Below are 72089 nucleotides of genomic sequence, written 5' to 3'. Positions count from 1 at the left end.
AAACAGCAGCGATGCTGAAGCTTTCTGGGACCTCCGGTCAAAATTTGATGAGGGCCATAGTTGATGCGCTGGTAAAACCAATTTGTGAAAATGAAAGCACATGTTCATCACTCACATGGGGAAAGTCCAGCTCTTTGATTATTTTGAGTCAGAGGGAAACACAGAACATGTTGAGGCCGCTGTTGCAGGCTGCGACTCATCTGTTTTCTGACAGGAATGGTAAAATATGATCCAGGCCTGGACTTTTGGTCACTAAAGGTATTCGACCTGAGGGCTGAGGTCAGGGAAAACGTTCTTATGGTCAAGGAAAAGGGGAAGCAGAGAACATACAGCAACCCTTCCTCAACCGCAGTTTGACCACTGTTGAACCAAGTATTAAGGGCATGAGCTGATTGCATTCAGGGGTGAGTCTGATTGGAGAAGCTTCTCTCTTGTATATAATCAGTGTGCCCCACCTACTCCATTGTTCCAGAATACTGTGCCAATATCTATCCAAACTACAGAGTCTGCTGCCCTGAATAAGCATGATGCTTAGCAAAAGGGGTTCTAAGAGCTGTTTTCAAATTCATCTGACACAGAAGTAGCAGAAGTAGTGCCCCTACCTTACTTTCTCCAAGTCCCTCCATCAGCTATCAGTGGGTCTTTGTGGGTAGTAAGGGTACTGGACCTGGTATACTCAGGTTGGCTCAGAGGTGGAGTGTGATAGTAGTGTGAGGAAAGACATGTGAGGAGAAGAGGTGACGCCCAGCTGTCTCATTTCGCCATGCATCCTCTTACACACAGACTGCACCCAACGACCTGCACCCAGGATGCCTGGCATTACCTGGACACAGCCTGATGCATCCCTCCCAGGAGTTAAACCAGGACTGCATGGACCGCTGTGTTCTTAGCTCCTCTTCAGAGCAAGCGACAGTTTCTATGACTCATATTTCCGATCGTGGGACCTAGAGCACTGGACAAAAAATTTTATTATGAAACCCAGTTTCCCTTCCCATGCCTCACGCCCAATCTTCATAAAGCCTGCCGGTCCTCTCTTTATTTTTAGTTGTTCTGGTGGGAGGGGGGTGTCATACTGGTCAACTTTTGCTGGCGCAGAGAAAAGAGACGCAACAGAACGGCATTTTCCCAGCCAGCTCCCGCCATAGCTACTGCTTATGTAATGTACAGTGCTGAGGGGAAAGTAAGTGACCCCACGTGTCTTTAACAAGTGCTGTTTCACCCTGCAGTGCTGTTGGGGGAACGGTGGGGGGTTACTCTAACAGAGGTAAGAGAGAGAGGACTTTGCTGTGTTTCTTCCTTGTACCAACTCTGAAGGTCCCCCCCTTTTGGGCAAAAAAAAAAGGGGCAAAGCTCCCAAAGTAAAGATAATATTCATTATAACATGAAATCCATTTTTATTTCTGAAAACATATGTGACCATACACCAACATACAAGATATATAGATGGGTGACAAATTAAAGGAAAACCCTGAATAAATGAGTGGAGAAACATAACAAATACAGATGCTTCTACACAGGTGTACTGCACGGTACAATTAAGCAATTAACATGCAACCATGCTCTGTAGCATGTATAAAAACACTGAGCAGGCCCAGGTGATCTCGATTTTGGATCAAGATGGCAAGAGGAAAAGATCTAAGTGACTTTGAAAGAGGGTTCATTGTTGGGGCATAGATGGCAGGAGCTTCAGTCACAAAGACTGCTTAACTGGCTAGTGTTTCAATAGGAACAGTGACTAAACTGACATCTGCATTTATATCTATGGGAAAGACATCAGCAAACGGAGTCAGAAATTGTGGTTGACAGCGCACATTCGATGACCATGATGCTTGTGCATTACTGCGATATGTAAGGAAAAACAGAAGAGCAGCTCTTCCTCAGGTGACTGAGCATGTCAATGCAGGACGTGATCAGACTGTGTGAGCAAGAACAGTCCGTCGACAATTACATAGAGAGGGATATTATAGTAGGGTTGCAGGCATAAATCCCTCATTAAAAAGATGAATGCACATTTGAGAGTTCAGTGGTGCAAAAACCATAGGCACTGGTCTACGGAGATGTGGAAAAAAGTGATGGTCAGATGAGTCATCCTTCATCATATTCTCAACAAGTGAGCAAGTGCATGTGTGGCGTACACCAAGAGAATGATATAGGCCTGAATGCTTGACCTCTACAGTGAGGGGGTCCGATGGCTCTATTATGCTGTGAGGGGCATTTTTCTGGCATGATTTGGGCCCACTTGTCCCCTTAGAGGGAAGGGTCACTGCAAATTAATACAAAGTTGTTCTGAGTGATCACCTTTATCCTATGATGAAAAATTTCTATGCCATAGGGCATGAGGGGTCACTGAATGGTTTGATGAGTATGAAAATATTGTGAGTCATATGCTATGGCCTTTGCAGTCACCAGATCTCAACCCAATTGAACACCTATGGGAGATTTTGGACCAGCGCGTTAGACAATGCTCTCCACCACCATCATCAAAACACCACATGAGGGAATATCTTTTGGAAGAATGGTGTTCCATCCCTCCAGTAGAGGTCCGGAGACTTGCAGAATCTATGCCAAGGCGTATTGAAGCTGTTCAGGTGGCTCATGGTGGCCCAACACCTTACTAAGACACTTTATGTTGGTTTTTCCTTTGATTTGTCACCCGTCTGTATAAGTTGGATGTATTTTGCAACATATTGACATACTTAAATATCCTCCCTGGACATCTGTAAGTTTCTTAAGGGTGTTTTTCACCTGTGGCCAGGGAGTAAACAAGGCATTCTTGAGACATTTGCAGCTGAAGGGAAGATATTTTCTCTGCCGCTTAGCCCTTAATGTGCAAGGGGAGTATAAAGAGACACACCGCAGATTGCAGCTAGATCGCTGTTTAAATGCGGCTGGGGACTGCGGTCCACTGCAATTTCCCTGTGTGCAGCAGAGGAGCAGAAGCACTTAACCAAACTGCTCTGAGCAAGCAGGCTGGGGGGTGGAGCAGCTCCTGATGGGGGAGCATGGAACCACATTTTGCTTAAAACACATGCAGTGGGGCCGGGGGTGGGTGTGTTGGGTGGAATCAAGAATGCAGTCCAAATGAATGAAATTCAAAGCAAACTCAAATCGGGGGGCCACACCCCAAAAACGCTTGGTAATTTAAATAATGATGGAAAAAACAGATGTAGCAGTAATCAGAGTGACTGAGAGGCAAAATTCACCTTGACTGCAAGCTATCCTAATATGATGTCCTCTGAAAGGCAGTGGGAAAAACATACAGGCTTTGAATTGGATACCCGTTTAAAATGGGGGACCTTCTCTGAAGGGCGGCGCAATGTTCGTGCCCCAGTTCCAAAATGCGCTTGCTGCCCCTTTTCAGTCCAACGATTCACTTTACTCTATTAATCTGAATTAGGTGCTAATTATGAAATCTCTGCGGGGGCTGGCTTAAAATAATAATAATACAAAAAAGTCAGTCGTCGTCCGCTCTTCCAAAATGGAGGGGCTGGCCTATTTCTGTCAATTCACCTCAGTCGGCCTGTGACACTGTTTTTTCGGGCTTGATCCAGGTATAAATGGGCTCTTATTTAAGGGATTAAAATGTTCCCATCTACAGCTCAAACTGCCAGAGGCCCTGCCGTGGAGATAATAGCAATTACATGGTATCAAAATCACTTACCATCTCCCGGACGCTTGCATCTGTGAGAAGCGCGGTTCGTGTCAGCTGCTTGCGCAAGAGCTTTCTTTTCTTTCCCTCAACGTCAAACCCGGCCAGTGCTCTGCTCCCTCCCACAAGGGGAACACGAGCATCTTATTCTTTTCCATTTTTCAAACAGCCCGTGGACCACTATGACTCCTATCCCACCCCCTACACTTCTTAAAAATGGGCTAAACAAGACAACATTACGCCCCCAAACCCCTGCCCCTGACACCACCTCCCCCAAGATGTAACCAAGGAGGCCGCTGGTGCAAAGAGCAGCTCAGGCACAGCTCGTCTCTTCTTGAGAGAGCTGTTGACTTTACTTCCTGGACTTTGGTAAAAAAAAAAAAAAATTCTGGCAATATAAATGGACAAAGTGTGAGATGTGAGCCTTGCACGTCATCATTAGATAGGACTGCCTGCCAAACAAGGAACATGCCTGTGTGTCTCTATTTGGCTTCTTTTTTGACACCCTCTGTAACTGTTGGCTGGGTCTTGTTGTGACATGGCAGTGTATTCTTACCTAGTCCACATCCCATGGTTGCAATCAGTAATGAAAACAGCATATCTAGATGGATGCTGTTGTAATCATACTTCAGAAGCAAAGATGACAAGCGATTGAAGCATTAGGGCTATTTAGAGACCTACTTTCATTACTAAAAAAAGACCCTGTCTGCATACCTGTGCTCGGCTTGTCACTCCTCCTCTCTTACAACCACAAAATTTTGCATTTAAATTCCCCTCGCATGATGTTGAGCGGACTCTTGCCAGACTCTCAGCAGACCCCCCGGAATTTTGTGATTGACCATGTTCCCCTGCATGCAGTACTCTCTTTCAGTTTGAATTTCCTCACTTTCTCTTTCCCACAGTGTGTCTGAGGATTTTAGGCCCTGGGAGGTGAACAGAGGGCTCTTTCTCACCCTGCGCAAATAGCACACATTGAACCTGTGCGCTCTGGTTTTGGATGATTATTCCCAAAGTCCACCCCTAAATTCGACGCCCAGAGCTGTTAAACTGTGTTTTAAGATTAGTGACTGCATGGCTGTGTGTGTGTAGTTTTTTTGCCTTTTTTGCCTTTAAGTGCTACGTCTCCCACACAATTTATATTTGAACATAAACACCACAGGTATGTGAAAAAATCATTTGTATGACATAGCTCACCTCTCCCCTCAGCAATACCCCCCCCACCCATCTGTTGTTGCCATGGCAATGTACAAAGAGGTTTCCAGGCAATCACTATTATTTCTGTCACCGTGGCAACGTTTGGCTTTCATCCAGGCTTTTGTGAGTTTGGCTCGTTCTCTCCTCACAAAACGCTTCAGAGTACCTGCTGTTCACAGATGACATCTTGCACCTGATAATGGGGGATCAAAAAGCCATCCAGCAACTTTGGGAGATGTGATTGGTCCAGGTGTCTGGAAAATGCAAAAGCCCCTCCTACCCTGCAGATGCTAAACTGGAGACAGGTGTGAGGGAGGTTGCTGGAAACTTCCGATTCCGCACTTGCTAGAACGTTACTCGAACAGACATGTCAGCATTGAAAAGGAAGTTTATATATGAGTTAAGGAATGTATTTCAAACCAGTTTTGTTGCGCTAGATCCATGTTTTATGGAATAGCTTTATTCTCTTTTACATTTCTATGTAAATTGTGTTTGCCTATGATCATACAATACACACATTTCATTGACATATGCATGTGCACATATATATTTAAATGTATACAGCACCTGCTAACAGTCAGGTTCAACACTTTGCATTAACCTATTAAAATTCCATCCAGGGGTTTCAAAGAGATCACGGTCTTCAAGGGAACCTTGTCAGCAGTCACAGCAGTGAATTATCATAATTTCCCAACAGCCGTACTCTGGCCTTAATTACTGTAGTGCTTTAATCGGCTACAGTAATTAAGGCCTAGGCCAAGCCAAGGCAGGTGAGAACAGCTCTGGCAGGTACCGCAATGCATTGTGGGGATGTTTGGATTAGCACTCCAGCTATCAATATGGAAATAAAGTCAGAAAAACATCAAAAGCTATGAGACTGCCACACATACATAATTATTTTCTGAGTTGCCTTGGAATATGATTTTGGGTTACCTTTCAATGGAATTTTCAAACGTTTTTTCCAAGCACTGGTAGGTAGACAGGATCAGTGTGGTATCCTGCAAATGACTGAGTGCTGTGCCTATCCGCAAGTTAATTGTAAACACAATTTTACGTTCAAATTGCCACCACAGCTTGTGGTAATTCCAGTTTTGAGCCCCTGCTGCTCCAACGAAGAGACGGTATCAGTCTTGGAACAGCAGGCTGAAAAAATCCAGCCCTGATAGGAGAGGACTTACGGTTCAGCGGCAGGCACCAACTGGGTGAACAGAGCTAATAATCTTAAGGACTTTATCAAGGGCCCACATAAAAAGTGATAAATGAATTAGAATCTATGTGGTATCTGGAAAAGGTGGGGAGCATTGCTCTCCAGTGGTGATTGTACCACTGTGTTCATTAGTGGCAATGTGAGACCTTGATTGTGACATGTTAAAGGTCTCAGTAGCATTCTCACACGTGTTTTGTTCTTTTTCTCCCGTGCAGAAAACCAGGGCCTAAGTTCCGTGGTTGCAACAGACCTGCACTCCTGTAACTCTAGGGAATGAGACAAGGAAAGGCCTTCTGTTAATTTCCTTTTGTTAGTCACCCCATATAAGAGTGTCTGCCAAGAGGCTAAGTAGAAGACCTTCGACCTTGTCTGGCTGCTTGGCTTGGCAGACTTCCATCAGGGCTCAGTCAGAACAAGCCTGAACAGAATGGCCCATTCCTTTTTTGAGTCCTGCCTCTTTAGGCAGAAGTCACTCCCTTCCCTTTGGACTCTGCCCGCATCTGCTCCTCAGTTACCCCTGATTGGGGCATTCTGGACTCAATCAAATCAAACCATACGCAACAGCAAGACCCAAGGCCTTTATACACCATGAAAATGGACTCATCTGGTTTGTGAGTGAAATACACTGTGCTGGTAAATTCTCAGGGTACTGTTCACAAGTAGTTTTGAGGTAAAAAAGGGAAAAAGAAATAAAGAAAGAAAGGCAGAAATGTTTACAGACAGCCATCTGCAAAGTTCTGCTAACTCATTCTGCTAACTCATTGGCACAAGTGCAGTGGTTTCAAATAGAAACAGAATGTTCATGAATAATGTCCAGTTTTGACATAACGTTGGCTTGAAGAACAGAAGTCTGTTGTAGTCCTACGTAAGAAAGTTTAAGAAATATGGATACCTAATATAATATTTGACGCTGAAGTTCTTGGTGTATACGTTGACATCAAGTGCCACTTTCCACTTCCACTTTACAAGCCCACATGATCTCTACCACAAACAAGTCATTCACAGTTTCAAAATCAGTACACTCCACTGCCTGTCTTGGCCCTTATATTGCAGAACAAGGTTCCTGTTTTGGTCAGAATAGCTGAGACACTGGCCATCTTTCACTGCAGACTGAAACCCCTCCCCCCAACTCAATTGTGATTTTTATGTGCAATGTGGAAGTGTATTTCAGAGTTTTATGTAATTGGGTATATAGAGGTCTTACATGTGTGTGGTATGTGTTAGCATTGTATTGCATAGTATTTGGTATAGTCGTGCATATTTCTTCACTCTTGTCAATATAGGCACACATTTGTGATCTCAGCACTGTGTTTGGCAGTGACGTGCAATCGTGTGGTTATAGGTGTTCTGTCTGTGCAGCTTTTCATGCCACTTTATTAGATGCACTGTGTAAGTTACTCTGGATAACAGCATCTAATGATAATGATGTAAATGTCATGTAAAATTATGACATTATCCTCTGACATCATTGTTTGTTTTTTTTACAATTAACAAATGTCCCTGGTGCAGGTTGTCATTTATACCACAAAACATTGGATATGTTATAAGAATGTGGGGATAGCAGAATAATTGTGCGCTTTGCCTGTAACTAAAATCTTGTCTTTTACTTCATCTTTATCTGTGTATGGTGAAAAGCTAGCTGTCTTTAGTCAAGGATAACTGGGGGAAACTTACGCTTTTTCATAACCTACCACTCCACTCACTCACATGACCTCTTTACCAGACTGTGGTAAAGGATTTAGGACTAAAACCAGCAACCCTCTGGTCCAGGTCACAGTGCTCTAAACACCACAGTGCATGCTGTATCCAAACAACAGCTGGCATGTCCTTCTGCTCGGCTCTGCGAGATGCAAGCAGAGCCAAAATCCAGGGCTGTCTCCTCTTACCGTCTCGCAGCGCCTGCTGTATTACATAACAGGGCCGGCGCTGAAGGCTAGTGAAAGCTTAATGCTTCTCGCGGCACACCTTGCTACATTATAAGACTTACTGAAAGTTGCAGGAGTGGCCCAGATAACCAGCGGCAACGCACTCTGAGAACAGCTTCAAAGTAAGAACCTGTGTGCTGTTTGATAATTACTCATTAAAATGCATGACATTTTTTTTAATCATGAAGTCCTCAGGTGTTTATTTTGTGAACACGTTCTAGTTTGAGATGTTTGTTTCCCCACAGATTTTTTTAAAAAGGAGGTTCTGAGGCGATCCTTTGAACAGCAAATGGTTGAAGGGGACACTTTGGAAGGCTGGCGGTTGAGGCGGATTGTTTGTACACTCTCATGTACTTGAGAGGAAGGAGGATCGATGGGCAGAGAGAGAAACTGGAGGCTGTGTGGGGAGTTGGGGGGGGGGCGTAAGCTATTTTAATGTGTCCATCTCTCAAGCGACAGAGCAATGAAATATCAGTCAATGTTACGCCCAAGTGCATTTGCTTTTCTTCTGTAGGATTTAATTATTACAGATCAAGGGATTGGGGTGGGGGACTGTGTGTGTGTGTGTGTGTGTGTGTGTGTGTGTGTGTGTGTGTGTGTGTGTGTGTATGTGTGTGTGTGTGTGTGTGTGTGTGGGTGGGTGTGTGAGTGGGTGTGTGAGAGGTCATTCATGTTTGCATGTTTGCATGTTTGCATGGGTGTGTATGTGTGTTTTGTAGATATGGCTGAGTGTCCATGCAGGTGAGATCATGTGAATGCATGCATGAACGTGTGTGGGTTTCGTTATCTCCTGACCTCAGATCCGATCCTGTTCTCTTAGCGGTGTCACTTGATGATGCTCAGAATACACTGAGGCACAAGTTCAGCTGGAAACAAACAGCCTCTTAACCTGAGACCCCCCCCCCCCCACACACACACACACACACACACACACACACACAGGCTGGCAGCAAACATTTAAACAGCGTCCACAGGAGGCCTCTGAAGCGATCCGCCCGCCGTCGTTGCGGTGATAGATGGGTACGGGGGAGGCAGGAGCGGTCAGCACTTAAAGGCCAGCGCTGTCCCCGCTAAATAAAGCAGCCAGTGACAAATGCGGATTTGATTAAGAGCCATCACAGCCGGACAGGAGAGACCACTTCCACCTGCAATGAATGAACTGATGCGGGGCTCCCTGGGCCAAGGTTTGGGACCGGCACATTTACTGTTATTATAGGGGGGGGGGGGGGGGTGATTGACCGTGGGTGATTGTTTGTGGTGGGGGTTGCCTGAGCTCAAAGGGGCTCTCAGGAGTGACGTTCTGTTGTGTTTACGGTGGAAGCCCTCTGATGGAACTTAATTGGGGTTTGTTTTCTAGTCCTCCTGTCCTGTTTTACCTTAAATGGCCCGAGAAATTCAACTGATCTTCAACATCAGGCTACACTGTTACACACTGTAATACTATGTGTCATTATGTAAGCATTGTTCTCTAAACGTAAGCCCTGAAACTAACCCCAACCCAAGCTGTTTACAGCAGTTGAGTCATAACAGTTGAGCCAACAGCAGTTGACTTATATGTATTGTACATTACATCACATTGTAATAACACAGATATAACAGCTAGTTAGTCTAAAATGTGACCTAAGGTGAATGGCTTCCTAGTGTAATGAAACAGACTGGGATCCAAGTGTGGTGATTGGTCTTTAATAACAGAATCCAAAGTCGTGGTCTGGGACAAAACAGGTCTGCACCGGGAAGCAGCAATACGAAAATCCAAATCCAAACCCAAAAATACTAGCAAGGTCCAAAGAACAGGCAAAGGCAAAGGCAAAGGCAAAGGCAAAGGCAAAGGCAAAGGCAAAGGCAAAGGCAAAGGCAAAGGCAAAGGAAACTCATAAGAGACCAACAGAGAGCAGACTCAGTAATGTTGCAGGAACAATACCTCACAAAGAGGCAACTGAACTTAGTCCTTAAGTAGCCAGGGCTTGATTGATGAATGGGTTACAGGTGTGCTTGAGTGGTTGAGCCAGGCTGAACTGGGTGTGGCTGGTCTGGCTGAGTGGGTTGAACTGGGCGTGGCTGAGCAGGCTGACTGGGAGCGGGTGTGACACCTAGATTATTTAACAAATTTGAAGGGTTGAAATGGCACTGGCCCACAGTAAATTGGATCCTCTCTGCCATGGACTGGGGTGGGGGGGCTGAGCCACTGCTCACTGTTCCCAGGCAGCCTGTGATTCGTCAGGGGGACATTGCACAGGTGATATCAGCACTTATCTGGTGCACTCTGGGGCTTGTAGTGCAAAAAATAGCTGTTTATGTGCATGCCAGCATATTGGAGTGTTGCATTCAGTCCCATGTCAGTGCGCCAGCTCGAGAGCAGAGACTGTAATGGTGAAATGAGCCTAATGTATAAACAATAATTCCAAACACAGATGTACAATGGGGAAATAAAGCACATTTTATCCAAAAGTTCTGCAAATGATAACTGGGGGGAAAACAGTCGGAGTCACCAAGCACAAAGCAAGTCCATGGTTCAGAGGTCACATCTATAAATGCATGCTGCACCAAATACAACACTCCCTCAGAATTTTATAGCTCATGCATCCATCCCTAGGTGTCTTTTAAAAAGTCATCCTGAGTGTTCATATGACTTAAACAGGGACTGCTGAGTATAGCTGGCTTCGAGGGGCAAACTTCTGACTCGAGTTGGTCTTCTTATTATTAATTTCCCCCGGTCTGCTGAGAATTGGGGAGATTAATCGCTATAATTAGAGCGTTTGCACTTTTGGTCTTAATCTGGCTGTCTCCGTTTTAGCAGAACTTAGGTTCTTGGCAACGTGGAGAGCCCCCTTCCTTCTGGAGCCGCCACGGCCAGCTGCCGTCTAATTTGGGCCACCTGTTTTGCGTTGAGTAAGAGCCAGCCGGGAGTTACATGAGCCGACATGCACTCGGGCTTAATCAGACATGACTAATCAATCAGAAGGCCCATTTCTTTGTTGGCTTTATTTAGAACAGTATATCAGACAAACGGGCTAGTCTTCAGTGCTCAGCGATTGTTCTTTTTGATGGATGCCTTGCTTTTTGCTGTCACAGATGAGAGAATCATGTGAAGGCTGTGATTTTTCACCTGAATATGGCATAGAGGTAAAACTAGCACAAGTTGCCTAATTTGCTGTGTTCACATATTCACTTCTGGGATTTCTCATGTTTGCACTGTGTACGTCTGAGAATTTTTGGTAGAGAAAGAGAGAGAGAGAGAGAATCATAGAAAGAAAGAGAACTCAGCCAAAGGAGCAAAGGAGACAATTTAAGATTAAATATGATTACAGTCATTATTTGCTTGCTGTGTTTACTGAATAGTCTGTACCAGTCAGTAGCCAACTCCCTTTAATTTTAACTTTGTCAGTGTTTTTTTTCTTCTTTCCATGAAATTGTGCCATGTTTGAGATTACCTGAGTACACTACAGTTGCACGTTCATGTGTTCACAATGCTAGATCAGCTAATCTGTGCAAACACTGCATCTTCAATTTTTATGAAAATGTGAGCTTGCTGGAAAGTTTTTGCACTTCGTGGTCAAAGCTTTTGCAACATCACAGGGTGATTAACCTGTAGGTGAAAAGTGTTGTCTTTGTAATAACTCAATAAACCTGCCTTATCTTTTAAGTTCTCTTGCAGTAAATGAAGACAAAGAAGGGTACAGCATAAAATAAAACTAAGAGAAAGAGAATTATCTGCTGCTGGGTGCATATTATTCAGATAAATGCCTCACTAGTTAATTAAGCAAAGCAACACCAAAACTGGGTCATAGCATTGACCAGTTTAAAGGTAAGAGGTGCCCCTCTTCTGCTGAGAGCTCATGAGATACTGCTGGCCACCACGACACTGAGGTTACTTAGTTTCAGTCCTGGACAACCGTTGTACATCACTGAATCGATACATAATCATTAAATCACTCTCGGGTTCTCCCATGACTCTCGGTAAATCACCAATGTTCTCTGAACTGGGGAGGGAAGCTAAATCAGTTTAGTCTAACCTGTGATTACAATCAGGGGGTTCAGTTATTATTACTCTGTATTAGTGACGGGAGGGTGAAGCCATGTTCTTATCAGCGACAAAAACTCCGCCCACCTCGGAAGATAGACAGGTGGGCTGGCATTTTGCAGGTTGCTGGGCAACCAGACGTTCATTCCAAAATTAACTTCTGTTGGGCTGGTGTGTGACCCACACAATGGCGCACAATGCCAGGAGTTAAAATGAATTTAACTTGGGGCGCAAGTTCTGCCCCGCCCCAAAGCCCTCCGTCTTTAATCTACATCATGCCCTCACTGTGAAACAGTGACTTTTACTGTCAATTTTCACCTCTGATGTGAACACAGCTTGAAGGCCCATGAACTCAAAAATGGAGGTATGACTGGCTGTCAGTGGCCTGCTGCATCTAAACCAGTGTAGTGTTTTGCCATTCAGAACTTCTGATTTGAGCTTTTGATTTGCTTACAGGAGTCGGTCGTTGAGACATGTTAGTTCCAACCCCAGATGCTGTGACCCTCCAGAATCAGGGTAGAGTCGCCAGTACAGAGTAGCTCTCGTTCTGAATGTATGCTAAAATGGGGGCTTGTTAATACATTTCAAAATTAATCAACACATTATTGATGCTTTTGAAGTAAGGATAGTGGGTTCTAATCAAATATTTTAATTAGGTCATGGTTATCCTTCAAAGATGAAAAACAGTCCTCATAAATAATTCATAGTTATGTTATATGAACTATTTACAAAGGACACATTTAATTTTGAAAATATTAATTCCTCCTGCCCCCACATAAACAAAATAACATCCACAATTTTTATTTATTTTTATTCTGAATCTCAACCAGATGTAAATAACTATTGTCCATTTGACAGCTTGTAACTTTGCCCAACATATAAATTTTCCATAGTATTATAGTAGTTTTTTGTTCATTACTGTAGTAAGGTGTCAATGTAAAAAATGTGCCCCTTAATAGTGTGTCTCTTGTCATTACCATGTTACCAGATAACATTATCCAGTCACAAAATATGTAATTACATAAAAATGTTATAAAATGTCATGGAATAATTATAGTATAATTATAGTATAATTTCATATTGTCACAAATATTTTACGGAATGCCCCCAGACAACAAAGTGCGAAGAAACTGTTTTATTGTAAATAATTCTTAAGATGTGAACGAGACAACAGTGATCATTTTCCCCCTGTCTTTGCAATTTGCAGATACAAACATGAAAAATATGAAAAAACACCACTTCAGTTCAAAGAAAATAAAAATTGTACCTTTTTTATCATATTCTTGTAAAGACAGGCAAGCGGCAGGGCTACTCTCTACTCTCAGTCCAGGGCGCTACGCTCACAGCTCACAAATACGACCACCCCCACACACACACACACCTCCCCCAGCCCCCCAGCAATAGAATGCACCTCTTAGGGAGACATACAGTTTGCAGTTTGTGTGGCAAATTTCATCAAGCTGATTCACATAATAAAAAAACAAACACCAAAAAAACAAACACATCCTTTACCAGCTTTAAGCACACACAAAAATTGTACAAAGGATTTTAAAAAACAACCAGTTGTACAGTTGTAAATTGCATTGTGAACTGAGGTTAGCTCTTCTGGTTTGCAGTCAGTCTGCACGTAATGGAAAGGTCATTTCGTGAAAGAGCCAGGCGACATCTAGCACAGTTGGTCTGCCTTGAGGAGACCTGTTCATGGGGGCCAGGGTATGCTGCCAGTCTGTTTGAAAGGTATGGCGACTGCCCGTCAGAGAGCGGACAAAGCTGGACGTATATGTGGCAGACTTCGTCTTTGTTGATTAACACCCTTCAGATTAACAAACTTCAGATTCTTTATTAACGGCCTTCTGATGGTTTTTTCCTTGCTCACACTGGCAGTATTTTAATACAATAGGTCTGATTTTTTCATCACAGTGTGACACATAGACACAGGGGGAACAGTTGTTCAGCATTCCTCAGCACATAGGATTTTTTTTGTTAGCGCTTGATGGTAATTTATGATACCTGTTTCATGGACTTTGCATTGGTGAGGCTCTGAGAGGGAAGCAGGGTCTGCTTTTGAGGCATGTGTTCACAAACATGGTTCTAGGATTGCACTGAGTTTGCTGTTGGCTTTTAAGACTGCGAAAACTGGGACCAGTGTGTCCTCCAGGTTGGCACACACAGTAAATCACACACATACGTGCACCAGCATCCTGTTCACAAGGCCCATCCCTTCCTATGATTTTTTTCTCTCCGCAGTTGCATCTTGAGTAATGCGAGGCAACGCTGTTCTCTCAGAGGAAATACCCCTCCCATAAGGAACACGACTGGATGACCCTGACTGTCAATCAAATGCTACAAACGGTATCCTCTTATAAATAATGAAGCGAAACAAGACACAGAATTGCTTTTTTGTCATTTATCATTTGGCAGTAAAACTCACTATCACATAGGCTATTGTGTATATATAGTTTACATATATGTCTTGTTGTTCAATCCATCATTTATAAGCATCAATAACAAACAAGAATAACTGGTCATATATGTCACAGCTAGTCCTACCATATAAAGTGTCACAGTAATTCTCAGTCTAAGACCGTATTGATGGCAGAGGGGACAAAGGGGTTGTGAAGGGGCTGTGTAAATGTTCAGGGAGAGAATAACCGGGTTATTTTCTTGTGCTGCCTAGTGTGGCAGTGTAGGCAGTGGTGTCACTAAGGCATCTAATCAGCAAACAGTGCTTGGGCTCCTTAAAGCAGGGCTGCTAGGGTAGCCTGCACAATGACCAATGTGATTTGATTCAAATGATATAACATGAGGTTGAGGAGCTATGGAGATAAACATTACTTTTTTTTCCGTTTTGTTCCCTTCAAATCCTTAAAAGCAGCAATTATACAGAAACTGTTCTCATCGTTTAAACGGTGTGCTGCTGGGCTTTTGAGGCCCCCCACGGGGAGAACGAGGGAAGGGCCTCCCATTGAAGGCCGGTGTGTCGCTAGCGAATCGATGGCGCAGCTGCCGCTGCTATTTCGGCCGCGTCGCGCTGCCCCGTCTGCCTGGGCGTCGGTGACCACAGCCGCGGGGGGAAAGGCGGCGAGACTCATGCGGGCGGACGCAGGAGAGTGGGAGGGGTGAATCACTTGAGTCGAAGAACGGCGCGACAAATGACAAATTGCATCAGGAGCCTTTTTTCCTTCTCCCAGCGAGCGTCACACGCCTCGCGCTGGCTCCTCAGACTTTAAGGAACGTTCGATTTCCTGTTTTTCATGATGACAGGATTAGCTCTACTCGATCGAGAGACGTGCCTCTTGGAAGCGCTGAGGGTGTTGAGTGGCGTGTTTGCACATCTATTTTTCTTTCATTAGCTCTGTGCTGTGGTTTCTCTTCAACGCACTTGTTAAACGCAAAGCAAGCACAGGAAACGGGTTACGTGTGTAACACAAACCTCTACCACAAATGTCTACGACACAGAATCTTTGCCCATAACTCATTAGTCCACTGTAGTCCCGTTTTGGAAGATTTCTTGGATGAATAAGCCAAGTATTGTTTCTGTTTTTAACCATGATTCACGTGAATTGCTTTCACATCTGTTCTGCTGTGAGTGTATTGTGCTGGGAAAAAGCCAATCGAGTGATGGCGTCATTGTCATTAATCAAGTCGCCGTATGTATCTCAGTGATGAACACAGCACCTGGTCCCTCCTTTAAAAAAATCCTTTGGAAAAGACGTATCTTGGCACAATCCTTATGAAAAAGTAATATATGTTAAAAATAAATGCCAAAATCTAAGAAATACAGTCTAAGTACACATCATAATGCTAAATATATGACAAATACATCAGTTACTGCCACATTCATGTATGCAATTTTATGCATATATTGTAGAATATATTGTAAAATGACTGGAAACTGGAAAATGCATTCTACAAGATCTGCACAAAATATGAAATTGGCAAAAATTGATATACTTTGCAATATACACTTTATATTTGGCATAGATTGAAATATGCATTCCTGATATGTATTCCTATGTTGTCTTTTGTAGTTCGTATCTTACTTATAGTGATAATTGACATATATTGCTTTTCCACAACGTATAGATTGCATACATAACATGGCAATAATAATCTAATTATCTAATCTTTTAGAAAACACAACTACTCCCAGCTTGAATGTGTAAAGCTCTCCTTATGAAGCAGTCCTGGTTTTCACATTGTGTCCCTTGTGTAATAAAAACTCCACAAGGCAGCGACACAGATATTATATTTCCCGAGCTGATATTCAGCTGCTGTCTTCCTTCTGTACTCAATTTCTGAGAGTAGGAGGTTGCGGTCGGAAATATGGTTAATATAATAATACATTACTTATTATTAAGAATTAATATAAAAACATTGCTGTGCTAGCTAACTAGAGATGTTCTATCTTAATCCACACCCCCTTCTTAATATTTGTAGTGAGGTGGCAAATCAGACGGCTTTTAGTTTCAACGATGGCAGAGAGAATTTCTACAGTTTGCCATACTGAGCTGAATATCTCAACAGTAAATACAATATCTGTGGTGACAATCGTTGAGCGCCTTGCTGAGAAAAACCCATTCTACAGCACAAACAAGAGATACAAGACTTACTATCGCCACTTACGTGCTTCACCCAATCATATTGCCTTATTACGTCTGTCTTCAACTTGACTGCTGTGTGTCAACAGGTACTGTGGCCTTCTTCATATGACTACAAAAGTTACACACAGTGGAGAGTCCCCTTGGTGAAACAAAATAAATAGTGGGAAAATATTGGGGGAGTGACTAGAGGATATTTCCTTCTGTGGCTTTCAGCTTGACATATCAAGAATGTTAAGACTCCATTCCACCTTGCCCTTTCTCTCCTTTTGATATTCTCTCTCTCTCTGTCTCCTTCTATCTTCTATCTCCTTTTTTCATACACTCTCTCATTGTGAGTGATTAACAACTGATATTTTGGAAATAAATAAACAAACAAGCAGAAAGAAAGCTAAAAAGTGAGAAGGAAAACCAGCCGAACAGGACTTGAGACGTCTCGCAATCCCTCTGGACAGCCTCAGACATGGTTATAAGGAGTCAGTTAAAGGTTAAGTTTTTGTTTTCGTCTTTTTCAAATGCACAGCGTCTGCTGCGTTTGTTGTGAGTTGGGTTTTCAGACAAGAGTCGACGGTAAACTTTTTTGTCGTTTAAAGAAAGGCACAGCCAAAATGTTGAGAAGAAGAAGTCCAAGGGGGTTGTGGCACCAGCTGAACGGGCGTGCCCGCTCTTAAGTCACCCACTATGGATGTGGGCGGAGTCCAGCAGCCAAGCATCTCTCTCTGATCCTCCCTGCCCCCTGTGGCTGACGTCACCGCTGTTCTCCACACGGCAGTCAAAATAGGATCTAACACATGGGTGCCACACCTCCAGCACATCTATGCAAGTCTATTGTCCATGAAGGGGGCGTAGCCTCAGTGCAGATGGGTGTGGCCTGCTCTTAACCACATTCAGAATTCATATGCATGACGCTGCACTTATCAAATGATGTAACAAGTTTTTTTTTATGTTCGTGCCATATTTAGCCCCGTAATGTCTTTTTTATTTTACATTTTTGCATGACTGTTCTGTTTCCATCGATTGCCCATAATCCTCATTTAGCTCCCGGTGTATTTTGGTGCACCAGCCCATTATGGTCGTTGTTGTTAGTAATCTCATTATTTATTACAATTCATTATTTTTACCTTTAGCACTATTGTGACACAACAATGGTGACCTTTGCTCATGCCGAAGATGTACTGCGTGCTCAAGTCGCATGCACGTCCGTCATACCAACAGTCACCAGCACAAAGACACTCAAGCACCTCTGAGTGGGGGCCCCCAGTCACAGACCACCCTCCAAGTCTAACCCTAGGACCAGGCTTCAGCTCTAATGCCTTGTTTTCATGTCTCTCTCTCTCTCTCTTTCTCTACCCCCTTTTAATTCTCACTCTCTCCCTGTTTCCCTCCTCCCTTCTGTCTTTCTACTTTGCTCACTCCTGCTTCCCCCCTCTCTCTCTCCCTCTCCGAGATTCAGATTCAAATTCAAATGCTTTATTGGCATGCCTGTTTCAATAGTAAGAATATTGCCAAAGTAATCATTCTTATATTCATGTTGCAACATGTAAACTGTTCAGATTAAATCATTGTCTCCTACACCCTCTCTCCCTCTCTCTCTGCCTGTCCCTCTCCCTCCCTCCCTGTCTTTCTCTCTCTCCCTCTCTGCCTCTCTCCCTCCCTTTCCCCCCCTCTCTCTATCTCCTGCTGTGCCTCTCTCTCCCTCTTCTTCTCTCCTCCTCTCTTTCCCTCCCTCTCTCGCTCTCTGTCTGTCTCTCTCTCTCTCTCTCTCTCTCCCTCCCCTTCCCTCCCTCCCTCCCTCCTTCTCTGTCTCTCCCTCTATCGGTCTCTCCCTCTCTCTGTGTCTCTGTCTCCCTCCCTCTATTGGCTGCTGGGCTGACGGGGGCGGGGCTCTCACACAGTCACCTCTGTTTTGCTGTTAGTGATGAAGTAGGGCTGCGGGGGCAGGAAGTGCTGGCTGTGGGCAGGCCGGAGCTCGTTCATCTGGCCCGCAGCATAGTGTCTCTTGTGGCCATAGGTCTGCCGGCGGCCCAGCGTCTCCGCCCCGCTCCAGCCCTTCAGCATCCCCGGTGCAGCGATGGTGTTGGAGGCGTAGGCCAGCGGATGTGAGCCGTGCCCTTTGCCCTTGGACCTGTGGCCGTTTTGCTTGGAGCAGGAGATCAGGGATTCCGTGCTGTAGGGGGCAGTGGAGCTGTGGTCCAAACGCAGGGGGTCCATGCGGACAGTGTCCATGCGGATGGGTTCCATGCGGATGGGTTCCATGCGGATGGGTTCCATCCGGATGGGGTCCATCCGGACAGCATCCATCCGGACAGCGTCCATGCGGACTGGGTCCATGCGGCCTGGGTCCATGCGGCCTGGGTCCATGCGGCCCGGGTCCATACGGCCTGGGTCCATGCGGACAGTATCCATGCGGACAGTATCCATGCGGACAGTATCCATTCGGACCGGGTCCAAACGCACGGCGTCCATGCGCACGGCATCCATGCGCACTGGGTCCAAACGCATGGGGTGCAGGGGCAGGCTGCCTTTCGAGAAGTCAGCCATCTGCCGACGGTTGGTGTAAAAGTTGTCGCTGGCCTTCTCCGCTTGATGACGCACATGCAGAAAGACAGACAGACAGTGAAATAAAAAGGTTTAGATTCATTTATGACATGGCAGTACAGAATACAGCCGACTACGTTGCTCTGTCCTTGCTCATCAAACCAAGCTTGATCAGTTCTGCTGGAATTCATGTGTGTGGGTGTGTGTGTGCATGGGATCAGCCTCTCAGCTAAATAACTGCTAAATTACCTATGTGCCTCCCTTTGCTGATGTACAGTTATCATAATTTACCCATCTTAAATGCAAGATATTTTCCACAGATACAAATACAATCTTTTGGAGATCTTTTTATTCATTTGTAAATTAATAAAATGAAGAGGGTAATAACTGGTGAATAAGAAAAATAATTAAAATATAGTACTATTTAGCTGGTTTTAGGGCATAATGGATCTTAAATGTAAACAAATTTAAGAAAGTATTGCTGATTTCTGATCTACATTGTTTAATTTCAGTATCAAACATGTACCACAATTTTGAGCGTTGCGCACCGTGGACTGCCCCCTGCTGGAGGGGGCATTTTAGGGTTGAACACACTTCAGAATGAGCATCCTCAGCTCCAACCTCCAAAACGGTGAACTCTGTCACGGCCACGGGCCTTTGTCACTTTAAAAGCATTCCTCTCATCTTTCTGTTTTGTGTTTGTCTGTCGAACAGCTCTTCAGCAAATCATAAGCCCAGGCGAGTCACACAGGGACCCCCGTGTCGCTTGGCGCATCTCTGGGGAGACGCCCCCCCAGAAGGTTGACAGCTGTCATCTGATGGCTCCCGTTTGATGCCTTTGAGTTTGAACCCGGATTAATTGACTATGAGCGGACCCATGAAAGTCAACGGTGATATCAAAAGTGCATTGGTTAATTTATTTATTTCCCCTTCGGTACAAGTTCAGGTTACGGATACCAGCTCCCCTCCCTCCCCCGGGTCCAGAGATAAACCACCTGTTTATGAGTTAGTTCACGTCTAGCTCAAAATCCACTTCAAAGCCCCGCCTGTCTGTTTCGTCCTTTGGCGTTTTTTGATGTCCATCACTTCACACTCTTGAAGTTAACATGTTCATGGTTTGCTTTGTAGGGTGACTGTGAATGTTATTAACCATTCCACTTCTTTGCAGATTGTTTGTGAGATTTTGCATGACAGACATTACACTGCATCACATTTTGTCACTTAGCAGATGACCTGGAGTGACATACAAGATGAGGTCATTTAATAATACTTTTATTTTGCTGACATCCAGTAGACGCTCTTATCCGGAGTGACATTCAAGATGAGTTCGTATAACGTCACATTTATGTTGCTGACATCAACTAGACACCGTTATCCAGAGTGGTAAGATCTGCAAGCAGACAGATCTGCCAAAGGAAAAAAAATATCCCAATGATGACAATGTCACCATCATCACAGTATAATGCATGTGCAGGGCACAAGAAGGACAAATTAAAAATGATTACAATGATCTCAAAAGTAGTCTGGGCCCACAGCAGACAGACATGCAGCAGAAAGCAGTATGTTTGTCATCCTCAACAAATATTGATATGAAATTGTTATTTCTAATTTTGCGAATGACATTAAAAATAATTGGTTCCACGTTTTGTGGCCTGGATGAAAGGGGCGGGATCCAAATAGCCTCCAGCCAAAGTTCCAGGATCTTTCCGTTATTAGCTGGCTGCCACTCTCCGTCGATGTCTGGGAGGAATTCCAATATGGTGACCTTCCCAAATCATTTGGGGACAGGGGATGGGCCAATTGATCGCCAGACTTGAGGTTTATCAGGGCTCAGGCCTCGGTGCTCATGCCTCTCTGGGAATTTGGAGGTGAAGCAATTAAAACAGAGAGTCTGAAGTAAATAACACTAACTCCCTCGAGACGGCCATGTTGTCCCCTTCTGAAGCGGCGTCTAAACGCTGTCAGAGGGAACGAGGTTAAAAATGATCTTATGTAACATGCTGAGGAGACTATGTTTTTTTGTAGCACTGTACACACAGACAGAATTTATGAGATCTAGTGCTTCTAGCTGAGACAAGCTGTTTGGTAATCTTCCGCTTCCTTTTTACAGTGTACAGTTGTCTAACAGAAACTTTTCATCCCGGGCATCTTAAATGCAGCGCAGGGAGTCTCGTGTCCTGTTGCGGATTGTATGTGACAGATGGGACCGTGACCCTCAGCGCGTTCAGAGAGTTGCTTCAGCTGGGTCAGCAAGTGAATGCGGCTGGTGTTGGTTCAGATCTGGCTGCCGCTCTGCGGTTTTCTCGGTGGTGCGCGTGGTGACGGTGGGTGGTTTCACGCTGTGGAAATGTACCGGGTGGGAGCTCAGCCAGCAGCGACCCACACTGGCGAGTCGGCTGCCTGTCTCCTCACTTTCACGCAAATCTGTCACCGGGGGCGGGGTAAGGGGGGGCTCCCCAGCAGAGACGAGAGACGGAAGCCAATGTTAGCAAGGTGCGAGATGGCACCTTTTGCCATGCTAAACTGGCCAGCTTCAGTAAATGCCTCAGGGAAGGGGGGGGATCCAGTGATAGACCAGATTGGTGCAGTTTGGGGGTGGTGCTAAACTGGGGGCTGCAAACTGGATGAAGGCGGACCAGACTGATGCAGTTTTGTGGGCATGGAGGATACTAGCTAAGAGTATTTGCCGCGTATTTGCCTGTGTGCTACCTCCAGAACATGTTCTCTTTGAGCAACCTCTGGTGCGAGGTGATGAAACATTTACGTTCCTCATATTCACAGTTCATCTGACACAGATAGCTACAGTTACATGCACCTAAATTATTGGCAGCCTCCCTTTGATATCAGCTTATTGCATCTAGTCTTCTGAATATGTGAAGAGGGACCTTTTTTCTCTGAAAATGTAGATGCTGGAATAAAAAAGCCGCCTAAGCCTAATCTGTCCCTCTCCCCTACACTTCAATTACAATGTGCTATTTACACAGCATAGACACTTGAGTGAGAGGTAGCGTTTTGAGCGCAGTGTCACCAAAATCGGCATGCCTGCCTGTAAACAGCTCTGTGCCTATTCACAGGCTCCAAGTAAATAAAACCAAACAGGGGGAGGGGCTTGTAAATGGTAACTAGTAACTACAGCCGGCGGCACCAGAGGTTGCGTTAGACTTTCTCATTGTCCGTCATTTTGACGGAAAGGGTTGTAAAAATTCCGTCATAATCTATTATTACCCGTCATTTTAATTTTCATTTTTTAATGATAATAAGACATATTTAATAGCATTTAACTTTCATTCATTCATTTTCATTTTTTAATAATTAATATACAGAACAAGCTTATAGATTATGCATTTATAAGGGCATGGAGAAAAAAGATTAACAGAGACACCAACCGTGTGGCTAGTTTTCATGTCAACACCACACGAATAGGGTTGGGTACCGAAACCCATGCAATATCTACTAGACCAAATCACAACGCAGATTTCAGTCCCTCATTTTGGTGTGATGTTTTCATTAGCATCATTAAACTTCTCATAGTTTTCACCACCACATTTGCTATATTTTTAAATTTTAAATCACTGTTTCCTCAAAGCTAGAATTAGCTAGAATTAGCTAGAATTTTTCCAATCTTGTGTTTTAATCACACCAGTTTTAGCATACACGCTAACCGGCTAATCACACCGGTGTGACTGTACGCGCGAAAGAGTTAAATATCGGTGCAGGCACCATTTAGGCACCGGTACTGTTTTAAAAGTATCGCTTTAGCACCGGTATCAGAAAAAACCCAAATGATACCCAACCCTAACCTTCCCTCCTCAGCCACGTGAACTCCTGCTCCCACTGAACCTGGTACTCCCTGTTGACCTCCTTGCTGCCACTTGCTTGCCCCTCTTTTTTCACCTCGTTTATCAACACCATCACAATTATTGGGCTTTTTAAGGAAATTTCGGACACTCAGCTGCCGTGACATTTAGCGATATAGCCTACCAATGTGATGGCTAAAGCCAGCTAGACAATGACGTCAAGCACGTGAGATCAAAGACAAGACTAGCTAGCTAATTAGCTAAAGAATGGCTAATTATTATGCACACTCGCCACCAACTGGACAGGGGTGCCCTCAGTGTTCTAATCTGTCAAAATGACAGACGGCCTTCAGATTTTTCCGTCATTGTTAAAAAAGATTCAGTCAATGACGGAAAATATTCAGTTAACGCGACCTCAGGGTGGCCTTTCCATGCCTTGTGCATCCTCTGTGTTCGAGGGGGCTTCTCTGCATTGTGTTAATTGCCATGCCTTTGATTCCCCCCTCACCGCTAGCAGGGGACCCATACATCCACTCTGGCGCATAATGGGCATGCTCTGGCTGGATGGGGACCGTCCGCAAGTAGGGTTTTTTTCCCACCAAGCAGAGTCTTGATTGACTGAGGCAGAGACCCAGATTGACCCACGCATGCGGGAATCTCCCTTTCCATTGGCTGGTTGGGAATATTTATCAGTTTTCCAAATACGTTTGCTATGCATGGTTAGCCACTATATTGAGCCCTCCACAGAGTCTTACTCTAAACCTAGAATAAAGTGCATCCATAAATATTTTTCTCGAGGGAGAGATAGTCTCTAATGATTTGCACTCCCCCCAGCAAACACACACACGCGCGCGTGTACACACACACACCCCTATGTAAATCGAGAGAGGGAGCCCTACCCTTGATACTGGTTCTCACATTTGTTTTGCTTTGTTCTCATGATGCATTATAGCAACATCACTGTGGAATATAGTTCATTTGGCTTGTTTTGATCAGTCAATCAGTGTTGCTTAGTTGGTGTCTTCAACATTACAGTTGTGGGAATTCTTGCCATAAATGTTTCTCTCTGAATGATGCTGTATACAACCATATGCTGCTGCTGTACTGCTAATGGCACAATCAATGTCATCATTAGCAGTCGTAGCCGTAGTGGAGGGTGGTAGTTGTAAGAGTAGCAACAGTAATAGTAGTATGAGTAGCACATGTTACAGCACCAGTTGTGGCAACAATTGCATAGATAGTTATAACATTAGTAGTAGTACATAAAAGAGCAATGCAATGTGTAGCAGCAGCATTAGCATTAGCAGCAGTAGTGCTTGGAGTAATAATAACAGTGACCTGGATGCTAAGAGACAAAGCGAACTCACTGCTATGTGAACCCCAGGTTAAAGTGTGTAGCAACAAGGGACACTTACCCACAGCCTTAAGTGAGGCATACTTGCTGATCTCCTTCATGGCCTGAGGCTGCTCATAGGTGTGGCTGAGCTGGCCCAAGGTGTGGTAGGAGTGGGTCATGGAGGGTACCATTGATGCGGCCATGGGTGTGGCTATAGGTGTGGCTATGGGCTGGGCCATTGGCTGGGGTATGTGTTGGGCTGTAGGTTGGGCCATGGGCTGGGCCATGGACTGAGACATGGACTGAGCCATGGACTGAGCCATAGACTGAGCCATAGACTGAGACATAGACTGAGCCATAGACTGAGACATGGATTGGGCCATGGATTGGGCCATGGATTGGGCCATGGACTGGGACATGCTGGGCACCATGGAAGAGCCGTGACCCATGGGAGGTCCAGTGTTGTTCATCTGGGGGCCCTCTGTGGGAAGGGTAGGGGGGAAGGGGAGAGAGATGAGAGAAGGGTCAGTAAAAAGAGGAATTGAAACCAGAACCAGAAGGAAAGTTATATGATTGTTCAGATTGCCCAGAACTCACAGGCTAGAGTTTGTATTGCAGAGCTGTATGAACCATTGTTCAGGGTGAAACTCTACAGCACCATGCCACCAGGGTTACTACAACACTGATCCACAGTCCACTTTTGTAGCTAAATCACACATGAAGGACAAATTATTTTGTGCACAAAGAGAAAGACTTTTTTTCTGTTGAAAAGCAAGCATTTCATGAATCATCCTTGTCTGGGTCATTGACTTTGTGTGCCTGGTACATCTAACTATACACTTTCTCTGGGATTCATTACCAGATATTTACTGAGCTCTTCCACTTAAAATTAATTTCAGGTTCCAATTATTAGTACATGTTCAGTTATAATTCTAAAGGTAAACAATTGATGGTATTTAAGAGAACAACAGTAGGTGTCCTTTATGGGTATTAGGTTCCAGACTTCCAAAAAGAAACATTTATTAAAACAAAATGGCCAATATGTAATGAACAAACTGCAATTTAAATAAACAGTACCAAAATGAATAGATAACAATATTATCCTTTCTTTGCACCAAGTCATTCATTCCGATGATTAGACATGTTCAAGAAATGTTCTGTGGCATCATTTCCCCGTCATTGTACCATTAATTGGCCATCAGTAACTGATATTTTGTTAGCAAATGTTTTGAGCGTGATTGTGACCCTTCACTTGGCTCAGCTTTTGGCCCTCAATCCAAATATCAGACATTCAGTTTAAGAAAAGAAGACACATATTCCGTGAGAGTATTTTGAACTAACAAGTCCTCATTAGGCTTAAATTAATATGCAAATCAAACACAATTGTGCTCTTTGATGCATGAAAAAAGAGATGTTTCCCAGGTGACAGACGATACTGTCCCAAAAAAACTCATTCATAATTTGTTTAATGAAGTGTTCTTTTTAAGATGAGTATTTTCAAACCACTTGATTAATGTTTTGCTGTTGTATCAGCATACTCATATGTACTGTTGCTGTTTCATATATAATCCCATTTCAACAGTGCTTACTGTAAACCTGTGTGGAATTTCCTCAATGTGGCAACACTGGCATCTTTAATACATTTAATAACATCTATTCATGTTTAAATAAATATGAGTGTATTTTAACAATGTATGAGACAGTTATTAATGTTATATTAAGCATTTACACTTGTATAGTATAGTATAATACTATATTGTATTATATATTATTGTTACTCAGTTTAATTAATCTCACAACCTGAACATAAGAGATGGAATGACCATTAATGATCTTTTCTGTGGAACATGTGTGCTCACTGCCAAATTGAACAGGTTTGCCTAGAATTAAACTGGGAAACAGGATTGCTAATCCCCCTGTCCCACACCCCCCTTTCAAAGACAGGCCAATGGCAATGGATATTTTTGTTATTTTCCATCATTAAACTGAGATTCACAGCTGTTTCCTTCTGTACTGATGAGCTGCATGTTGCCAAGCTTTTTCCAAACTCTCTTTAAATGTATAATCAATAAAAACAGCTGAATGAAACCACATGAGACCTGGAAATGATCGACTTATAACAACTGTCCATTTAATTCTGTCCCTGATTTGAAGAGCATTGTGAAGAGATGTTATTATTTTTATTTTTATTATCAGCATTACTGAATATAATCTGGCAGAAGCCTTTATCTGTGTGACTAATAATGTATGAGGTGATTACAATAAAACATTTGAAAAATTCTAGAAAAAACCTACATTGAGTTACATCAACATTCACTTCTACTCAGATTAAAACAAGCCACTGAACAGTATTTGCAAGGGGACTAAGAAATCAGGGGTTGTTAGACAAATGTATGATCAAAATCCATTTATGGCATGAAATGAAGCATGAACAGACAGCAAATGAGCTAAGACCAAAACTGCGTGAAGGAACGCGGTTGTTAGTTCAGTTCCTGACACTGCAGCAGCTCCCGCCTCATTGTTTCAATCGATCCGTCCACTTGCTGAACCCTGCGCCTCTCTGCCTTTAGGGTCCCCCCTGCTGCGATTGTTCTCAGCCGGCACCCTACGACTCTGTGATAATCCCCTCTGAAAACGGTCTCTCTCCTGCCAAAAATGCATCACAGACTAAAGGTGACCCTTCCACTGCTATGAGTTTGAATAGCCAATGATGTGAAGCAGTCTGAGGTAGTGGATATGGAACTGAGCTCTGTACCCTGAAGGTCACAGGTTCAATTCCTAGGACTGCCATACTGCCCTTGAGTAAGGTGCCTATTCTGAACTTGTTCAGCGAGTGTCTACCTGTATAGACAGGTAATATGTAAAATGTGAGCTGTCTAGTTCACTCTTGATCAGGGGCGTCTGTTAAGTGTGAATCATAACATCCTGCACGCCATGACAACATTCTATTATTTTGGTTCATCTGTGTTGTCACTCAGACTTGGAGCTGGAGAGATTTGTCGTCGCCAGGGCAACAGCTGGAGTGTGCCTCTTCATGATGCAGACCCATCGGAGTCTGTCCAATTACAGGCATCTGGGCAATTGAGGGGCCAGTCTGCTGGCACGAGGCAGCCAATGAGAAGAATGGATTACGGTACAGGTTGGGGTTTACAAAACAATGAACCCATTGCCTCCTTAAAGGGCACATATATCTGTAAAATGAAATTTTAAGTTTGTATGTATGTTTTCCAATAAAATATATATTTATGTGTATCTATGAATACTCATCATGAAAACAAACCACAGGGAGAGTATTTAGTCAGATCTGACAGGAAACACACAATATGAAAGACATTTATGAGACTGATTTATAGGTATATATGTGGAGGTATATATATAGGTATAGGGTTTTATGTTTTCAATAATGGCAGACTGTTATAACCTTGAAGGCACAAAACTTTCAGCAGATTATAGACATGCAATGCAAGTCTTCACAGATACACAACCACCTTAAAAACAGCAACTGTCCCCAGCAATGGCAGGACTGCTGTAAGTACTCTGGGCTGAAGTCATCAGCTCGCACTTCATGACGGCTATTGCATTTTCATCACACTGGCATTCATTGTTCGATCCTTCCCTTTTTCCACAACCTGGTGCGGGTCACCATTCCATTTTGACGGCGGGTTGCCTGTCGCTGCCGACAGGAACAGTCACCCCTTTTTAACGGGAGTGGCGGCTGCTGCGAGCGAATGCTGTGATCAAGGCGTAATGTCTGAAAGCGTGCTGTGTTTATCTGTGTTTCTCCTGCACACCTTTCAGAACAGTAGAGAGAGGACAGCAAATCTCTTAAGTGCTTTCTGCAGAAAAGGGGTGTGAAAAAAGAAGTGGGGGAAAGAGCATGAATCCAGTCCTGCTCTTCTGTGCATTGATTGTTATGTGTTTTAAAACATTGTTGGTCCCTCCTTACTAAAGAAAATCCCCATGCGTGCAGTTCTGGAAAATAAATAAATGATACCCATAGGATGAGTTTGACATTAACAGAGTTACCTTACAGAAAAGTAAAAGATATCAAGATATCGCGAAAGGTCAACTGTAAAACAAATATTTTTTTGAAATAACTAGTGGTGCTTGTTGCCATTAAAATATATCCGAAATAAAATGCATAAAATTACATATATGAAACTGTCAATGTCTTATTCAGCATATGCAGTACATATGCTTACATTGTACTGCTACATTTCAATAGTACAATTTACAGTATATTACTAATTTAACGGTTTGTTGTCTGTGTTTTGGGTAGGTGATATGCATCCATTTAATACCTAATTCCAGTTATGGAACTTACCTTCTGCTTGAATAAGATCATTTGTTAGGTTCAATGTCAGTGTGTGGAGACACTGTGTTCAGTCCAGATGAGTCCATTGAACAGGTGACCTTTGACCAGGAAATTAAAACTATCGATTCTCACAGAGTTTTATGTGTGCTATCGTCACCCATGCATTATAAATTCTGAAAACAGGCATCTTATTTACAAACTTCATTTTGCCTGCCAAATGAAAGCAAGTTGTCACAATGGGAATGTCAAGTGTTACATACAAGAACTTTGTTTCCACTTCATGCTCTAGTCTATGAACACTGGCTTTACGAACAGATGACTAACCATTAAGATGAAAGCAAGTTGAGTTCTAAAATTATATTCCATCATTCTCAGCTATGCAAGAATTCAGCTGCAGCAGGTGCAGTATAGGGGGACTATAATGGCCTTCCACATTCATTCATGGTATTATGCATGATTTCTGTCCCATTGTCATTATTCAAATAGATAAACGTGCTCGCTGCCAAAGATTGACATTGATACAGAGCCTGTCATTCATCATAAAGACAGAGAGATTCCCTTCTGAGAATGACTGAGTGGCCCTTGGTCCACTTTAGAACAATGTAGCCATCTCCTCATTGTGTTCTGGAATCAATAACCCTGCTTTGTCTAAAGCTGTCATTTGTATGATGTATGCCGTTGCTCACATGGTAATCCATCATAAGCCATTGTGGGTTAATTCTGGTCTTAAAGGAAGCGTATCAACAACTTCACTCTTGTAGTAGTTGCAAGACACCTAAAGCCGTTTAATTAGAATAGTACAAAGTAAAATAATAATTAAAATATATTTGTTACATACAGTTGTTGTCAGGGCTCCGCCCTCCTAGCTGTGGTGTTTTTGTTTTTCCCTGTCCATGTGCTTTTGTTTTTCCTTGTGTTCCAGCCCCGCCCCGCTCCCTGCCTGGTCCCCGCCCACCTGATTGCCCCATTACCTTCACCTGCCTGCCTGCTCACCTGCATCCCATCTCCTCATCAGCCCAGCCCTATTTCTACCCTGCTTGTTCCTGTCTTGTTTGCCAGTTCGTCTCAGCGTTGTCGTACCTGTTTCGTTCCCGCAGTTTTTTGGATGTCTGATTTCTCCGTGTTTGACTCTGCCTGCCCTTCGTCTTTGTTTTCTGCCTGCCGTTTTGTCCCGTTGCCTGATCGTTTGCCTGCCCGGTTCCTGACCCTGCCTGCTTCTGTTACCGACCCTGCCTGCTTCTGTTACCGACCCTGCTTTTGCCCACGGACTGCCTTCCGGTTTTCGACCCTGCCTGCTATTGCTTCGCAACTTGCCTGACGTCATAAATAAACCCACCTGGAACCTGAAGCTCTCTTGGTCTGCGACTGAGTCCTTGCCTGAGCCCTTACAGTTGTGTGTAACTTTAACTAACAGTTTTCCTATAATATATATTTAATCTAAATTAATCTAAGAAGGATCCTCAGGAAAAATGTTAATTTGGATGTCTTGTAACTATCACAGGACATGACAGCTGATTGAAGAATGATTCCGTCTGAATCCTTTTTGTCCTCACAGAAGCACCTGAACTGTAGATGGTGGAACGGGTTCCTCTCTCACAGACCTTGCTGTTCATGTGTCAAACTGGCTGGCTGTCATGGGAAGGAGGCAAGGTCAAAAGTACAAAGGGCACAAATCTCCACTGGTTCTGCCCTCCAGCTTGCTTACTTATAGATTTTGGAGAATTATACCAACTTTTCTCCTTCCAGACGTAGCTTTTACCTGGATGTGCACTTGACTGTTTTGCAAATGAGACTTTAACCCAAGCTCCCACTCACTGCAGTCATTAAAAATCCCATTGCACTTATTGCAAGGAGTAGAGAGTTTTGTTATATCTGACTATCAATTCATCCCCTGGTATCATCCCCAGTTAAATACATCCCACACTGTCCACCCTAGCTTTCTGGAATTAGAAGGATTAGATTGGAATGAAACAGTCAGGTGGGTGCTGTAAAGTGCTGGTGGTTAAGATGAGGCCCCCATCCCTCCACTTCCACAGTGAAGCATATTGAGATCCTTGAAATCGCTATACAAATGCAATTCCTCACATCACAATGATCACCTTGCAGCAGCACTGTAGTATAGTGGTAACGAACAGGGCTCATAACCCAAACCCACAGTTTGCTTTCCCAGTGGGGCATTGCTGTTGGACCCCTGAGCTAGGTACTTAACCCAATTCCCCCAGTAAATATCCAGTTGTATAAACATATTGCAAGTTATGTAAGTTGCTCTGGATAGGAGCATCTGCTAAGCAACTGTAATGCAATCATTTTCAATCTCATTATGATAGGAGTTATACTACAGTCACCTGGGAATCCTGTTACCACAACTATATGATTACCCATTTGTACCAATTTACTGCAGTAAAATATTTCAGGTTTCCTTTAAAATCTCATACCCTACATGTATATGTAGCCATGCTACAGCAATACATCAGGGTATGCACGCTGCAGTCTGAACAGTATATAGAAATCTTTCTTCTTCCAGAAATGCTATTTATTCATGAAGGTAGCGAGGGTTTTGGTCCATAAAATATTATCATGCAGGCATAATTACATGCAGAGATGATGCTATTATACTGGTGCTTAATGTCTGACACTGCAAAGGTAGCCCGTTTTGGAATGGCTGCTTTACCTTGCCTGATTGCTGACGGGCCAGGCAGGCAGATGGACTGAGACATAAAGATCTGAGCCAAAATCATTCCGGTGCTGACAACAATGAATGCCGGGCTGACATAAATGGACTTAATTTGAAGCCGTCTCTGGATGGCGATGGCCTCCTGTCAGCGAGGAGACGTCAGCCACCCCTCCTTCCGCCGGAAAATGTCACCCCCCTGCTATTGTTGGCCCCGTCTCCCCTTGGCAGGTTCATTCAGGTTTTTTTTTTTTTTTTTTTTTTTTTGGCGGACAGCATCTTAATAAACGTGCCCGGCCCCGCTTGCTGCCGTTTCCTGGACAGAGTCCGTCAACAGCGCCTCTGTCAGCCTCTTTGTTATGGTTGATGAGAGTGATCTTCAGCTTGGAGAGGCAGGAAACGTGACCGTGAGCCTGAGAGCTGCCGTATCTGACGGCCTGTCTTTCGGTCCCGTGAGGACTATGTGCTGCAGGGGTGGATGTGAATATGGATGTGGACTGGAACAGGGGATGGGGGGGGTTACAGTAAGACCCACAGCTTTTAGTTCTGTAAGCCAATACGCTTCACTGGTCCCAATTCCACTATGCAGGTTGTTATGCCTTACTACCTGTGTGCAAGTGGCTGAAGCCAAAGGCTTACACTTCACTGCTTTGCATGATGGGTATTCTCTCCGTCTGTCCGTCATATTTTTTGAGGAGTGGATTCTGAAGCTGCTTATACAGATATAATCACTGTGGATTTGGGGATAAATGCACATGGCAATCGTCTCTGTATTCATCGCTCTTACATTATCAGGGTGAAAAGGCAATTTTTTTAACCTAAAATAATTCTCCAGTGCATTTTTCTCCTCTGTCTTCAAAGGTATCGATCATGTTGATTTCAACCTGCAATCTGGACATTTTTATTTAGGTGGGTGCAAAGCAGAAATTAAAAAACCAACCTCCCTAAACAAAAGCTTCCACTGACACTTCAAACAGCAGGCTGCTTCTCTGAGCCTTATTTCTAACCACTCCCAGTCTTATTACTAACCACTCCCAGTCTTATTACTAACCGCTCCCAGTCTTATTACTAACCGCTCCCAGCCTTAATATTAACCACTCACAGCCTTAATACTAACCACTCCCGGCCTTATTACTATTAACCAATGCAGGCCTAGTGAGAAGGAGGGCTGGCAGTGTTACCGCCATTGCACTGAAAGGAATGAGTGTGTGACGCGACCTTCATTAAAGCGTTGGTGTTAACTTGCACAAAGCAGGAGGACTGAATTGCTCCCCTTGGTATCGCATTCCACCAGAGCCGAGATTAGAGGACAGGGTCCCCTGTGAGAGACGCAGCTTAGATTTTCTTACAGAAAAAAGGGCTCCTAACTACGATAACATCCATCACATATACACGCCAGCGCACGGCTGTCTCCTACAGCATTAATTGCTCTAAATGTTTATAAGTCTGGCTCGTGCAGTGTCCCAGACACCTGCTGACGGTCACAGATAAACACTGATGTCGCTACCAATGAAAGGTCCTTATCTGGAAGCTTTTTAGGTGCTGTCTCCCCTCCTCCAAAGGTAACAGTCCCCTGGCAGCACCCTTCCACACACATACCGCACTCTCCCACCGCCTGCCTCCCCCTGGGACTCATGGGGAGGGTGCCTCCAAGAGGGAGAAAGAGGGAAGTCTGGCATGCGGCAGTTAACAAGTTAATGAGGATCACCTGCCACTTTGAGCACCCGTGAAGGGGAGAGCCGTTGGGTGGAAGACAATGTACGTCATGCATCTGACACCTTGCCGTACTGTGAACCGCTATGCCACGGAAACCAAGCTAACCATCTAACGCTATGTCTAATACTCTGCTGTCCTGGTGTTATGGCGCCTCCATTTCCACCCCCTTCACATTGACTAGATATGTGCCAGAACCCCCGCTGTTTCCAAGAAATGTATATACACATTCACTCATTCAGCAGATACTCTTATTATCTTACTTTAAGGGGCAAGGCCAAGAATATTAATAAAGAGGTCACCAGTTTGATTCCTAGGCCGGGCACTGCTGTTACACCCTTGAGCAAGGTGCTTCAACCAAGCTGCCTCAGTAAATATCCCACCATACAAATGAATGACACATACGTAACTGTAACATGTAGACAACTCTGCATAGGCGTGTCCACTAAACAAGCATACTCTAATGAGGTACAGCCACCTGAACAACAGCACACACAGAAAACACCAGACAACATCTGGACAAGAGTGAATCCTTTACGTGGAGCTTTAATGATCACTGCCATGCAGAGTGCAGAATATGGTCTGCATAATCAGCATTATCAACAGCTGATGTCAAAGTGCAACATCAAAGAAAATGCTCATTTGAATGTTATAACCAAATCTTGTGGAGCGCTCTGTGACATGTCCCCCATCATGACTGCTGCATTATCTCAAATTTGACTGATGAGTGGGGATGAGGAGGCAGATTAGGCCTACTGCAGAGGGAAAGGGGAATGGAGAGAAGAAGAACTGTGTTAAAAGGCTTGGGGCCTGTTCCTGTTCTCGCATAATTAGCACAACAAAACTGGACAGTCTGTTTTTTAATAAGAGGGAGGTGGACAGGCACATATTTGGGGTTCCAGGGGGTGGAGAAGGATGGGAAAAAAACACACACAAAACTACCTCAAAGCTACTTTTATCGAGCCACAGAGAGCCATGAACACAAACTAGAGCTCCGAGGTTGTCCACTCTGAGTCTGGCTTCCCTCTGTGCAGCCTCCGAGTGATAGAAGCAGGTAATTAATACAGGAAATTAGGCTAATTAGGTCCAGATTTCCTAGTGGTCAGGGGAGACTTCCATCGCTGCCCTAATTATCCTGGCAAGCAGCGAGCAGATGATGCATGCAGCCTAAGAAGAGGCTATTCAGCGAGGCTTTAGAGATGGAGCAGAGAGCCGCACTGATCTGACTCAGCGGCAGGGGGTCACAAACACAAGCAGCTCTCCCACAATTATTGTTCTTTGAAATCACCCTCTTCCTTGAAGTGTTTTGCGACCGAGTGCGGAAGGCTAATTGCCACAGTGAGGCTTGTTTTTGCCGCTCCGCATTGCGTGCGACACTTTAAAGTTGCAAGACGGGTGCCGACTTTGCTAGAACTAGGACACAGAGTCGGCCCCCATGTGTCAGCATCTAGCAGTCTTATTGTGTTGCAGACCAAAAAAACCAGTACCAAGACAGTGTACCTACACCTACATGGCACAGAGCAGGGCACTCTAACACCTATCCACATTATAAACCTCCTACTGTGCATCACGGTGTTTGATCACTATGTTTTGACACGTTCAATTCAATGAGTATAATCAAGGACATAGCCAGGCTATGCTTTGTGTGGCGCTAAAAAGGAGAGCAACAGAATGTCCCTTTTTACAGGCCCGAAGCTTGTTTGCCAGGCTACTCCTCTCCGCTTTAAACAATCCATCAAATCTGTCCGGCTCTGAGACGCCCTATCTGATAAGCCTCGAGTGGTGCCTTTCTGCAGGGGATTTGTGAGTACACACGCGAGAGACAACATCAAATAAGAAAATACGATCCTCTATCTGTAGCATCAAACAACAGATTGAGTGCCTTTTTCTTTTGGCTGGAGACGCAGCGAGCCATTTCCGTTCACCCGTTCTGTCTGCCTGTCTGTTTTCCACCGGTTTGGCTGCACCCGGCGCATCCATACAGGCCGGCTGCCCTTTTGCTCTGCTCATCCACCGCTCCTGATTGGCTATTTCTAACCAATTAATTCCACCACCTGTGATGACATGTCAGGATTAAGGCTGCCATCGGAACAGCACACTCAACAATAGTGGCATCACGCTGTAACATTTGAATCTTTTGTCCTCATCTTTATGGGCATGAAAAAGGTCTGTAAGTGTGGACCTCTGCCATGAATTCATTTCTGCATCTGCTCCCGATCAAAGCCCTGCCGTTTTATATTTTAAGGCTTAAATCCAAGAGTGCAATCCACTTATTGCAAATGATATTGCTCATTGCTCTGCGCATCAGTAGCTGCAGCAGTCCATTATCTACTCCTGACCCATTTATTAATCAGAAAAGCCGGAATAATGAGCATTCAGAGGATGGAGGGTGACTGTACCCCCCCCCCCCCCCCCCCCCCCCCCCCCCCCCCGACCCCAGAAGTTATTTCTGGTCCAGCTCTGAGGGGACCATTCACCAAACTTTCTTTATTCTCCTTTCCTGACAGCTGCATACTATTTCATAAAGGAGCCACAAGCAAGCATTTTAAATTAATGTTCACAATTAATGAGCGCTGGCAGTGTGCTCACTACAGCGTAGGTCCCCTTTTTCCTGAAAATTGCATCCTGACCATTTGCTGCGTGTCCTGCAGAAAATGAAAAAGCAAACATCTCCCTGCAGTAGTGAGTTTCATGTAGTGTTTTCACTGTGATTATGGTCAAAAACTGAAATGTTGTTTTCAGTATTCTAACATTATGTGCATGCATTCTTGCAGCTTATGAATGTAGTTCTTGAGCACAGAAAATTATCATTAATTTGGCTATTCAACAAATTTGACAAAAAGTTAGCCAGAGTCCTAGGGTTGAACTGATTACATTATGAACATTACATTGTTGAACTCAAAACATTATGCAAAGGTCCGCAGTGACACTCATGGTGGATGAAGTCCAGGACTTCACTTGAACTACATGGACTTCACTCTTTTTACCTGGAATATTGGGTGAAGCAATTTCTTGCCTGGACAGTGACATCACTTGGAAAGAGAGGCTGCAGAAAGGGCACAAATCAAGCACCTCAGAGGCCTCTGGGATTGGAGCCGCGCACTGCTTTATGATTCACCGGCACGCTGTCACACCCGCTACGTCCTCCTCAAACTCACCATCCCTCGCAGACCTTCTCTGAAGGATGCCTTGAGGGGTGCAGTGACCCAAAGGCTTCACCTGTCAGAGGCGGCACGGGGCAGTGTCCTCCCATGCGGAGCCCCTGATCAAGTCTGTCTGGGCTGTAGGGAGGTGACAGGGATGACTACATACTGTTTCTTCAAGGGCAGAGCTGCCAGTAAAGCCCTGAGCATCAGGGCCCTGGCTGACATGTGCGCTAACGCGTCCGGCTTTAACACGACTTCGCCAGGACGTGACCACAGGGTGGAGAGGACCTCCTCAGGTTTGGTTTCGGTTTTGTGTAGAAAGCTGCACGGAGACACGGCTTGGCCCGTGGCATGACGGTAATGATTTCCATTTTCACCGCGTCAGGGGTGTGACATGGCGAGAACATTGTTAGAATGTGAAATCAGTAACTTGTTTTACAGACTAATTAATAGGAATAAATTGCCATGTAGTGACAGCAGTTTAAAAAAAGAGCTTAGGAGACTAAAAAGGTTGGGTGAGAATGTGTCATGAGCAAACCACAGCTTTCCTGGGATGGCCTGTGGTTACCTGCATTACTGGGGTGTAAATCCATATTTGATGGCAATCCTCAGTGTTTTCTTGTGACCTGGTCCATAGCTGTACTCCAGCTAAGGAAATCATTGAGACTTGTGTTCAGATATTTCTATTTTCTGAATGTACAAAAGGAAAACTTTTGTCGGCTTGTGAATTCCTAATTATGCTCACATTATAAGAGAATTATATATTACAAATTATTTCTCTAACTAATGTATTTAAATGTCTAAAACACAAGGCAGTCAAACTGGGCAAGGCGCTAATTCAGGAAAGTATGTTTAAAAAGCTGTTAATTAATGTGGCATAACAGGCAAGAACATAATAAAAACCAGAGCAAAGAAAGACAATAAAAACGATTAGAGTTTTAAAATCACTGACATTTTCATTATAGTTGCTGCAATTAAAGACCGAAAAATTAGCATCAGATGTGCCTGTGAAATTTGAAACTCTAGGAATACCTACCCCAGATAACACTGGTGTTTGTGATGTCATAATGGACTCATTCCTTTTTTGAAGAAAGCCTTTAATGCTTATGTGGGTGTGTGTGGGCGTAGTTACCTAAAAGATGAAGAGCAGAATGACCAAGGCAATTTGGTTCTCCAGCCTGAGGTGGGTGGACTTTCTGTGAGTGTGGTGTGGCATGCATAACAAAACTGCCACCCTCCTGAGTGTGAAGCCTTCCCTCCCACGTGTCCACCTACATGGTCCAGAGTGATGTCACTTAACAAACTCCCCTTCCTCCCAACTGTTTGAGGCTGTCAGTCAGAGAGGATTGTTTGAAAGTGCTCTTTTGTGGTGTGCTCCATCAGTGGTGCGCTATGAATATCACATGGGTAATTTGGTCTTTTATCTAGCTTTGTGATTCAGGTGAAAAAAGAGAGGGGGGGGTGACATTTCTCTTTCTTTGATCTTTAAATTGGTAGCGGCTGTTCTCAGTGAGTGCCCCTGGTTTTGTCTGCATCTCGTATCGCCATGTCAACACCAGCTGTGCCAGCGTGAGATGAGCTGATGGTGGACATGTTAGCAGCCCTAGAGGAGGTACTGGCAGCACCTTCAGAAGGATTCCAGCAATGGTTGTGATTTATCATTATTATCATAATTTAGCACACATAAAATTATCACATACAATTATTAATTATTATTATAGTATTGTAGTAATAACAATAGCTGTAGTAGTAGCAGTATGGTTATAGACACTTTGGTTATAGTTCCTTGGGTACTCTTTCTCTGCTTAACTTCTCCAGATCTGTGTTTAATGCTAAAATGTGAGCTGTTTTTATTGTGTCTCCTTGAATTTTTTTCCAGCCATGCATTGATTCTTATCCAGCCAGAAGGTGGCTGGTTTCAGTCCGGGGTAGGGCTTTGCCTTTGTACCATAAAAGCTAAGCAGGGTACTGAACCTGACATGTTTTGCAGACAGTTCACAGTTGTGTATGTGGGTAAAGTGTTAAGCTGTGCAAATCCCCACAAATAAGGACATCAGACTAGGGCTGCAACTAACGACTATTTTGATAGACAAATAGTCTATCGATTATTGAAACGAATAATCGACTATTCGGATTATGAATGGCACAATTACTCAATGGCTCTTATTTATCTATCAGCTTTTAAATTTAGCTTGAGGTTGTTTTAGGCATATGCTAACTAACAATAAAGATGAGAACTTCATTCAAAAATACCTCTTTTAATAAATGGTTACTAGGCCTAATTCAGTGAGGGCAGTTGCTTGCTGGGGAGTACAAGTCTGCTTCCTTTGAAGAAAGCCATCCATGGTAGTATTACAAGATCCAACAATCCCATAACTCGTTCGAATGAATTCAAACGCAACCCACATTGGGCACGCACGCATAGACACGAGTTGTAGAAATCTTTTGCTACACTGTACACTGTACTGTATTATTTGAACACTGTTCAACATCATTAATAATTTATTGATCAAGAGAAAATGTATTTCAAATTAGAAGACATTACAGCTCATAATGTGAAGTAATATGGCTTTTAACATTAACATTAACTATGCTAGTTAGCTAACTAACTTAACGAGATGAGTCTTCATCATGCAGAGAGCCAACGTGCCACCTCTTCAGATGCTCGAGCACAATGGCAGGCAAGGTGAGGCTTGCAAATGTTGCAGTTTACAACCTTCTTGGCAGAGTTAACCCTTTCGCATGAAAGGGCACACCGATGTGATTAGCCGTTTAGCGCGTATGCTAAAACCGGTGCGATTAGAAAACTATATTGGAAAAATTCTAGCTAATTTTTCTAATTTGACATTAGAAAATATAGCAAATTCTAACTGAAAACTATGACAAGCTTAATAACACTAATGAAAACATAACAAACCATGTAACATAACACACACTACATAAAATAAAAAATAAGTTACGTGCGAAAGGGTTAAGAGTGAAATGCTGCCACACTTTTGAGGTCTTTGGTCATGAAGGTGTTGCCATCTCTATTGTTCACTCCAGTGAAGCAACGTAGCTTAGGCTACATATCTGAGCATTCCGAGTCAGCACAAAAAACACACGCGATGACGTCACCAACTAATGGACAATTACATTCGTTGGCAACTAATTTGGTCATCGATTTTATTTGACTATGTTAATTATTCATTGCACCCCTACATCAGACAAACAAGAAAATAACCATGTGTGTTGTGCAAAGGCCTTGTCGGGGGGAAAAAGAGAAGATATGATGACAGCTGCTCTGTCGGCATCATGTGAACCAAATTGGACCATTTTCTCCAAGCTTCAGACAACGTGATTTATTATGACGGATGTGCTCAGTCTCCTCGCTGTACTCTAAGCAGGCAATATTTTGTCGAAGAACAAAATAGTAATAATAAAAAAAATCCATTTCAGCATGCTGTCGGTCAGATTCCCACCTGATTGCCGCTGAATGGGGAGAAGCGACAGCTTACAGTCCAAGGGTAAAATCCTTCCTGACAGAATGACATAACTAAAGAGCTGCGTTTCTGCCAAGGTGTCCGAACAGCCTGATGGTGAGCACAGAGCATTGCTGGGAATGTGATTTAGCAAGACAATACTGTATACATGCACACCAAACCTGAATACCAATGTGTATCAATGCCTTATACCTGTATATCAAGGCAAATCAATCCTGCACCTGAGTATACTAGTGTATGCCAAACCTTTATACCAATACTGTGTAATGCTGGTAGCAATGTGGTGTAGTGGTATGGGGAACAACTCCTAACAGCCCAGGTGCTGTTTTGGTTCCTAGGTGGGGACTACAGTTGTACCTTTAGGCAAGGTATTTTGGTATTTTGGGCGATGTAAGTTGATCTAGATTTGAGTGTCTGTGGAGAATATGGTAGTAATGGTAATACCTTGGGCACCAGAACCTCTGCAGGTCAATACATTGCACATCCTGCTGCTAATCGCTTTTAATGTCAGGGAGCAGTCGACCCATTCAGACCTTTGGTTCAATCAAGGAAACCCGAGTTCCTGTTCTAGCATTGCCATGGGGGTCCGATGCCTTTCTTAATCGTGAAATCGATTCATTCCTAATCGGTGAGTCTGAATATTATCTGAGTCTGTCAATAGAACAAGATATTTATGACAAATTAATGTGGGATCAACAGCTGGGTCCAGAAGATCAGAATTGGATCTAGAGAAGCAAGCCTGAAATGCTTACAGGTATTCCACCCACCAAGAAGGAACGCCATCTGCTGAACTTGCCCAATCAGAAGGTGCACCCCCCCACACACACACACATACACACCCCACACCCACCCATGAATGGTAATTGATTGCTAACGAATGAGAGAGACTGACAGCGGTACCTTTTGTGCCAAAACCCTCCATGTTGAATTTTACATTAGTTCTGCCTGCAAAAGCATTCATTAGCATCTGTGTGTCTGCCTTGTACATCACAGGCTGCACGTAGGGGAACTACTGAGCTTGGGGTTTTTTTTTCGGTTTGTCAATGTTAATATTCACGGTCTCCCTTTATGGCAGAATAGACCATAAAAAATTCAGCACTTCTCAGAGAGATAGTGGAAGTGTAAGAAGGCTTAACTGGCAGAAGGAACACAGGCGGGAGTCCCCGCTTCAGGGTGGCTGCCGTTACTTGTCATGCACCTTTCACTGCTTTGTCCGTTAGCTGAGCGCTGTGGGTTAACGAACCTCTAACGAAAACATCACAGGGACCACATCCCATTGAACAGCTGAGCTCATTACTTAACCATGAAACCTAAAACTCACATGAACATACACACATTCCTTTCCTTTCTTTTCTTCAGGTCATGAAGAATTCATCCTCTTCTGTTCTCTTAATGCCTGCATCTAAAATTAACATTTAATTGATGCACTCATCATACTGGAGCACCATATTTTACATACATAATAGGACAATGTCCTCTCCCATTACTGAACTGGCTGGACAGTATAACACACAAGGTACACACAAAATGGAAAATGGAATGCATTTTAATGACTTATACATGAGGTATGCCCATTGTGTGCAGAAGTGAATTGGAGGTGTGGGAAAAGGAAGAGGCCTTAAATGACAATCAACATTAAGTCATAAAGGTATGAAACAGAATACAATAATGTACTCTCTCCATGTGCATTAATGCCAGATAATGGCAGTTTCCTACTGTGCATTTAAGTGTGCAATCTGTACAGTAAAAATTGGCATTGTGGAAGGAGCCCATTTGTGTATGATGTAGATGTGCTTTTTAAGATAATAAGCTATACATGTTTCCAACCCAAGCAAAGGCATTTGTTCTTAACTTTTCGGAACACACTTAAGGGACCATTAAATTTTTGTTTTGGTCTAGGTTTAAACCAACAGTGCATAGCAATTAAACCAGTGATGCTTGGCAAGTGAAAGCAAGTGACATTAAGAGGGTTGTGACATTACTCAAAGGGATAGTAACAGGGCTAATCCATGTCATCACCTTAATAACAAGAAATATAACAGTGCAGTGCAACAGTTTCAATTCAGCATTCACTTTTTAATCTAATTATTAAAACTAGATGGGATGCTACCTTAATTAACTTTTATGTGAAAAGAAAAATGAATATTGCTTTGTTATTTTTATCTGTGTCTGTCAATTTTTTTTCAATCAACACTTAAAAACATAAAGAAACATCTGTGAAAGGATCCATCACGTGCCCTCGCACAGCGTGTTTGGACCAGAGATAAATAACGATTACGCACTTTCAAGATCACACGCGGATTATCACAACTGTGTCAATGTGCCATTATTATTATTGCTCCCTTGGCAGATTCCGATGCGACTTGGCATTAATGGCAAGCACTCTGCAGAGACCGTGCACAAAATGAAAAGTTACAGCAAAAAAAGAGAACCTGAGGCATGGGGGCAAGCTCCTGTGATGACCAAAATATGCACATTTAAAAACCCACCTAAGCTCTCAATGTACGGGCCCAAATGGTACATTTAGTGTCTGAGTTTTAAATGGAGATTCAGCAGAGGACTTTCCAGACTATTACTGTGTAATTATCCTAGACTGACTGCACCTGGACTCCAAGCATATGCTGACTATTACTTTACATGTTGTCCTACCAAACATTTTGTCTTGTTAACAAATCTTAAAAAGAAAAAATGCTGGCTCTTCATCTGGAAATTTCTTTCATCTGAACCTATTTTTCATTCAGTGTTTTTTTTTGACCGTGTGAAATGTTTTGTGGAGAGAGAGGAAAGCGGGGAGCAGAAGATAGAGGGATGGACAGACAGACAGTGTTACACCAAGTCAGGAGATGCGCATCACACGCAGCCCAGAGTACAGTTGGGAATCCATTAGTCTGTCATCTTCCCTGCGGTGTGCCAGTTATGAATTATGCATCCTTTTCAGCCTGTGGAGTGTTGATTGTGCAGCCGGACTTTAATCGCTCTCTTATGCCTACATCATTATCATACCAGCCATCAGTCAACCCCATCTCCTAAAGAGGGAAAATAGCACCGATTAAAATCAATAGATACATAAATTCATAAACCACGACAAGAGGGGCCGCAGCAGAATTCTTTGCTGGTTAGAATTCCATCTGATTTTGGAGTGAAAGAGCAGCACTCAGTCCCAGTATTTCATTAAGCAGCTCTGGCTGTTTCTGCAAGGCAAGGCAATGCTGGCAGCTTAATGCTCAAAGTCCTCATTTCTGTCAATGGGAGCCTGATGGGCCTAATGGCTAAATGCCCATTGTACTCTTTCACAAAAACCAGTTGTCACACAACTTTTAACAGAATTGATTGAGTGGGCTCAAGATTAAAATGACCTGCTGGTTTGTACCAGGTAACCTGCTGAGGCAACGTGCAACCCCCCCCCCCCAAATTTTGGGTCAGGGCATCTTCACCATGCACACAGTGGAATAAGATATAAATCTTGTTCATATTGTGTGACCACCAAACCTTGGCTTGTGCTGGAGGGGAGTAGAGAAAGCTGCTAAAGTTCAAAATGCCCTCTGCCATTCGGAAGGTGGGCTTTTGCTCCCATAGCTGGAGGTGTAACCCCTTATACTCCTCTAATCAGCAACAGTGACACCCTGATTCTAATAACATACAAGGAAATCCTGTCACTCATCATGCTGACCAGGTTCAAAGCAAGGGGTTGTTTCCTTTTCACTTAATGAATTTTGTAATCAGACCCAACATCACACTTACGCGTCAGACCTGGACAAGCAAGTATTAAATATGAACATGCATGGATCATATAACATCTTGTCTATGGTACTGCCCTAAGCGCATTCAGAATTAAAAAAAATAATAATGTATCCTTTCAAGATAAATGATTCGGTGACTGGTTTTCACTGGAACTGGCCTGGGAAAGGGGCTGAGGGGATAAATACTGTGTGACTGTCAGTGCGAATTAGTGGGTGCTCAGCTGTCTCCGGCATAAGTAAGCAAGCCAAAAGACCTCTCACAAATTGGTTTTTTGCGATGAAGGAGCAGGGGATTATAGGCAATCTCAGACAGGACCGTCTCCATTGGAGGTGATGCTATTGAAGTCCAGGCATCAGGGATTCTTGGTAAGCTGGCTACGTTTTCAATTTATGCTCTCACTGGAGCCCAGTCTAAGACCTGGAGAATTTATCCATCGATAACACACGTTCTGTTGTTGAGCCTCTAGTCTCTTCTCACTCTGGCAAAAACAGATGGAAAATGACTGTGATGGTCCCCATGTATATCTGGCTTTCTGGGCATCTGGGCTCATTTTGTGGACCTTGTTGAAACTGCGTGGTAGCCTCAGTGACTTTTGTTCACCTTGTCCAATGAACATCATCAGTTATTAGTTGGGAGGTTGTTGCATGGCAAAAGGTTTTCAGTGAGCCATATACATTGTGAGTAACTTTATGACATGCCAGCACATAAGATGGCAAACTTTCAATTCAGTCAGATCAAGTCAGATCACTTAAAACACCATAGAAAAATTCTCTTCAGAGAGTATTACAGTGCATTTCAAGCTTGATACCTTTTTAGCCAATTATTCTCAACAGGTAAACCTGTCCAAGTGTGAAGGAAAAGGTGTCTGATGTCTATGCAGAAGTGGATTTGTTAAAAAAAAGAAAAAAATCTGTGATTAATTTCTTGAAATTATGACTTTACCAGCTACTGAATTTCACACCTACCTGGCTTACCTGGCTGACTTTCACACCTAACTATCTTTTCTTGCTAAATTAGAAAAAAATGTAATATATGTCAGTATCAGGAGAGGATGCTGAATAAATAAACCAAAATAAGTGTGGAATAAAAGTGTCATATCACAATGCATAATTTCACATGCTAAATAGAGTGCATATTTACAAGTGGTCCCCGCTGTTACATCACCCAGTTGTTAACCCAACCACAAAGTGGTAAGTGGGGTTACATTCCTTAACATGGTTAGAATTTTTTTTTCCTCCATGAAAAAGGGAATAGAACTGTGGTCATACTCATACTAGTATAAATAAATCTTCCTCACCCTCACAAGTTCACTGAATGAAAACAACTAAGTAAAATGAGACAACTCAATAAACTCAAGATCTGAGTGCAGGATGGGAAAAAGGTATTTTTCAGTCTCGTTTTCATTGCACTTCTCTTCTCATACTCTTTCCAGCCTGTCTCTCACCATAAATCTGGATTCTGTTTCATAACATTTTTATAAATGTCAGAGACTGGGATTGTCATGAAGTGGACTGTTGTGAAATGGTGGCTGTGTGTGTGTGTGTGTGTCTGCATGCGTATCTGTGTGTGTGTTTATTGTGCTTCACAAGCTTTCGAACATCAGAAATATGAGAACCAGCTGGACTGATGGTGGTTCCATTACTAATGTTGCTATTTCACTCATTGCCCCCTGATATCACTGGTGAATGGTGAATATCTGTCAACTGTGCGAAAGCATCAGCCATGAAGCACTCCTGTTATGGTTCACGTGTCAGCATTCTGTCACATGGGAATGACAGGGGTTTCATAGCTTCTGATTATATCCTGGCTCACTGAAATGGTGGAAGCCATTATAACTTGACTGCAGCCCTTCTAACTAATCCAGGACTGAACAGGCACTGTTCACATTGCCTACCGCTCTTTTTGTGACTAGGGCCTCTAGTGGTAAAAAGCTGTTACAGTGGTAGTCAAATCAGTAAGTCAGTCAGTGAGCAATTTATAGGACTGTTTCTTTTAGTTTCAGCCAGAAAGGAATACATGTGAATATATGTCAAAAAATAATTTCACAAAAAATACTATCTATCCTGAGATGAAGAACATGGCATAAATGTAAGAATATACCTTTCCAAAAACCACTATAATTCCAAAAAATTATATATGTATTGAGACAAAATACAATATTTAAAAGGATAAGCACTAAAATAAATCTGTGAGCTCTGAAATGTATTCGTTGTGATTTATTTTTTGGTCATCTTTGAATAAACTGTGTCCATCCTGTTCTGCAACAGCACCATCACTGTCCATCGTAGCCAAGTATAGTCAGTATTGGTTTTTCTTGTTTTTCAAGTGGAGTTCTATTGCAGACTGTCACCATAGAAACTACTAGCTAGTACAGATTGCTAACAAAGAATGTTCTCCTGACAGCTGACAGAACAGAAAACAGCTCCCAGCTGGAGGGTGGTCTGGCATTAGCTCTGTAGCCCTGTGAAACTCTATTTGTTTCGACTACAGTCATTACCTCCATCACCGGTAGGGGAAGAGGAGGGTACATGATCACCCTCTGTCTGCTTGTTTGTCACCATTTGTTATGATGATCAAATAGGTGACAACATACTTGAGTATGTTCAGCTCAGTTTTCACAACACAGTCCCATGATCGAAACAGGGCGTTTGCACAGAGAGACAATAGACAACAGTTCTAATAAGAGGCACACATTTTTTGCCAGGCATTTTTGCTCTGTCTATGGAAAGAACAGTGTGGGATAAAATATCGAGACAACATTTGGAGAGACTTGTCTGTTTGTTAGTTGAGCGTGTGGTCTAGAGGGAGACACTCAAACTACTTTGAAATGAAGGCAAGAATAGGTTCCTCTTTCCCTAACAGATGCTGTCATCAGGCATTAATTGGATGCACGGCTAAGACTACAATTATCCATTTCTCCTGTGGCCTCTACAGCTATGACTTCACCTGTGAATTAGTTTGGCACAGCCCTGGTTTTTAACTCCTTTGCACTTCAGAACATTTAGGGAAATTACACAATTAGACTCATTTAAATTGTTTCAAGCTGAACAGCTCTGGACAGCTTAAAGCAGTTTGCTGAATAGAAAGCACATGTTCATGAAACAGGTTTCAGACGCATTATCGTATGTTGGAAAGAAGGTGAGTTAAAGGATGGAAACTTGATTCCCCATTTTCAAAAGTTCCAAAATGGGGTTTTTTGTTCTTGAGGTCTGTTTGTTCAGAGAGAATAAGGGTTTAATAGCCATAAGAGGGCTCACTTTAGATGTCAGTGTATTCAGTTCATTCAGTTTTGTAAAAATCCTTAGACTTTCCCAACTGGAACTTCTACAGGCTCCAGCATTTTGTGTATGAAAGAAGCTCGCTGAAATTGGCGAGTTCCCACCCGTCAGGCTCGCTTTCGAGGACCTGACCCCACACGCACAATCGCACGCTGTGCCCTGCCGGAAATGGGCAGCCAGCCCTTGTGCCTTGGCAGAGGGCAAGGGATCTGTCCTCTCCGGGCCAGGCGCCCTGTGCAAAGGGGGAAGCCAAGCTGCCGCAGGTGCGCCAGCACTGGGGAGCCTTTCCGACCAGGGACTCCAGCAGCAGCCCAGGTGGCCCAGACCACCAAGCAACTGGCAACCTGCCGCACAGCATGGGGTGGGGGGAGCAAGCCGCCGGCGGAGCCCCTGGCTGGGGGGATTGCGTCTTCTGACGCATTACTGTCAGAACCGCCCCCCTCCCACTGATGACACATTACAGCCAGAGCTGCAATCCCCCTGGGCCCACCACTCTAACTACCCGCCGCATGGTACGGACTACAGCCGTCACCGGCCCTCTCACAGTCACATGTGTGAGGAGTGGGCGCAGAGGAGTGGGCTGAACTGTGCCCGACGCAGGCCCCCGCCCACCCCCCCCCCCCTTCCCCTTGCCCCTGCAGTGAATCACACAGAGAACAACACCACATACCATACTTAAAAATACTCCACACAAAAAAATACTATTTTGAGTTCAGGCTTCACAGAAGCCAAAAAGGATTACGCAGGACTGTTTTTCAAACGTATCAGGCTATTTATAAAAATACCCAGGCTGCAGGCAACATTTCTGTGAAGATTCTTTCTAGTGCTTCGTTTCTTTTGCTCACCAAGCTGCTTGTTCAAAAAACCTCCCCGTTGCCGCCCTTTCCAGGGGTCTCCTCTTTGGATCGAAGCACATCAGCTTTTGTGAGTGTTGGCTGACGTTATAAAACAGGGTTTCATTCACTGAGAGATTTTTGTTCAGGAAGGGCACGGGCACCAAACATAACATATATTACACAACAATAAGGGCAATAGTTCAGTTTCATAATAAGCTTTGATAGTCCACTTTGCACTGAAATACTTCAATGCTCCATATTCGGTTTAATTACATATTCAGTTTTAGCACTGTAAAAGGGGCTGATCTTCAAAGGCTGCCTCTGTGCTCTTAAATCTTGCCTCATGTTGCAGTTGTATTAGCATACTACTCCACAGTATGTTCCAACTCTGCTATTCCATTTACATTTTGTCAAATAATCATAGCTGAAATTCACAGATGATCTCAAAAATGTGTGGCCATTTCTCTCACAAAGAAGGATGCTCTCCTACATCTCCTCTCTCCTCATTGGAGCTGGTGTTTCAAGTGCGAAACAGGGTATGGACATTTTGCTGGCTTTGGTAAAAAGCATTGTCATCATTGACATAATTGAAATGCTTTCCCTATGTTTTAGATTCCATATTTTACCATATATTGAGATATATAACATATTTTTAAACGGTTATGCTACACTCAAGAAGAGCCACTGTACATGAACGCACACAGAGCATAAGCTAGAAGCAGGAGGCTGTACTGACCATTCCCAGCATCAATCTGTGGGGCATGCTGTACATTGCCGACAGCTTCTGCATTCAAATCAGAACCTGAAAATGGCACATAACACCCCCACCACCATCAAGAGCCACACATCTGGATTCTGGTTGTGGGTCTTGTTTGCATCTCAGTGCGAGAGTCACATCAGCTACAGAGACAATGACCAGAGTGCTCCTTTTACAGCATGCAAGGCGGAGAGGATGCCTTTGAAGCCATGAAATCTCTCCCCAGAGGACATTAATATTACATGGATCTGATGAGTTCCCTCCGAGGTTATTTGACAACCAGATTCTAACATCTGAGGAAGTGTGATATGCCTGTGCTGTGAGCAGCTTCTGTGATCATAGGGGGCAGTGCCTCATACCACCACCACAAAAAAAATTGCAATGTATTAAATTGATAGATCAAAATCTTTACATTCCATTAAAATGCATTTCAATGCATTAAACACCCACTCACATTCACCCATAAGCATGCACATGCATGCAAATACATACAGTCATGCTTACATACACGCACACACTCACGACTGAGCTATTGACATGTCCCCATCTCTTCTAGTCAGTGTGGAGGGTTAACTGTATGGTAATGAGGTAATGCTTATTTTGTGAGTGTGTGAGTGTGTGAGTATGTGTATATGCTGGGAGAGGTGGGAGGGTTCAGCTGAAAAGATGAATTATCATGCTATGCATACTGCTAAGCATATACTGTCAACATATAATGAGATTAGTAAAGATATTAGCATCTTGATGAGAAGTACAATCCTGTGTCGCTCCCGTGACACACTAAGTTTAATCTATGAGGTATTACATACTTTGTGTACATGCACACATGCGCGCACACACACACACAGATACACATACTCAAGCACACATACATATGTGTGTATATGTGTGTGTGTGTGTGTGTGTAGTTAGAGATGCTTTGTTTGTCCTGCCAGTGAAGCACCACAGTATCACCGCCAAGCTTACTAGTGTGAAAAAATGGGCCTTCTAAACAATCACAGAAACGAGAGTCCCATATCTTTTATCGAAGGGTCCTACGGGCGAAGGAGGGTTAGGACGCAGTAAAATGTCGGATACTGATCTCCGCACGTCACACAGGCAGAGCCCACATCATCCACCTACTGGGCTCTGAGCGGCAGCCTTAACGCATCAGCTCTGTGTGGAAACAATTGTGAGAAGGATCTGTAGCGAGGATTATTACACACAATCCCCCTGCAAACACTGACCATGAGGAGGGAGAGAGTGAGAGGCGGGAGGAAGAATGAGAGAGAGAGAGAGAGAGAGAGAGAGAGAATAATTCACCAACCAAGCAAACCGAAGAGGTTTCATGGAGCTGTTCCATCGTATGGTTAACTCAGGATATTCTTTGCAATGTGTACTATTGTGTCACTAATGTGTCATTCCTTAAGGATATAACAGCGTGGTAATTTGGTAACTAATAATTGTTGATGCCACAAGAATTATGGTCTGCAAAGAATGTGAGGTTAAAACATACAGTATACAAGGTGTTAATCAGTGCAGCCTTGCTGAATGCTCTGAGAGCTTCAGAGATTCCCATTAGCCCTAATGTAAGATTAAACCCCTCATCCGGCCTGTTACATTGCTCAAATATTTATCACAAATATGTCAGCTGTGAATCCTGGCAAGTCGGGCTCCGTTACATAACAATGTGTTTTTAGCACAGTAAAAGCAGTCCCACAGATTTGGTGTAATGAGTTTTATGGCTGCTGCTGGTTTGATAGGCGACGGAAGAGATCAGAGATCGCAGCTGCGCTGACACTTCCAGACACTGTGAAAATGCGGAGAGTTAAACACACCACTCTTTGATCCCATATCCATCAAAATCGCATGTGCCAAGCCCCGGCCGTCACCGCACCCGCTCAGCGGGCAAAGATCGTGGCAGAACTGGCCAGGAACGCCAGTCCAATCGTATCCTGTCACGTCATCACCACAGATGAAGTATGTGGTGTTGATTTGGATTACAGCCCTAAATTATGGCCCCTCGCCCCTGTCCCCATGATGGTAAAATAAAATTTGGCATTCTGTTGCTTATTCCATTTATTTATTTTTACCATGGGAACAGAATTTTACCTTCTCAGAGATTAAAAAACTAAGACTGTCATATATGATTCTACTTATGTTATATGGATGCTGTCCCCTTGATGATATCCAGGAAGCCAAGCCATGATTTTACAATCAGTGCTGACATATAGTTCCATGATGATATGAATGCAGAAAGAATTAGTATGTGAGTAATGTAGGTACAATCAATTTCCTTCCAAGGAGACTTCAGCTGCAATAAAAAAGGAATGCACCACTCTACGTCTGAGGGGAGGGGCCAGGGGGGCAGGGGTGGGGGGGTCTTACCAGGTGAAGGTTTGCTGTGTCCTTTGTCAGTCCTGATTCAGTCCCAAATGAGCCATCATTAGCATTGCACTGGATCGCCATGGAAACAGCCATGGACAGAATAAGCCGCGGAAGCGGCAGCTACATATTGGCTACACACCGAGTTCTGAGCCCTCCACCTCTACGCGGAAATTGATCCATTGTAAAGTGTAATGAACTCTCTAATCTCGAGAGACGCGCTGTTAAAACAATCACTCCAACACAGACCTGCATGGCCACTTCCGTGGACGGCCGTCTCCGTGGCAATCGGACGTGCGCGGGCTGACGCCACATTGACAGCATGTCTCTGCGTTTAATGAATTCCATATCTCAGGAAAATGGAACGCCTTCGCTAATTGACCATGGTCAAAGCATGACACATCTGTGACACGATTCATCATACCCTGAGGTCTTCTTTCTGGAGCCCTCTGATTGGTGTTTGCCTTGCACAACAATGAGTATTGAGGAAAATGAATCACTAAACCTTCATGAACTGGCTGTATTACTGTCATTACTGTATTACTTTGCAGCTTGTAATTTCACATGTCAATCAATGATACACATGGACATACACCAAAGCAGTACAAGCTTGATACCTTACTGAAGGGTATGACAGTAATCTACGTGGGATTCAAACCTGCAAACCTGCCAACTGAGTTCTCTGCCTGTCTGGTTCACTGGGATATCAGGTCACCTGCTTTCAGAACTGCCATTCTGTAAGTATCAGCTCTTGAATTGTATGAAATATAAAGATCAAAAAGAACAAAACATCATTCCAGACCATGCTAAAAAGCGCTGTGCAATTGTTGGGTACAACAAAAGTAAGTTGCAAAAGCGAATATTTTATTGAAGGATACAAAGCAGGAACAGTAGTGGCAGAAGCTCTTTAGAAGCTCTTTTGCTGACTAGACATCAGAAACCACAAATAATATATCACAACAATGCACAGTACTTCTTTATTTGTTTTTTTCATTGTCATGACTGAACTATAGGCTTAATTACATCGCCCTCTTAAATTAATGCATTTAAAAGCACTTGCTTGGGATTTGCAGTAGGTGGATCAATGGATGTTCAACTCAAATTACAACCAGTCCATCTGCACCACAAAGGAAAAAGCAGCCTGCTTTTGTAGAGCTTGAAAAAAAAGCTTAAGAAAAACCCACATACAAAAAATGTTGACACTGTGTATCCAGATGAACCTTATTTAATGAGTCATTTTCAAATTAAGGACTCTTTGTGCACCCTCTGAAAGCACTGATGCACCGTGCCGTGGTGATCGCGGAGGGACGGTGAGTATCTCAAGCAAATCACAGCCCCTGTGCAAGTGGTGATCACTGTCACCGGGAGATGAGACAGCCATGCTGGGATAAGCTGGGGTAATGAGGTATGACATACGGAATAGCATTAGATGGCTCTTTTATACAGGCACAGATGAAAGAGGCTGCAGCCGCAGCAGTGAGTGGGATTCACTATTAGGCGCTTGTATGTTAGCATCATGCATAAGTATGGGTTACATGCAGGAGTGGGGCCAGGGCTTAAACTTCTGCCTGCACTACATGAGTGGGATACATCTGAAAAGAAGGTGTAACCATCAGGAAGAGGAAGCTGAGAGGAGGGATTCTGTAACCCAAAGGGTTTTGATTCCCTGGCTTGGCGCTGGCTGGCCACATTGAACAGAGCTCCATAACGACCCTGTTGGAGACAGCCGCACATGCCACTGGGAAGGCAGGTTGCTGAAAATGGCGTGATTGGCTCTGATTCAGAGGGCCCCACTGGTGGAGCATGCTGCATCAGGTAGCTGGGTCCCAAACCATGAACTGTTCCTTGACCCTGTTTCCCACGTCCAAAGGGACCATTACCACCACCCCAAGAGCATTGGCCCCCACATGGCTGGAGTTAAGAGGGGGAAGGCTCTGCCTCTGTGTGGAAACTGGAGGTGCTGTTAGTCCACCAGTGTGGATCAGCCAACCTTAAGGTCCACACAGCCATGCCCCCATGGAGTGATAAGGACGCAGCTGTACATGACTCTTTGGCATCCTCCAATTGACTGGCTAACAGTTTGTCCCACTTCTCTTTAGCTGCCCAGACCTCTGGCTTAAAATGGCTGCCGTGCATCACCCACATGCTGGGTACATATTATTGGTGGAAGTGGCACCCGCTGTGCACTGTCCTCCTCATGTGGTTAAAGCAGGTCACTCAGAACCAGTACGAGGTGAAAAAAGCCCCATTATCACAGCCACCATGGCTAAAGGGCCAGCCCTCTTCATAAACCTTATGGTCACACTTTGACTTAAACCCAGCACAAGAATGGCAAAGATACCATGTGAATGCTAACTGAGATAGCTAGCAGGCTCTGTGTTCTTTGCCTTGACAGCTTTGACCCTGTATAGCTGGACCATCATTTCAGTTTTAGTAGTTTAAGTTTAAAGAAGCTCATAGTAAAAAGACAGCACACATCCTGCCCATGAAGTGTTACACTTTTTCCACATTTTAACAAGTCTTTGATTTGCAATGATTGACAGAGCCATGTCTTTTATGTCTAGAAAGAAAAAAATTTACATTCATCCTCAACAAGATGACATTCCCTGTAGTGATGCCATAGAATGAAACCAAATATATTCATGTAACATTCAGTGCCTGACACTGAGGGAAACATTATAAACGCTGTGGTCCAGGTCATCATTAAATGAATCAAATTCAGCAAATATGATCTTTTTTAAGTTCAGTTCTGACAACATTTCAATGAATGACACATATCATTGCTGAAATTCCTCACTAAAAGAACTACACTGCCTCAATTGAACGTCCCCTATGGCTATAGTACGTAATTACAGGGTTTAACAAAATTGTGTGGCAAAGGTAGTTATTAGGCTACAGGTTTTGCATCAGACCATTATATCCTGACAGGTTTTTCAAGGCTCTGATCCTTGAACAACTATCTTGACACATTTAGATTCATGTGCTGCTCACCTATCAGCGTTTTGTGGTAAAATATAGATTAACCGTTAAAATGTGGTGAAAGCCAGGCACGCTTTTCCTTTTCAAGGACAACAGCACACCCATGGCACAGGGTGTGACCACAGTCTCCATCTCACTGAGTTTCTCCTGCTGACCGCTGTGTGTGTGTATAACCAGTAAATGCTTTGCAGACAGAAAAATGCAATAAATAAATAAATGAAAGACTTGGAGCAGCAGTTATGATTTCCATGGTTACCTTAAATTCAATTTGCGAATGGCACCACACACACACACACACAAACACACACAAGAAACAAAGCCACAGACTGACTCCTAGACAGCAATCACCTGTCCCTTCCACCCGAGCGCAAGACTCACACAGAAAAAAATTCTCTGCCTCTCCGACTTTCAGAAAAACCTTCAACTGAAGGTAGCACAAGAATAAGGCTTTTGTGTTGTGATGGGACAGCAAGTGAAAGAGCCTGCGGACTCCCCCCTCCCCTCCGATCTGTGGTATTCAGAGGTGGTGTTATGTAAGGAGGATCTCAGATAATGGCAGCGATTACCTGGCAACCCAGCGTTGTACTGAAAGCAGCAGCAGTGCTCTCGCAATTGTGGAGCTCTGGTCCACAGGAATAGTGTCCCTCGTCTGAGTGTGACTGCCAAAGCAGCTCTTGGCAGATGGGAACCATGCTGTGTGCGTGCAAAACCACACACATGCACAACCACACATAACCACACGTACTCTTACATGATCATATACAGACAAACACACAACCACACACACGCACAACCGCACACAAAGATGCATGTACACACACACAGACACACATACATACAGACACACATGCAGAAGACGACTTCCACATTCACATGCACGCACACACACACACACACACACACACACACACACATACACACGTGCACACACTAACACAACACACAATGGGTTTAGCCCCTGCTCTATTAGCACCTACAGTCTCCTTCCAAACAGGGCCAGGGGAGTGTGCGGTGCCAGTCTGTCAGCTCCGCCTCAGCCCTGCGGATACTGCCAGGGGAAGCTCTCCCATAGGGATGATTAACACCGTGGGTCGCAGGGCCGCGTCTCCAACACAACGGCCAGCCTCCCGCTCATAGCCATGGAAACCAGGACATGCTCAGCGAGAGCTGCGGATGAACCAGAGCTGCAGAGAACGCCACAGCCTCTCCACCGCGCACCCTTTAATTCCTTTGATTGTTAAGAATTTTCCCACATGGGACAGAGAGACCTTTTCACTTTTCTTAGGGCTTTCGGACAACTGACTCCCCCCCCCCCCCCCCCCGCTTCCCGTGAAAAGGTCAACGGCAACCGGAAAACTGCTTCCGGCGGGTGGACATGTGAGCAGATATCGTGACAAGCAGCCAGAACAATGGCAGCAGTGAGTTTCTGAAGCACCTTGAAATCCTTCTTGATTGATCATCTTTACACAGACGCTTCTCGGGGGGGGTGGGTTGGGGGGGGTTTAAAGCAGTCCAGTTCCTTTGTGTTTGCTAATGAACCAATTGCAAAAGGGGGTGTGTACACCGACCAATTTTGCTCTAATGTACATGCCCAATGACCACATCCAGTGTTCAAATGTATTTGCTTGTGGTGGTGGATTTTCACATTCAGCGAACTGAATATCAAACACCTGGAGAACCGTAATAAATACATCACAGTTCAAAGTGAGGTGCGCTCAGGCATCGCATGTGTGGCTGGACTGGAGGTGCCACTCAGACATGGACTGGCGAGAAAGGGAGGTGGGGAAGACCTCAGCTGAAGCTCAGGTCTTACTTCATTGCCTCATGCACTAAGGTGGGAGCCCAAATTACAGGCATGCTGGACCTGCCTGACAGCTACAAATGTGAGCATGTCCCCTGGAATCAGAAGAAACAGCGGTCGATCATCCACACACTTTGATGATAAATGCTTTTAGATGCATTCAATTTGCATTTGATGGCACCACTGATGCAAACAAACGTGCCACGTCTATCAATCGGCTTCTTGGGGAGATTCATCTGATCCATGCACTATCTGAGGAAGACCGGAGCAACTGCGGTAGAGATTGATACTGTTTTTTGTTTGGTATCATAACTCCACTTCAAACGGCCTTTTCCATCTTACATCTTAAATCCCTGCTCCTCGTGGGAATTGTTTCGGATTCTCTCTCCTGGCAAGCCTCAATAAAGGCAGAAGAGATTTCCACTAGAAAAAGCGAGCCCCTCTAAGCAAACCTAAAGGTGGACACATGCTCAGAGTTCTAGAGGAACAATTTCGATTTCCTGATTCATTTCTATTCTGATTCAGGCTGATTTATTTCTGCACTGTTTTTTGAAACGGCTAATTTCGCAGCTTTGCTTGTCGTCTTACCAGGTTACAGAACCCTTTCTATGCCGGTTATCTGTGAGTCCACTTTGCAGCATTCTGCTGCTTGACTTTTAACTTGTCTCCTTCTCTCACCAACCAAACCACCGAATCGCTTCCATGACGCAAGACTTTCCAGACGCATCGTGTGAAAACTGGCAGAGGAAACAGAGAGAATGTCATCATGACATGTCTGGTACAAAAGCTGACAGGATGCATTTGAACGTGTTAGATCCAGCCACAGGGTTAAAGCAGCAGGCAGAGACAGATTTAGCGTACACTATGCTAATGCTGGCCTTCCCCTGCACTGGTGTGTGGTGTTGAAGCGTGCACATGTTTTTGCTGGTATTAGTCAGCAGTGGAGTCAGAGGTAATAATTATCCCTGGTGTTAAACGATCACCACAGATGTTAGTAACAGCCTCTCCCGCCTACGGGAACTTGCCAAAAAAGAATGGCCTTCGTGGTTTTCCCCTTCGTTCCCACAAACCTGTGACTAAACTGCCAGGGCTTTGCAGACCCTACACTCACTGCAGATTGGCCGGAGAATAAACTGTACGTCTGCGTTGGACACTCATGTCAGTCTGGCAGCAATGAGCCCTGTCCTCAGCTTTGGGGAAAACACTCATGACTTAGCGTGAACTGTGACCACAGGTAATTCATTCATTCAAATCCAAGGACAAATGTCATTGTGGCCATGCGGAATCTGGACTTTGGTCAGTTCTGTAATGTTGCCATGGGACACACCATCACACATAGCCCACACTTGACTTAATGGATGGTTTTGGATCACTCCTGATGGAAACCTCCATCGCAACGCTTTTTGAGATCCTACTATGGCTAGTTGGCTGTTGGTTAACATATTCCTCCAAGTACATTGAGCAAATACATGGAATTATGACATGATATCCCTGCTCATTGGAACCATTCAGTGCTTCTTCATTCCATAGAACACTCTGCAACATCTGGCTTTTTCATCATCACTCATCACTGAACCACCAGAGCAGTATCCACTCATTAGCATTTCAACAACCCTGCTGCTGGCTAAAAGGGCTGTTAACATTCCATTTTATGCAAATGACGCAGCACAACTTTACTTTTGGGATTATACATTTAACAGGGAAATTTATATCAGAGTCTTTGTGTATTGCCCCATGTGAACTCAACCCTGGATTAGATCAACCCTGGACTAAATATCTGGATTCAAGTTAATGTAGAAGAAAGTGCTCTTCAATCCAAAGAAATCTTCCAATATTACCACACAATACACAATACATTAAAGTTACTGTATGCAATCAACACAGCCAATGCCTCTCAACAGAAAAAGTCCCTTTCTCATAATGCACCACCCATTTGAGCTGGGTAGGCTCTATTGGACGGAATAGCTTTCCCTTTGATTTGGTGACTTTGATTGAATCCAGGGGTTCAGTGTGGTTCAGTCCGCTTGAGTGCATTCACAGAGTGGTTTCACCGTGGGGGTCAGCAGCATAAGGGAGAAGGGAAAAGGATCGTTTTGCAGAAACAAAACAACAAACATTTGCAAGGAACGGGCCTACTTCATGTTAAAGCCTCCTTCCTGTTGCTTCAGGCAGTAAAATCCACCTGACTTCCTGGCAGAGGAGGGAAATAAATCGGATGTCACTTACGGAGGTTGTTGGCCGTTGCCCCACTCTGCATATTCTCGTAGTGCTGTCCACGAACCCCCATGTTGACCTCCCGCTCCAAGTGGTCTCTTGAACCTGGGATCTGCTGCTGCATGACACTCGCCAAGGCCCTGTAGAGAGAATAAGCATTTTGTAAGCGGTGTTAGCACCGGCAGCGTTAGCAGGCCTGTAGCCGGCAAACACTTTTAATGGATATTCAATGTCAGTGGCATGTGAGCCCAGATGCTGTGGGCAGAGATAATGCGCTGGCCACAACGAGATGTCGGACACTATGCGCCTCCTTTACTGAATGTTCTGTCCCCTGTATTAATGAGCATAGAGAGTTCCTACAAAGGCAAGTGTCCGTGAAAAGGAATTAACAGTAACACCTTGACTTGTTTTTGCTCTGACTCCATTTGCGACTTATACGCATTGAATCACTGCAACAGCCTGTCAGCTGCAACTATTTTTTCCAGGCCTGACTGAACCAGCTGTCACTGAAACTCTGTGCACGGTGACACACAGGAACTGGAGCAGGGTCTTTTTAATGAACTATCCCTGCAGTAGAAATTTTCATGTCAGCCGCATGTGGAACTGTTCTCCAGAGTGCTGGACAGAGATTTGGGACAACACCACAGGCCTTTTAACCACTTACATTTTTTTTGAGTAAAAAGTAGGCCACACTTCCAACTGTAGTGACCTCAGGAGTTTTAAGTCAATAAATATCAAAGTGTGGTCTTCCACACTACTGACAGGTTCTTTGCCACTTTGGTAAAAAGGTCATGACCCTTTAGTGAGGTGCTAAATGACCAGCATGTGGCAGTTACCACCATTTGCTGGTATAGCAAATTCAATGCTTTCCCATGGAATGCTACATGTGAGCAGGAGCCCATAGTTAACACCACTGTGGCTATCCCAGAGGTCTGACAACAATGATAATCAAAACCCAGATCTCCAGTGCCACGGGAAGCAAGCTTATCACTATGTGACCTGTGAGTGCTAGACAGCCTGTCTGTGGACTTCAACCGCAAAGATCTATCTGTATGTGCACACCTGCACCACATACTTTAAGCCTTGTCTATTGATCGGTTTGTTTTCACGTTTGTGTAATTGCAGCTCAAAGTGTAATTGAGCGTGGGGAAATTACTGTGTTTTTGCGCTGTGGTAAAAAATTAAATCATTTTTTTCCGACAATGCAATCTGCCGGAGTTGTTTCATTTAATCAACACGTGTGGCCCCCGAAAACACAGACCTGCTCCCTTTTGTACCGCTGCAAAGAGATAGTGACATGTAGCTCCGCTCCAAGCAAACAGGTGCGATAGGAGGTGGGAGACATACAGCAGATCCAGTGCACAGCAATAAACAAAGCAAAGAGCCACTAGGTGGATGTGTAATTAGCAGCTAGAAATCACAATCAAATTTCAACAACATACATAACAGCTGTGAGTTTATTAACTTAGCTGAATTATTTCATTTTACATGAGCAAGACTGGCTCTCGTTGTATTGCGATGTAGCTAATCCGAACTACTAATCTATGCTTTGTATGATACAATGCCTTTATCTCTATACCTATATCTTTATCTATACCTAAAATATTGTAATTATTATATTATATATAAAATTGAGTAAGTTCAGAGTGTAATACGTGCTTTCTGTGTGTCTGTGTCTGTCTGTCCGTGATAGAGAGCGAGAGAGAGAGAGAGTCTGATTGTGTGCGCGTGTGCACTGTTTACTTACGTTTTCCTGTTATTCGACTTCAACGGATCACATAGCTCTCTGATCTCTGAAAGCTGTTTTTCCTATCGCAGCACTAATGAATATGTAAATGAATAAAGCAGACGTGCTTCAACAGCTTGTGCCCATTATGTGCACTACTTTGAGCTATGTTAACAATAGATGGAGGAGGTGAAGACGGTGAAATAGCAGCATCAATAACGGTGATTTCAGTGTAACAAAACTCATTTATAATAGCATCAATTCTGTTTAAATCTGTCATTTAAATGGCCTTAAACCAGGGGCACTGTTTCTTTATCGCTTCACTTGTACTGCGCTATAGCACGTGGAGTATGTGTATACACGCTGCATCGAGTGTTGGTCGAACACAGTTACTATGTCCGCGAGATATACTGTGTTAAACTGTATGGCCAGAGCGGCAAAAGACTTACGCGACCTACAGCCAACTTAATTGCGCTGCTTTTTTCCACCGCCTGCTTAGTTGTAATATCGCTAATAGCTGCAATGCGGGTGGGAGGATATTAGTATTTTCAAATAATTAGACAGGTTATTATTTTAGGGATTAGTCTAACTCTCTCAAGTTTCTGAGGACATTTTTGACGACATCACGTCCAATTAAGTGCAGCTGTACTACATTCGTTGTATACGGTGCATCCAAATCACCATGGTAACAAAGGCATACGGTATGCGTGAAATGCGAAGCGCTTTTAAGAAAATACAAGTTCTCAATTTTAAGTTTTTAGAGCATAGTGAAGAAATCATAAGGAGCTATGAACTTTATATGAGTGAATAAGGAAATATATTTTATTCGACGCGGTCGATTAGAGATAAGACAAAAAAACGTGTAAATAAACCATGTTCCTGGTCTGTGTGGTTTTGTTGTATTTACAAGGTGGAGTTTTCTGTTTATTGGTATAAATCACGGCTTATGGTGGTTAGTCAATAAAATTTGACAGTATTTGACATTATTTGATTTGTTCAGCACATTAAACAATCCATTCTCACTTTTCTGTACATGTCATTTTTACCCGTGATTGTAACATGAATGAGAATTTTATTGGGATTCTATGGCAGTAAATGTGGTGTGAACCTGTCCTTCGTTGTGTGTGGGCACGTGATGTGTGGTGTAGTCTTAATTTAAGCATAGCATAATAATTATTAAACAAAGGATGAGAGCATAATGAAGTGGCATTGCTCGTCCCCAGCATATAAAATAGTCATTGCCACGAGGTTCTCAAATGTTAACGTTGTTTTACACCATATGAACAAGTGTCTAACCACATCCACGAAGCTGAATGCGCAACGCCTACCCCATTCTGTATAATGGAATTGTTGTTACACCAGCCAGTTTTCAGTTAAACACCAAGCCGAAATCTGTGTGCTTATCTGCTTTTGTGCTCCCCGTCTCCCTGATTTATTTGCGCATAGGCTTCTTCCAAAGCAACCACTCACAAAACGCGCACAGCGACCAGAATCAGCCTCGCGCACGCAAACCTACCTGGTCATGTTTTCTCTGTGCGGTCGGTGCGCCTTTTCCAGTCCGAGTTTGGTGAATATCCCAACAAGCGCCATGATAGCCACTACTCCACAAATTATATAGACAATTAAATTAGTTTTATCCCTTGTGGGGTCATGAGCTCGGTCGTTTTTCTTGGACGGGGGTCTGCCTGTCATCATCCACAAGGGGGTGTCGTAGTTTTTACAGGTGCTTTGGTCCAGGCGCGAGCTCTTATACGCGCAGCAGAACCTGAAGCCACAGGTGCCGCAGCAGTACAGGTAACTGGCGGTCCTGCAAACGAACGGCGGATCCCACTGGCCCATCACATCATAGTAACCCCTGCACCTGTCTTCTGTGTGCGGCGTTTCTGGGAAGCCGTCCGCTTCTTTCGAGTCGTTGGACGCCGCGACCATCACGAAGCCCTCGAGCTGTTTCCCCGGTTCTCCCTCTGCGCGACACACCAACGCCAGAACTTGCACCAAAAAGTAACCGAGCAACAGCCTCTTGCGACTCATCCTGAACTCCCCTCGGTCAGATTTCTTTTGTACGACAGCCAAAAGAAAGGATAGCGAAGTTGAAGGCAACCAGGTCTCATCAAAAGCCAAGACGCATATTCCCAATAAGCAGAACACAGCCATCCGCGACGATTATCATTTTTAGAAATATTTCAGTGCGAAACTGTCGACGAACGAAGCTCCAAGTTTATGGTTGACTGTGTTATATGTGTGCGTGGGTATATGTGTAGGTGGTGCGCTCACTACTGCGGCACATTGAATACACACGCACACGCGCTCCTGTTTTAGAGTGACGTCTCTCACTTGTTACAGGTATCCGCAATATTTGAACTGCCTCGCTCTCTCCGATGCACTTCTCGCGCTCTCTCTGCAGCCAGTCTTGGTTACTATGCGCGCGCTCACGCCGCACACTCCAGAGTCGATGTAGATAAATCTGAACAACAGATCTCAGAGTAAGAGTGAGTGAATAAGAAAGAGGAGGAGAGAGAACCCGTAGAGTGTGGGAGGGAGGGAGGGAGAGTGAGAGAGGGAGAGACACTAATAAATCATTTTTCCGTCTAATGTGCTCCAGATTTCGAGCTTGCAGAGGCATACAGTGGGTAGTACAGTCATCATGCTCTGCTCATGAAGATGCGTTTTTTCCTCCTCGCGCACACATTCAGTGTATCGTAAACAAGTTATTATGTACTTCTGTTTTCGTTTCATTGACATCGGGATTCTGTAGTAAACTATGTGATTGTCTCTTCCTTTGCCCTAATATACACCGAAACCATTTGCGCTGACAAAAGATTCTGTGCTGCATACAAAAGTAACATATAGTTCAGACAACGATGAAGCATCAGCCAGTGCTGAAATCCTCAAGATGCTGCGTACAGAGGATGCATCACAAAAACTCACATTTAATACCGTTTTTTAAATTACGTTTGTGTGTTACTCCTCTAACTTTCTTGTTTTAACAGCTGCGATTTCGTCAAATTAGATATTTGAGCATGTCCTAAGATGTAAGTACCTCGATTCGTGTTTCCTCATTAAACAGTCTAATGATATTCCATAACGGTGCTATACCAACCAGAACTCGTAAAATCAAAACGTCGCGTATGAACTGCAAGAGGTAAACTTCGTGACAATGAGCATACAACGCGCATCAAACGTGAAGTGTGGGCTTTTGGAGCTCCGGGATAGCAGTTTCGGCACTGATTTGCAACACAGAAATAATATATTTTTAAAACTCATATCACTCTCTTCCCTCGCTGTAGCGTTTTGTCTCTATCTGTCTTGGCCGCATAGTTCTGGCAGAGAATCATTATCAACCAGTACTGCTTCGGCATAATTTAACTTGTTCCCGCTGGCACCTTCAGCGCTATCTCTCTTGTGCCTTGAAATGAAAGGGACTGTAAACTATTGTTTACGCGCGTCCCCAACACTTTCGATATGTCTGTTACTGCCTGTGCCTGCTCCATTTTAATTCAATAACAACTCTGGCGTACCCGCGTTTGTGAGGTTTAAATATTGTATAATACGGGGGACGATTTAAACACAGTAGACTACTCCTGTTCGAGTACAAAACATATCGTCTGTTCTTTTTGAGCCAGTACTGTTCCACAACAAAACGCACCTTAACAGTGACCTATATTGACCATAAACCATATGTGTTTTGAAATAATACGACCCTTATGCGCATTTAAATCTGGAATAAAATGGCAGTTGATTCATTTTAAATTAATGAGCGTAAAATGTTACACATTTTAAACTTACATATTTTATATTTATACGTAATCATCCCAGATTTTCTCCATCTTTGTAGATGTTTTTCACACAAAACTTGCCTACTAAAACCATTGATTTGACATTCGAATGTGCGCTGCTCGAATGTAGAATTGATTATTTTTGCGCGCTCTCAGATATTTTCGCGGCTCGTTACTCTGTTGCGCTGTCCACGGTCCTGAAATGCAGTATAACCCTCAGCTTTCAGTCTTGTATCCGACGGAAAGCACAAAAACGATGCAATATTAAAAAAGCACTAAATTTTGTAATTATATTAATAATCTCTGAAACCATTTGTGGGTTCTTTATCAGTGTGTTAAGATCTGCAGAACTGCCGAATCTTTGGGTTTCCATCTTGGCACTCGATTGCAGTAATTATACTCTAGATGGAAGGAATCAACATTTTTTTTCGCAGATAAATATGTATTACAGCTAGGTAGCCCATCAAAGTGTGACCTTGCTCACGTTAGAATCAAGAGTTTATGACCTTTTAAGCCACATTTGTCAGTTTGCATAGCGGGACTGTTTTCTGTGTAGGACGTTGCATGATACACGCTTGTATTGCAATAAGGTTCCACTGTTGCTTGCGAGATGAAACCCAGAATGAGCTGCCTGATGATCAAACTGGCAGGTGACACACTTGCTGGACAGCCAGAAACAGAAATCAATGCCAGGTCATCAAATGGTGTCGCAAGGGTTGTCAGAACAAAGTAAATTCTGTTTGCCAGGGTGGGCTGTTAATAGCAGCATAGAGTCAATCTTTACTAATCTTCTGCCACAACTTAGGAGAGAGGTGAGATCATAGCAAGTATGGCTCTTTAGTGCCTGGCTGCAGTTTTTGCTGCTTAATATTGATAGTAATTACCAGACCTGTAGAGGATCCCTTCCACACACAGCAACTCACAAGCGCCTGACAAGATGTGATGAGGGAACCCCAGCCGACCCATCAACCCCTGTCCCCAGTGGAACAAAGCCAATTTGTTCTGCCACTGCGGATTCCTGGTCATTGTCAGCAAATAACACAGCTTGATTGCACCCGCACCAAAAATGCTTTGCCAGCCGAGTCATTCGTGACCACTTGTTGCATTTTTCATCTCTCTGTAGGCCCAGGGACAGTGTACAGTTTTGTTTCTTGTTTGACTCTGCTGTTTGGGAGTGTGAAGGACAAGCTTCTCCCCAGTCATCATGGTGAGCTCCACTGCATCTCCTAGTACCCATCTGGACATCTTGATGCTGGTCCAGCGTCCTTGGGATGGCCCAATGGTACGCCTCTGTCTCGCTCCACCCAAACCATAACACCTCATTATTGCAGAAACAATCCTATGTTGTCTCCACTTCATCTATGACATTAGAGAGCTAGATTGGCATCAGAACCCAAAGCTGGGCTGCAGCTGAGCCCAGAGGAGGCATTTGCAAGGCTTCACACAACAGCAGGTGTGGTCAGTAAGCTATCAGGGCTTACACCAAATGCCCTCAAGTTAGCCACCAAGGCTAATGCCAAATCCCCTCAAGATAGCCATCAAGGCTAACACCCCATCCCTCAAGTTATGGATCAAGGCTAACTCCAACCCCATCAAGAGTCTCCTAGGACTATTTGTCTGAATCATCTGTAGTCTGATTACAGTCTTCCTTTTTACTCAAAGCCATGACCTATCAGGGGACCAACAAATAAATAAATAAATCAAAAATCACCGCCTCCCACCGTCAACGCAGTGAACGTATTAAGTTAATTTGAAACAACTGCTGGAGAGGGACCTGATATTTTCCACCTAAGGCTTTGTTCAATACACAAGGATATAAAAGTAAATTAAAATTCTAATTATGTGACTGTACCAGCGTGCCTTCACAAGCTGTACTTCCTGCCGCTAGTTGTTTAATGCTGATGAAAAGTGGATAATTAAACTGGGGGCATAACTCTTCATTCAAATTCTTTATTAATGCTAAACTCCAGCAGGGTGCAAAGTGACTTTTTGTGAAGAGGTGACCTTAGTGGAAGGACTACAGGACAGCTGTGGTCCTCGTTTGAGAGGATCAGCATTACTGTAGACCATAAACATAGACATGAGTGTGTGCATGCTATGGGCAGGCGCATCATGTATGAATATAAATACCCTAGGTACAGCATGACGTGGTGAGGCTGTGAGTTCACGTGGAAATGGAGGGTGGAGCTATGGCTGTGTGCCGTCCAAAGTCGACCCATGTGCCATCATGTGCTAGACAGCAGACCATGAGCAAAGCCTCATGGCTGCTCAGGTCAGAGGAAGAGCTGTGGACTTTGTGTCTGCATTTTCCATTTTTTTTCCCTTTTTTGGCCTTATTTTGACTTGGCCCATTTCCTTAGGGTGCAATGACATTATTCCATTTTAATAAAATGCTCTTTGCTGTTATCTCTCTTTCATGCATTCCCTGTTTACATGTTCCTCTGGTTAAACAAGCTATCCAAGACTGCGAGCAAAATTGTCATCATTTTTTCCAAACAGTAAATAAACAATTTCAGTATTTAGAAAAAGAGTGAGAAGAGAAAGAAAAATATAACAAAAAAACAACAATATTTGATTTTAATATGAATTATTTCACCTCCTGGACTGCCGCTAGTATTCCCATTACAGCAAAATGTGCGTTCTTCTACAGGTCTAACTTTAGCGTAACAGCAACAGAGTCCTGTTTTAACATTTGTCTCCCTTCGTTAAATGCAACTAGCACGTGCACCGAGTCCAGGGCACAAGGGTTCTTTGCTCCGAGGCATGTGAGAGGTCCTCCCTTTCTGTCGGGTTGAAAGCCGCCACAGAGCCATGACGTCGCCTCTCCAGATACCAGCACGACAACGTGTGTTGATTCAGGCTGGATCTAGGGTTGTCAGGGGCAACGGGTCAACGAGGTCCTTCGCCCGGGTACTTCAGAGGCAGCGCAGGGGATCTCTCAGCATGGATATTGCCATGGCAGCTAGGTGCGTAAAAACAGCCTAATCTGCGGTTCCTGTGCGCGTCCAGGGTGAGAGTGAGGAGCTGATAGAGAGGATTACTCTCATTTAAATAATTAGTAATTCAGATGTGAACCGAGAGCAAGGACAGGTAGATACAGAGACACAGGCACACCTACCAAGACAGATAAATGTGTAGACAAAAGGATAGTTTCCTGTCAGCTTCCAAACAATTTACCTTTCTTCCCATTTCTTGTCATGTCCTTTCATTATCCCTTCTGTATTTCTTTCTTTCTTTAATTCACTCCCATTGCTCTAGCCTCAGTTCTGTCCACAAGAAACATATAACATATAAAAATCATATTCCTGAAATATTTTGGTTTTCAGTCACGAAATATTTCTTCTTTTTGTGTACCCCATCACAAGGTTGTTCATTCAGAGTGGATTGTTGTCACCTGATCAAAACTGTTGCTTGTTACACCATCTCTCACAGTGACACAGTGTGTCAACCAAAGTCAAAGGTCATTTGAACATGTATGGCTCTTGCTAATGATCTCATCTTGGTTAAATGTTTAAATATCTCTCCTCTCAGTCATGTTCACCTTCTCAACCTCTTATTCATCTGAGGCTGAGTATATGTTGTAGTATAAATAATGAGTTGGTGAATTAAAATGTAATTATGATGTAGATAAATAAGTCATTACTGTGCAACTGCAAGCGAGTGTTATACTGCTCAGAACAAAATGTTCAATGTACAATGTGCGTGAAAGTTTAAGGCTGGATTTTTGGTAAGATTTAGGGTTGGGGTAGGTTTGTGGCTGGGGTCAGGGTTCACAGACATGGCTAAGATATGACATAAGTGCAATTCAGTATTATTATTATTATTATTATTATTATTATTATTCACACATATGAAAATTGACAAACCACCTCGGAGTAACCATAAATTTCATTCTCCATCTCTGACCATTGCTTTCGGTCACTCACAACTCTAGATTTTCAACAATCAGCCTCATTAACCAGCCAGCACCGCTCACTCAGCAAAGATGTGCTGTGTGTGGTCTGAATTTAATGTATAGAGACTTACCTCTCAGCACTGCATCCCCCATATCAGAAAGATTGCTTTTCTGTGGAACTGTGATCAGCATCGTACTATCCGCCACAAGAGAAATCTGGTACATTTTTACTTGAAGTTGGCTTCAAGGCACACGCACCTGTATGGAAAGTGACTTTTATTTACAAATTGGCCACTATGGGAGCTTTTGCGTGTGTTTTCTACTCATACGTTTTTTTTTTTTTTCAAATTTGCTTGCAAATGGTTCACGCAGTCTTAGGGGACTTTGCTTTTATGTTTGTTTAGGGCGAAGAAGTGTGCCAAGTGTTTTATAATGGAAGCGCCACACGGGAAATCGCTCGCGCAGGATGTGACTCAGAGCGAGTTTACGACCAAAGACGAGGATGTTATTTGCGTGCCGTGTGAGACTTGCGTTTGCGATCAGCGGTGACAAATTCCCGCATTAGCTCCCCGTCAACAGCGCCGTCTCCTACTGTTTACATCTGCGCCCGTGCCTACTGAATGCTGAAAACTTGGGGGGGGGGGGGGGGGGAGTTTAGATCGCGCAACTGAAGCTTGCCACATCACTGCGGTTGATAATCCTTCTCTTTCTTGTATAGATGCGTAGTAGTATATCAGTGCGATACAAAAGATGTGAATCACCATGGCAACCCAATGCCGAACCTGCGAATCCCCTCCAAAACCACAACTCGCCCACCCCCAACTGTACAACCTGTTAAAGCGCAAATCTGGGTCAACCAGCTCAGCTATATTGAACCATGTTTCCTGTGTTTAATCAATCTTTTATTTCTTTTTTTTTAGGCTAAGGCGGTTTAAACCAATGTTTTTATGGTTGACAGAGACAGCCTTTGTGCCCAACAAACCAGTGTATAATATATGCTGAAATCTGGAATCTGCGAGGTCTGCTTTTTTCACAATACGCATAATGTGAAACTCATACACAATAGCTTATGTCAAAATGCTGGAATCAGTTATTGGGACATTTATAGATGTAAGCCTATGTCTATAGTGTACTGTAAAATACATGAAATGTGAAATGCATTCCATAGTATTGTATAGATGCAACATATGACAGAGTAAAACAATATTTCTATTCTATGTTCTCATATAAGGGCATACAACATTACTGTTTTACTAGTTTTATTGCTCATATACGTGTATAAACAGCAATATACATGTTTATTGCTGTATATTACGTACTAATAATGATATTTACATTCCCAATATAATATCCCAATATAGTTTTTGCCATCATGTGTGCGCGTGTGTGTAGTGTGATGACTTATTATAACTCTAAAGGCATATTCTAGTTTTTAGAATGTGACGCTCCATTATTATCCAGCTTTAACATAATCAGATCTTTAATGCTCAGACAACCGCCTCCGTGTTCCAGACATCAAAGGCACATGTCCGAATTTTACTACCAGTCTTGGCTCTGACCAATTAGGCGTTTCAAATCCTGTAGTAAGCAATTCCGAGGGCTCCGTCTCCCTGAAAGCTTCCTTTCGCTAAGAGCACATTGAAAGCCTGACACCGCCGCTACAATAGTCTTCCATATCAATCCCTTCGCCCAGGATGAACGTCCCCCATTAATCAGACCTGTCCCCCGTATCTCGTGATTCCTATATTTCCCCGGTGGTTTTAACAATGTGAAGTCTGGGCTGAAGTCTGTCTTCTCTTGTTGCTTGGGAGGCATTGAGAAAAGTAAAAGACTTTCGCGTGATTGTCTCCTGCCAGGAACTGCTACAGAGCCGTCCCATGTAACGAGGCAATTGGAGGATTCGCGGAAATATCCGCGGGGAACCTTTCACAGAGGGGAATGAGAGCGATGGAGTCATGCGGAGTGAGCCGTCAGGGACGAACGAAGCGGCATTGTGTCGGAAGACCGCGCGTCAACCAGAAACGCTAGAGACTGTAATCGGCCTGATATCTCATCAAGTAAACGGTCATGCGTGCTGTGAACATAAAGTTTAAACGAAACCGCTAATAAGCGCTGTTAGATGTCTCATCAAAAAATAGATGAGAATAAAAAAAACAACATGTAGCAGTTCACTACAATACAATGTCTCTTTTGATAACGGTGCTGTTCACAGAAAACACCTGCATGTTCCTCTGCAACCACAGGAGAACATCTTTTTCTCACCACCTTCCCTACCAAATTTCTGCTTCAGGCCTTTGTACAATCCCATTCAGAGAACTGCAATTCTGTGTCACCAGACCACTTCATCTTATTCAGAGTGCTGCTGTTGGGCCAGGATTAAGTATCCTAAAATATGTCCATGTCTCACCTCTCCTTGACTCAGTTAGCAGGCTTCCTTTTCTTTTTTTGCTTCTGCTGTGATGTATTTCTACATACTACATTTGCCTTGCAAGTCGCTACATTGCATCTGCTAAATGCATCTGCCGAATAAAGAAATGTATAATACTACTATAACAACAGCTACTATAAGTAGTAATAATACCATTATAATCATAATTACTAATAAAAGACCAAAATTTTCTACTGTTTGGCCTGCCGTTTGATGAGAGTTGATCAGTTGGAGCAACGCTGAGGTGTCCATGCAGCAGGAAGGTGCAGGAAGATGTGGGCTCTTTGATGTGCTTCAGTCACACATACTGATGCTGTACTGAGGAGGTGAGGCTGCCCAGGCTGTCTTTACATCAGTCAGGAGTGGAGCCCCAGGAGCTCATTCACTGTGGACTGTAGAAGACACGCTCAACCAGTGCATACAAAGCCATCTGGTGCATACCAAAAACTTGCGGTATTTGTGCCATTGTATCTCCGTGTAAGTATTCTTCAGATTTTTTGTTGTTCAGGGATGTTGCAAAAACATGACATTCTTCACGGTCATATCCCAGTATTGCAAATTCTTCTACCATGTGTGACATGTTTAAAATACGGTAAGTGACTGAGATTGATATTTCCAAGTTTAGTTTATACTGATATTTAGCCAACAATGTGAGTGTTTTTATCTCAGAATTTGTGAATATATACTTTGAGGAAATTCTGAAGGAAAAATAGTACTGTTTTAATGCTTCTCAGTGTATTTTAACATTTAAATGAAGGAGTAGCCTTGATTTATTGAGATATTTTGGGATGTTGCTGTAAATAGTGGCTCTAACAGGTCTTTATTTCAGCTAACACCCATCATAAATTAGAAATTTAAAACATATTAATCTTTTGGCTGGAGTTCATTTTGTTGGTTAGATCATTATAGAAGGTCTTTCAGGAAATGATAGCTATTTTTGTTAGGGCATTTAATTGCAGTGCTGGTTAATTTATCAGTTCATTACCTTTCTGCTTTTCTGGGAGGAATGCTAAAAAAGCATGTCAGTCTGAACATGTCTGGCTTCAAAGGTTCAAATACCTGCTGTAGCTGCAGGCCAGCTAATAATAGAAATAATGAACTAATAGGAGAAATGATTTTGAAAAAATATATAATTTATTTTGTTTAATAGCATCTGTTTTTGTTTTTTTTTTGGCACAAAACATAAAAGTGATATTAAATGTAGATGTGATGTGGCTGTTCTGTATCTAGTAGTCTGTTGTATGTTTCACATGAAAGATGATAGAATAGTCTCATCGAATGGTTAAAAATAGTGATCCACGATGTGGAGTAAAAACTATGTGCACTCTTCATGTAGAGCACTTGGAAGAAATATGCAATGCGATTGAAGGGGATTTGGAGACAGAGAGAAATAAATCTGCAAATTGCATTTGTTCCTCAATTCCCACATCAGGCATCACACAACTGTCTGACTTTTTAAGATAAAACAAACAAAATTATGCTGTTTCAGAGAGCAAAGAACACACTTCCAGACTAACGTGAAGCAGAGTAATACATACCGGCTCCAAGGGAAATTAGTCTTGCTTTGTAATCCCTCATCTTACAGCCAGCAAAAGTTCTTACTGTAGTGTTCTGGCAATGGCTAAGGAAGGATAATCTGGTTTCATTTGAGTGTGTGTGTGTGTGTATATATGTGTGCACACATGTATGTGTGTGTGTGTGTTGGAGTTTGGCTCCAACATCGGAGTGAAAGAGGGCACCTACAGATTTAGGCCGCATAGTTTTAACAGGTGATGTACCATGTGGGCAGGCTTGATCATGTGGTCCCGGTTACTTTTCATTTAAAATGTATCTCAAATGGAATCATGACAGAATTTTTGGAAAAATAAAGTCAGTGTTTATAAATAAACCCCAGAAAGGCACAGATCAAGCAAATAGATCTTATTCTTTAGATGTATAAATGCTGAGTACATCTAAATGAACAATTTCCCTGGATATCATTTCCTCCTGAGACTGTAACTTGTGTCTTTATTGTGTACTGGTCATTTGGAGGAGACTTCATTGTGACGTCATCCTCATTGTGACATCATGATTCTCAAAGGTAATAGATACAGTATGTAGTAATAACACCAGTCTACCAACAAATGGTGCAGGGTCTTACACTGATCTGTGTTTGGGTTGCAAGTATGCATGGGAAAAAAGAAAATGGAAAAAGTACTTTGGCTTCAATATGGTGTTTCAGCCAATCCTAAAAAGGTAGTATTCTGTAAACTTAAACCACTACAAGCTTACTTTGAATGGGACTGTAGCAAAGGGCAAGAGGAGTTACCCCACCCAGCCTCAAACATAGGTCTACAGGGTACCAAACTGCAGCTTTGACCATGACGCCAAAGAGCCAGGCTCGTTGGCATGGCAGTCAGAGCACGTACTCAACCGTAGTGACAGCGCTCTGTCACAGGGGCATTATAATCGCCAGTTTCAGCATACATCAAGAACTACTCCATACGTCCACAGAAATGTATGAATTTACATATGAGTTCCACTAACTCATAGACAGACAGTCACACACAAGCATTAATGCACGCCATCTGGCAGAGACAATGCAGTGATATATTATTGCTTGATGTACAGACAGAGGGGTGCAGCCTGGGAAAGCAAGAGGTAAAAACCAACACATTCTGTGCCTTGTGACAGTACCTTTCGCTTTTGTATCACCAGTG

General features: G+C 43.5%; 1 protein-coding gene across 1 annotated transcript; it reads right to left on the bottom strand.

Moving 5' to 3' along the window:
- Positions 1–18425: 18425 nt before the first annotated feature.
- Positions 18426–61744, bottom strand: shisa9b (shisa family member 9b). Its single transcript, XM_036553181.1, has 4 exons — positions 60808–61744; positions 57578–57705; positions 24348–24749; positions 18426–19179 (listed from the first exon to the last, which is right to left on the bottom strand). The coding sequence occupies exons 1-4, from the start codon at positions 61443–61445 to the stop codon at positions 18485–18487; spliced, it is 1863 nt and encodes a 620-aa protein (XP_036409074.1). The 5' UTR covers positions 61446–61744; the 3' UTR covers positions 18426–18484.
- Between the last annotated feature and the right edge of the window lie 10345 nt (positions 61745–72089).

The sequence above is a fragment of the Megalops cyprinoides genome, chromosome 19 (assembly GCF_013368585.1).
Source record: "Megalops cyprinoides isolate fMegCyp1 chromosome 19, fMegCyp1.pri, whole genome shotgun sequence".
In the NCBI taxonomy this organism is placed as follows: Eukaryota; Metazoa; Chordata; class Actinopteri; order Elopiformes; family Megalopidae; genus Megalops; species Megalops cyprinoides.
The sequence above is the reverse complement of the archived record's forward strand: the minus strand, read 5'-3'. Positions and strand labels throughout refer to the sequence as shown.

Coding starts and splice junctions, on each gene's coding strand:
- shisa9b (XM_036553181.1), bottom strand. CDS start 61,445: ATGGCTGTGTTCTGCTTATTGGGAATATGCGTCTTGGCTTTTGATGAG. Junction 57,706..60,807: donor CACAGAGAAAACATGACCAG/GTAGGTTTGCGT, acceptor TTCTCTCTACAG/GGCCTTGGCGAGTGTCATGC. Junction 24,750..57,577: donor GGCAACGGCCAACAACCTCC/GTAAGTGACATC, acceptor CCCTTCCCACAG/AGGGCCCCCAGATGAACAAC.